Raw genomic sequence first — 72,089 nt, 5'->3', positions numbered from 1 at the left:
GCAGTTTATAACTCTGTTTTAACCTTCCCTTCCTGCTTGCACAGAGCCACACAGTTAACCAGAGTGGAGAGCATAGTCTTTCTCAGGCCTTTCCTGGGCATGCACTAACCTTGCTCATGAGCGTGGCCTTCTAGATAGAGTTCCAGGAATATGTCAACCTAAAAAAAGAAACACCTTACAAACATTTCACTTCCCAGTTTTTCCTTTTACGATTTTCATCCAGCCTCTTGTTTGCTACAACTGGGATTGCTGCCTCCAGCAGCTGCTCTATTCAATAATTGTTGTTGATTGTTTTAGACTAACACTCTGCAGACAGGACTGTTCACCCTGCATGAACCCTGAATTCAATCAAATAAAAGCAAACTCTTAGAATGGGCCTTTTCCAGTGATTTGCCAGACAGTTCAAATAGTGGCAGTTCTCTGGGGATGGAGATTTGGGGGAGCACTAAACCCATTCTTACCCTCTCTAGTGGCGGCCAGCCTGCTGGTTTTCATAGCTACCATGCTTGTGAGGCTGTTGGTTTCAAGACTGTTGCAGAGCTAGGAGAGGAAGATTGGAATAGTGCAAAGGTTAAAACACTACAGACTCCTTGTTCTTACCATGGCTCAGCCATTTTTTAGAAAAAATGCTCCTTAGATTTTTGCAAACGTTTAATTAATTTCCAGAGTTTTGAATAAGTTTATTTTGACACATTTTAAGTCAGTGTTCTTGTTGTTTTTATGGAGGAGCAGATTTTCGAAGACCTTTACTCCACCATTTTGGAAGTGCTTCTATTCCACCCAGATTTTAATGCACATCTATTTGTGTAACTGTCTAGATCTGGAACTCAAACTTCTGTAATGTGGCGTGGTACTCACTTGCAGCTACATCCGTTGCTTATTTTCCCGAAAAGCTTGTTGTAATGAGATGAGAAGCCTTGAGGCGAGGAGCCACTGTCAGCCAGGGAAGGTAGCCAAGTACCGCTCTTCTGGGGAGGATGCTCTTGTGTACACATCACTCACCCTCAGAAACACCAAGGAAGTGGACCTCCCATTGAGAGGAAGTGAGAAAGGGAAAGCGAGATGAAGGAAGAGTTTTAAATCTCAGGCTAAACCCATAGACATTAAGTAGTAAACAGAGAGGTGAAGCTAATGTTTCCTCAAGTTGTTGGGAGTTCTTGGCCATAGACACTAGGGAAGGAAGAATAAGACGGAAAGAAGGAATTCTCCAGGAACCAGCAGGACACTATGGTCCCCACAGCTTTGTGGGAGAAAGGGGAAATGAGGAGGCATGAAGGGAAGAGCACTTCCTTCAAGGATGCCAGTTAGTAGTTGATGTTTGCCCAGAACTAGCTGCTTCCACCTAAGGGGACATGGTTGAGTTTTTTTCATATAAAACTCTCCCACTAATTACCATTAAATTATTTCTTTTTATATGCAACTTTATCAGCATTATTTTCAAATGTCCGGGTGTCCATGTGAATTGAGAAAAAAAAGTATGTCTGGAAACTTGAATAACACAAAAGACACCTCCTTAAGTTATGTTGTTGTAACTCAAGGAACAGGTGAACAAGGCAGAGAATATTTCTCCAGTAACGGAGCTGATTTAACTAAGTCAGTGTGCAAATGGGGTCTAATCAATTTTCATCCTTTAACACATACTTCAAAGGGACTCCTGGTATTGATGTTGGGATAGTTGTGGACTTTGCCCTGTGCGACTGATTTTCACGTGGGTTTAAGCTGGCTCGCAAGTGACGTGACGGTATATAGCTCTATATTTACTGATTAATGAGAGTAATTAATGTTTGGATCTGAGTTGTTTTGAAAAATTGGACCAGTAAGGGGTAACCAAAGACTTCTAAGTGTCAAATGTTTACCTTTACAGTACGCTGGAAATGAGCATGTTTCATTTCGAGACTCTTGGTAAACATATCAACTGTAACCATAAGACGGAATAAGGTTAATTTTACTAAAGTCAACATGGAAGGCAGGAAAGAGGCAGGTTGATTTAAATTTTGAGATATATTTGCATGAATCTAGATATAATGGATAAAACATTTGTGACTGAAAAAAACCTTTAGGATTAAATTCCTTTGGAAGATTCATCCTCTAAAGACAGTCCATCGAAGTTTGAGATTTATGCCAAAATCCATCTACCCTGGAGCAAAGCAGTGAAAGAAATTTCACAGGAAGCAGAGATACAAAAGTGTTCCTTGAAATGGGAAATAAGGAATTCTCTCAAAGGGATAGATTTTGAACGTTCTTTAAGGAAATTTCTTTAGGGAGGAGGAGTACAAATTTTTACCTAAAGAAAAGGCATGCTGCCAAAATGTGGAAAGAAAACTCTCATGTACAGAAACTTAAGAATCCCAGGGCTGGGCTTCCCTGGTGGCGCAGTGGTTGAGAGTCCGCCGATGCAGGGGACGCGGGTTCGTGCCCCGGTCTGGGAATATCCCACATGCCGCGGAGCGGCTGGGCCCGTGAGCCATGGCCGCTGAGCCTGCGCGTCCGGAGCCTGTGCTCCGCAACGGGAGAGGCCGCAGCAGTGAGAGGCCCGCGTACCGCAAAAAAAGAATCCCAGGGGATCTCTTGGAAAAGAAGAAGGGCTAGCTACAGAATGGTATCTAAACACAGAACATGAAGGTAACAGATCTTTGTGGCCAGACTCAAGGCCAGATCTGTGTACCTGGAGGGGCAATAGGAGGCAATTAGGAAGTCAAGCAGTGTAACGGAGGTGTAATAGTCAGGGTTCTCCAGAGAGACAGAACCAATAGGAGACAGATAGATAGATATTATATGTATGTACGTATGTATATATATGAAATTTTATTATGAAGAATTGCCTCATGTGCTTATGGAGGCCGAGAAGTCCCACCACCCACCATCTGCAAGCTGCAGACCAAGGCAGTTGTATGGTCAGGCCACTCAGGATGGCTGCTGTCTGGCTCTCTGTACATCCCCTCCCTCCCTGACCAGCGCCTGCTTCACCTGCACCCTATGTACGTGACTGACCTTCCTAGTACTTACCCCAGGCCCCAGCTAGTGATGGCTTATCCAAGGGGTGGTGGTGGTGGGGCCCCCTGCTGGTTTCCCTGGTAACTATTAAGCCAACCTGACATCAGTTCCCCTACAACTTACCATCTTCCCTCCCCCTCAGGAACGAAGACTGCCACCATATCCTGTCTGCCATCCACCACACACAGAGGGGTGTCGCTCCAGGACCTTGCTTCAGATACGTAAGCTCCCCCATCCACTAAACCATGGATGTCTCTGTTGCTGACTCCTGGCTCTTCGTTCAGCCCTGAAGCTGGGCAAGTGTGGGACTCGTAGGCCTGCGGGACACAGCCCAACCACAATGGTGTGGCTCCAGCCAGAGTCCTAAGGCCTGAGAACAAGAGGGGCCATGGTGTACGTCCCAGCCTGAAGGCAGATCAGTGTCCCAGCTTACAGTCATGGAAGAGAGCCAATTCTCCCTTCCTGCCCCTTTTTGTTCTACTCAGATGCTCAGTGGATTGGATGATACCCACCCACGTGAAAGGGAGGATGTTTGCACATGAGAGGAAGGATGCATGCTCCAACTCCAATTGTGTGAGAGGCCCTTAGAATCATCATAATAATTAATAATAATAATTGCTCATTGATTGTTATTGTTTAATCCATTCTTCGTTTGTTATGCAGGGGTACATGACAAGACAATGAATTATGGCAAGCTTGACATACAGAGATGGAATGGAGTCTTGAGTCAAATGACACTGAGTGGTACTTACCTGCCTTAAGTTTTGTTTTTATCCACACAGGTCTTGCTAGAGACACAATAACAATAATCTAACATGACTTTTTAAAACTAATATGTCCAAATTGTCATTATTTAGTACTGAAATCTGTTACTTTTTGATTCTTTGCCTGTTCTGCCGATTATGCCTAAGTTAACTCCCCCAGCAAGGATTGATTTCGTTCTGTGGCTTCTCAGTTAGAACTGCTCTGGTTGCTATGCTCCCATTTATGGCTGTTGCCGGAGGCTGAGACTGACAATGTCTGGGAGAATCACTGCAGCATCAATAACTGCTTACTTCTTATAAAAGAGTTCACGTTGATGAGGGACTGTAAGTACTGCTGTGAAAAGCTCAGAACGTTTTTACCTGCCTAGCATTCCTTATATTTGTCTTTTTAAAAAATCATTTGTCCAATGCAGAGCTAAGTAAAATAATGTGCAAAAAGATTTTAAGGGGGACTTCCCTGGTGGCACAGTGGTTAAGAATCCACCTGCCAATGCAGGGGACACAGGTTTGAGCCCCGGTCCGGGAAGATCCTACATGCTGTGGAGCAACTAAGCCCGTGCGCCACAACTAGTAAGCCTGCGTGCCACAACTACCGAAGCCCGCGCACCTAGAGCCCGTGCTCCGCAACAAGAGAAGCCACCGCAACGGGAAGCCCGCGCACCACAATGAAGAGTAGCCCCCACTCGCCGCAACTAGAGAAAAGCCCACGCGCAGCAACGAAGACCCAGTGCAGCCAAAAATAAATTTTAAAATAAATAAATTTATTTTAAAAAAAGAGATTTTAAGGTTAGGCACTGAATTCTGACTCTGGCTTCTGGGGTTTTGACTTTCCCTTACACTCCCCCTGATGACTTCATTCTTTACTTCTCTAGTATTCATCTTCACCTCAAGCCTTCACCACAGCCTTTGAAAACATCTCCTACTTTCTTTATATCCTCACATGTAATTTTCTTTGAACTTAATAGATCCCTATTGAGGTAATGAGATAGTTTTGAGCTGGATTTTTAAAAATAATAACACTTAAGTGTGCAGTGACACAGACAGAGTAGACTGTGTCCTCTCTGTGTTGTTCTATATATTCCTGGAAGGTTCCGGTGTTTCCAGTCTACACTGTATGCTTTAACTGAGCACTGAATCCCCATGATGTTAATGGGTGTCGCACTAGTTAAGCTTATCGCCCCATGAATCAAAACTCAGCTTGAGTTTTCATGGATGCACAAAAAGATACTTGGAACCCAAGCATCTGAAAGTGGCTTCAGGAAGGTTCTGGACCCAGGCTCTGGGATTTGCTCTCTGTCTCATCTCTGCTCCTCTCTGAGCATCTGCTTTCCCTCCTTCTCTGTGGACCACCTTTCTTTATTTCCAAGTCGTGTCAGAGAAAATGTGACAACTCCCAGATCCAGAGTTTCTCTAACCCCTTCTTAAGAGTGTCCTTCTAATGTATGAGCCTGGTTCGTTTCCACAGTAGTGGCCATGGTTGCAGTCTTCGCCAACCGTCCCTTGACTACTGAAAAGGCTTGAAAGGACCTCAAAGTCTTGGAAAACCAGCTGAGACAGGTGTGGAGGGATCTCTACTTTGGGAAAGCTCATGTTCACATTATTCCTATATAACAACAGCTGTGAGAGGCAGGAGACAGCCAGGAAAACTGAGAACCTAGAGTTCTGAGGAGCCCAGATTCAAAAATCTGACATGTCTCTACGTCCAGCTTCATCCTGTAGACAGAAGTCCTGCAGGAATAGGTCTGAGCACAAAAAATGGTCATAGCTTATCTTTCCACGGTTGATAGCTATCCAGAAGTGATTTTAACTACCTGTCGCCCTCTCTGTCTTACCTGTAGGGGATGTTGGATGTGCCCAAGGAACAGAGGATGGAGAAAAGCTTGGAGGTGTGGGCTTCAAGCACATAAGGTACTTCTCAATGTAAGCATTGCCTTCCTTTCTGACCTGCCGATCTCAGCAAATTCCTTAGTTTATTGTATAAACATGGCTGTTGGGAGCCCATTCTTGGGATTAAGGCAATAGTTGTGTGCAGTAAGGGGTGATTTTGAGAAAAGTAGACCTCAGAGGATAACTCAAGAGGAATCAATTGCTGATGCTATTAAAAATGCTTCTCTAATACAGATGGATGGGAATTACTAGTGAAGCAGTTTTCTTTACTGCAATACCTTTCCGAGCTTTGATACACTCATGGTCATTGTGAAAGTCAGTGAACGTCAAAGAGATGTAACTGTGCCTTGTTTCCCAAATTCATTTACTTAGTAAGCTCTTAATTTCAGCAGTAGCTTATAGGTTCCCTAGGACATCATTTGGTAAGTGTTTTTAGTGTTCTGTGTTCATAATCTCGGTAAGAGTTTACGTAGAGAATGTTTAACAAATGTAACCGCCTTAGGACCTCTATTCACAGTGGCTCTGACCCAAACATTCTTACAGCAGAAGAACCTGCTCGTGTAGGTGCCGCCCTTCGCGCTACCCATCCACAGAGAAGTACAGCTCTTAGAAGCTGGCGATCACGCAGAAGCAAGGAAGCCGTTTCCTAATCGAGGCCTCTTTCTGAAAACCACCTCCTATCCGTGTCAAGACGCAGCGCAGACACCTATTTTACTCTGTCCTCCTTAACACCTAATCTGTTACCTACAAATCTGAGGGCAGTTGTCCATCCTGTGCTTCACACCGACCTCGAGCGACTCCACATTATGAATTGAGCAAGTCCAAAGCCTTGTCCCACAAGCCCTGCTTGGGCTTGAGCACCCAGAGAAGGAAGAGGGGAGGCCTCACCTTCTTGCAGACTCGTGATTCACTCTGGGATGCCGAGTAGCCGCCAAGTGTCCCCTCGTGAGATGCAGACTTCACTGTGCTCTGAATACTAGCAAATACTGTGTTCCATGACGCTGACTCATTTCTCAAACTCTGAGCGCCTCTTACTCTCACAGGGATGATTCCATCCAGACTCTTCATTACGGACATTATGTATATGTGCTCTGACAATACTGCTGATTCCTTTTTTAATGAGTTAAAGCAGACATCTCAGGATGAAATATTTGGTTTAGCAATACATATGCCTGTGAGCCTCCTACACACCTTATAATTCATGTATTTTTCCATGTGCGGATATCTGTAATTAAAGCATTCTGCCTGTTCTTTTCTTGAAATCTTCTTCATTAGCTTAAAATCTCTATGGCCTCTTCACTCAATAAATATTCATCAAAATACTATGATTATAGCACATAATTCTTTTTTTTGTAATGTAGTTTTTTAACATCTTTATTGGAGTATAATTGCTTTACAGTGGTGTGTTAGTTTCTGCTTTATAACAAAGTGAATCAGCTATGTGTATGCATATATCCCCATATCTCCTCCCTCTTGCATCTCCCTCCCACCCTCCCTATCCCACCCCTCTAGGTGGTCACAAAGCACAGAGCTGATCTCCTGTGCTATGCACCTGCTTCCCACTAGCTATCGATTTTACATTTGGTAGTGCGTATATGTCCATGCCACTCTCTCACTTTGTCCCAATTTACCCTTCCCCCTCCTCATGTCCTCAAGTCCATTCTCTATGTCTGCATCTTTATTCCTGTCCTGCCCCTATGTTCTTCAGAACCTTTTTTTTTTAGATTCCATATATATGTGTTAGCATACAGTATTTGTTTTTCTCTTTCTGACTTACTTCACTCTGTGTGACAGTCTCTAGGTTCATCCAGCTCACTACAAATAACTCAGTTTCATTTATTTTTATGGCTGAGTAATATTCCATTGTATATATGTGCCACATCTTCTTTATCCATTCATCTGTTGATGGACACTTAGATTGCTTCCATGTCCTGGCTATTGTAAATAGAGCTGCAATGAACATTGTGGTACATGACTCTTTTTGAATTATGGTTTTCTCAGGGTATATGCCCAGTAGCAGGATTGCTGGGTCGTATGGTAGTTCTATTTTTAGTTTTTTGAGGAACCGCCATACTATTCTCCATAGTGGCTGTATCAATTTACATTCCCACCAACAGTGCAAGAGGGTTCCCTTTTCTCCACACCCTCTCCAGCATTTATTGATTGTAGATTTTTTTGATGATGGCCATTCTGACTGGTGTGAGGTGATACCTCGTTGTAGTTTTGATTTGCATTTCTCTAATGATTAATGATGTTGAGCATCCTTTCATGTGTTTGTTGGCAATCTGTATATCTTCTTTGGAGAAATGTCTATTTAGGTCTTCCGCCCATTTTTGGATTGGGTTGTTTGTTTTTTTGATATTGAGGTGCATGAGCTGCTTGGATATTTTGGAGATTAATCCTTTGTCAGTTGCTTCATTTGCAAATACTTTCTTCTATTCTGAGGGTTGTCTTTTCATCTTGTTTATGGTTTCCTTTGCTGTGCAAAAGCGTTAAGTTTCATTAGGTCCCATTTGTTTATTTTTGGTTTTATTTCCATTTCTGTAGGAGGTGGGTCAGAAAGGATCTTGCTGTGATTTATGTCATAGAGTGTTCTGCCTATGTTTTCCTCTAAGAGTTTGATAGTGTCTGGCCTTACATTTCGGTCTTTAATCCATTTTGAGTTTATTTTTGTGTGTGGTGTTAGGGGGTGTTCTAATTTTATTCTTTTACATGTAGCTGTCTAGTTTTCCCAGCACCACTTATTGAAGAGGCTGTCTTTGCTCCATTGTATATTCTTGCCTCCTTTATCAAAGATAAGGTGACCATATGTGCATGGATTCATCTCTGGGTTTTCTCTCCTGTCCCATTGATCTACATTTCTGTTTTTGGGCCAGTATCATACTGTGTTGATTACTGTAGCTTTGTAGTATAGTCTGAAGTCCAGGAGCCTGGTTCCTCCAGGTTTGTTTTTTTCCTTCAAGATTGCTTTGGCTATTTGGGGTCTTTTGTGTTTCCATACAAATTGTACAATTTTTTGTACTAGTTCTGTGAAAAATGCCATTGGTAGTTTGATAGGGATTGCACTGAATCTGTAGATTGCTTTGTCATTGTGAAAATGTACAGTAATTTTCACAATGTTGATTCTTCCAATCCAAGAACATGGTATATCTCTCCATCTGTTTGTATCATCTTTAATTTTTTTCATCAGTGTCTTATAGTTTTCTGCGTATGGGTCTTTTGTCTCCTTAGGTAGGTTTATTCCTAGGTATTTTATTCTTTTTGTTGCAATGGTAAATGGGAGTGTTTCCTGAATTTCTCTTTCAGATTTTTCATCATTAGTGTACAGGAGTGCAAGAGATTTCTGTACCTTAATTTTGTATACTGCTACTTTACCAAATTCACTGATTAGCTCTAGTAATTTTCTGGTAGCATCTTTAGGATTTTCTATGTATAGTATCATGTCATCTGCAAACAGTATAGCACATAATTCTATTGACACCTATGTTTGCCTGATGAGATGTTCCTAGGGCTACTTTCCAACTGCTTCTCTACCACCAGTTGGACCCACACAATTCTCCCTCCACCCTCCTGCCCTGCGTGTCTGATCACATGCAAAGCCCATTCCTGACACCATCACATACACTCTCCCTTTGCTTGGAATATTCTTTACTGACACCTCTCTGAACAATGTTGCTCAAAGTCATTTTGATTATTATCTAACACCCTTTTGAAAATAAAATAAACATGCATTCCAGACACTGAGCCTGTCAAATCCAGTGTAGTGGATATATGCCTACTTTAAACACATCCTATAAGACCAAAGACAGGCCTTGGAGTTGGTGAAGGCTTTGTGATCAGGAACCCATCTTTAGGATGGACAGGTCTCATGCAAAACTTTCAGTTCCGTCAGAGGTATGGTTAGTGCGATATGAACACAAGCATTGAGTGATGAAAGTTCATCTAAACTCTGACCAAATTAAAGTCACTGGGTGATGGAAACTTAAAAAATTTGTAAATAAGCTTTATTTCTACTAATATGGTTGCATAGAAGTCAAACAATATCAGACCAAGTACTTCTCCGACTTAAATGGTTAAAGACATGGTCGTTCAAATTAGTGCAAATTAAAAAACAATTAAAACTGCTCTGCTAAATGATCTAATCCATAACTTAAATAAAGTTGCTGCAGCTGTTTTGATTTTTTAAATTACTTGAATAAATAACAATAGTGTATACTTGTCACACACTGACACACAAAACCCATGGCTGATGCATTTCTCAAGCACGGATAGTTTTCTCTTAAGAGTGGTAACCGACCATTTCCGTGGTAACTAAACCTTCCACTTGGTGGCAGGCATCATTGGAGAAAGCAGACCACTAAACATATTCTTAGTATGGCGAGAACTGGTACAAGAGTGGACAGGGACCAAATCAGTAAAGAGGACTGCACATTGACTGAACAAAAATGTGTGTCCTACAGTCAGGAGTTTCCATTTCAGACAAATGTGGGGCTAAGATGAATTCAAGCAAAAGAGAGATTGGGTAGGAGTGAGTTGCTAGAAAACTGGGGAAATATGATAGAGATTTATGAGACAGAATATATGAATAGATGAATAGCTTCTGCAAGGAACTTGAAGGGAGATTTCTCAGAGACACCTGGTGAGGTGACATAAATCCATAAGCACTCCTTGACATGATACATCAGGCAGGGAATTCACCCCTGCTGGCATGGCTGTTGTTGCATCTCAGAGACCAATCTCGGGGGATTCAGCTCTGGTTCATTTCACAGCCATTCTTTTCAGAACTCAATTGCTTCACATTCCAATTATGAAATGATTTGGTCTATCAGTAGTGGTGTCATTTTTATTAAATATGGAAAAATAATAATTCCTGCCTTCAGCCTGTTATATCCCTTCTGGGATTGCCTCTTGAGAACTGATTAAGATTGGCGACCAAAATCTCATAAATACACCCTGGAGAAGGCAGACTTCATTATTCCTAATTTAAACTGGTAGGATTTTACACATTTGTAATTCTTATTCTACTAATCTCCACAAAAATTGGAAAGAGACTCAACTGTGGCATCCAAGAAATCTGAATGCGTGCGAATTCAATAGTTGTTGTGAATAAAAAAGCATAGTGGAGCCTTGCTGACACAGTAACAAGATGCATACTTAGGTCACATAAGCCAGTAACAGCAAGAAAGGTATTGAAGAAGCACTTGACTCTCATAACCTCAGAACTGTAATGTCTGATTAACAACTTTTCAGTAATCAGGTTGATGAATTAAAACTGATTCAGAAAAAAAGTTAAAAAAAAAAAGAAAACTGATTCAGCATTCTTCATTTATCAGCTATGTTTCAAGTCTATGAATGGGAGCTTCAAAATCCTTAGAAAAAAAAAAAGAAAGAATGGATGAAGGAAAGAAAAAGAAATCTGTTGTCTTCTAATAATTATCATCATTGGGGAAAAATTGTTAGCATTTGAGATTTAGATACAAGTACATTTAGATACAGAGGGGAAAAAAATGAGAGACATATAGAACGCAGTCTCTGGAAGGTCTGTGACCCTAAATCTAGGAGGAGTGTGAGAATCCCCGGTGAGGCTAGGAAACCTTTGGGACAGAAGTGGAAGAAGGATCCAGGTCCTCTAACCCAGCATCCAGGGCTCCATCTACTCTTCTGTTACTGACTATTGCAAAGAAGACAACTCTTCCTCTGCTATCAGAGAAGGAGAAGTCCCTTGAGGCTTTCTTGCTCTGTGTTCTGATGCTGCCCCCTACAAAAGAATGACTTCTTTTGAATCAAAGAGCAGGAAATGCAAATTCTACCGCTAAGAAATGTGATGATATACTTAAAATTTTGATCCTTCATTACCTCATTGGGAAAAGTAATGCCTTCCTTACAGAACTGCTGTGGGGACTGAATCAGGTAAGGATTAAGAGCATCTACCAAATTCCCTGGCTCACGGTCAACACTCAGTGCATGTGTTTCTTCCCCAAAAGTAATTTACTTGGACAGCAAATACATCTTATTAGCTATAACATTTTTTAGAGATATACGATATCTCAAATAAATAATATTTATAAATATATAAATCCAGGTCTTAAATTATGAGGGTGAATTTTCAAAAATTATTTGCATAAAAATATTAGATCATCTTGGAAAACAACCTTAACTGTGTTATACTTCCTGCTTAATTAAGATATCGCTGTTGTTGGATTCTAAGCTTGCTTTACTTCCAGGAATAAGACAATTTGGCCTAAACTTTGTTTTTATAATGTGAAAGATCCTGCCTGGCACACACACACAGACTCTGAATTTTTAAAAGTCATTCCAACAAACGTTTCATCCATCGAAGCAAATATGAAATTCCCCAGCCTATTATTATCTTAACTCTAGAACATATGAATTAACAGATTTGGGTTGGATGCAAATTGGATTTCTCATACTCCGTTACGTGCATCTGACTGTCATTTCTCCTGTTGACTTTAGTAGTCAACAGAAATGCCACTGGAACCAGTGCTCCCATTGCTTTTTTTTTTTTTTTTGTGGTACACGGGCCTCTCACTGTTGTGGCCTCTCCCGTTGTGGAGCACAGGCTCCAGACGCGCAGGCTCAGCGGCCACGGCTCACGGGCCCAGCCGCTCTGCAGCATGTGGGATCTTCCCGGACCGGGGCACGAACCCGCATCCCCTGCACCGGCAGGCGGACTCTCAACCACCGCGCCACCAGGGAAGCCCCCATTGCTTTTAATACAGGTTCTAGGACCTGATCTGACACAGAAATGCAAGTGAACTTCATGCATCTCACCAAATAGAGTCTATGACTATAGATTGTGCCTTGATATTTTTATTATGTCACAATGGCTACAAATTTTTAATAGCACCAACACTTAATGTTGGGTACATCTGAAGCTGTGCCTCCGTGTCCACACGAGGTCACTGGAATAAACACAGTGACCAAAATATTTGCCTGAGGGCACAGCATTTGTGATGCCTACCATCTCCACCCCAGTGATTCCTTGGTATATTGCCCAATTGGTGATCTTGCCTCAGTTTCTCTACTCACTGCTAATGTGAAATAAATTTAGAGAATTAGATGGGAGGAACCATGATGTCCTCAGAGGTCCATTCTCTTATGGACAGAGATTGAATACCTGTTTTGGCTGAGGTCACTCAGTGTCTCTCAGCACTCACTCTCCCAGGATTTCTGTGCCCATGAGTGAGTTGCCTGCTGTGCACTGGGGTCTTCCCAGTCTCCTGGGTGGATTCCTCTTCCTCTGTGGGCCTTCTGCAGAGTTCAACTATGAGCACATTTCTCTCTCTCCACACTCTCAGATATCTTCTCAATGCAAACATGCCCCAAGTACTCATTTCTAGCCCTGAACTTGACTAATCGTCTTTCAAGCTGGAAAACCACTCAGCCCTACCACTCCAGCTGTCTCACATCCCTCCCTGCGTCCTTGATGACTCCTGCACTGTTTCAGCCTCCTCAGCGTTGTCTGCACCTTCACTCTGATAGATTTTTCTCCATCTCCTACCTGTTGAAGTCTTACCTAGACCCCTGTCTGGATTAAGTCTTACTTTTTCCAGAAAGACTTCTCAGATGTCCCTCTTCCACCATTCCTTACCCCTCCTCCTGGGTTCTCTGTTCTATTATAGCAGCTTCTTTCTATATTAAATCTGTGGTGCAAGGCACTTGAATGGAGATGAGTCAAGCTTCTGCACAAATCTGGCATCAGGTACAAACATAAGCAACTGGTTGACTGAGGTATTTTCTCTGGATTATATGGAATTATAGAGAAATTGATTTCTCAAAGTTATATAGGAGTCCTCAAGGAAGAAAATGAGATTATTAACCAAAAGTCCATTCATGCCTAAGATATTCGTTGAGGAATACTGCTTCCAACAATTGATAACTTACTTGAAAACAAACCAAAGATAGTTCTTTGTTTATAGAATGCAGTCTAACTTGGTCATTGATATTGACCCAGATCTCTTCTCTTTTCTATTTAAATTTCTTTGAATTCACTGGCAATATGAACTTAGTGAATCCATCAGTACAGAGTCTCTGTTTCTATTGATTTGTCAGAGAACTGTTCTGGCAACTTATCAATCATTGTAATTGAAATAACTTTTAAAGAACAATTATTTTGTAGTGTATTTTTAAAGTTATTTTATGCTATGATAAGTAACATAAGCAGGATACTTATACTTCAACCAGTCCCAAATCAATAAATCCAAGGCTGGAGTTTGACATTAAATAAGTCCTTCTTATTTCTTCGTATTTAAAAAAGTATGCAATTAAATGTCCTAATAAAGGCAACTGTAACTTAGGTAACTTTGAGTCATGACAAAGTCCAGTCAATAACTGTGGAAGATCTGAAATTTTATCCTACTTGCCAGCCAACAAGTTTCATGGTTGCTGGTAGATGACACAAGATTCCTACTCACAGGCAAAAACAATGTATTACTCGTAGTAATAGCAGTTGACAATGTATCGGCATTTTCATCAGTTTCCCAGTTATGAAGAAGGCCAAATGATCCCGCACATGCAGTGGGGCGTATTATGGGAGAACAACTGCAAGCTTGGGAAAACTAAATCTTTTATAATATGGGCAATAAGCCTGTCTGAACTTTATCTTGGGAGGCAGACATTATTTTTCCTATGGTAAAGAAGCCAGCCATTTGCCTAGAAGAAGACACAATCTTGGTATTTTAAGGCTGTTCACTATAGAAACAATTTAGAAGATAGTCTGGAACCACTACAGTCAGTGTCTCTGCCTGTAAGTCATGGAGAAACACAAAAGACTCATGGAGAATTATCTCCCAATATGAAGACTGGAAGATATATATGAAGATATTTGAAAACAATTTTCTGAGTTCGACTCACTTTGAGTTAAGAAATATGATTGTGTTGGTGAGGATGAACACTTCAGTGAGGGAACATTTTTACCTTTTTTGAGAAAATACTTCCTATAAAGACAGATTTGCCATTTTTATCCTTTAACTGATAAAGAGGAAAGCCCAGCAGGTGCTATTTCATGACACATCTCAAAATGAGACCACTCAGGGCTTCCCTGGTGGCGCAGTGGTTGAGAGTCCGCCTGCCGATGCGGGGGACACAGGTTCGTGCCCCAGTCCGGGAAGATCCCACATGCCGCGGAGCGGCTGGGCCCGTGAGCCACGGCCACTGAGCCTGTGCGTCCGGAGCCTGTGCTCTGCAACGGGAGAGGCCACATCAGTGAGAGGCCCGTGTACCGCAAAAAAAATAATAATAATGAGACCACCCACGCCCTAAATTCTGGACCCAAAGACACAGAATCAGTTACTGGGAGATGGAATTGTTTGGGGGTCTTCTGGAATGGAATATTTCACCTCTTTCTTTCCCCACAAACCCTTCTCCATTCTCTACTCCCAGGTCCAATCTCTATAAAAACACACCCACACATACAAGCTGCCATAAGTTCAACTGTTCTGCATCAAGCTCTATTTTTATTTTTGCAACATACCCAGCCATGTCCACTCAACAATACCGCCAGATAGCTTGTCAGTAAATATTGGTCCACCACACACCTCTTTACAGCTATATGGTATTCTGTTGTAGAGATGCATTTAGCATTTAATCAATCTCCTGTTGATGGAAATTGAGGACGTTTCTACTCTTTTGTTATTATAAACAATGGTGCAATGAATATCCTACAACATATTTTTGCACACATTCCTATAATTTCCATAAAACTTAATACTGACATTTAAAACTGTGAACATAAATTATAGTTGTTAGTTATACTTATATAAACATAAACAATGAGTCAAAGCAACTACTTTTTTTTTTTTTTCGGTACACGGGCCTCTCACTGTTGTGGCCTCTCCCGTGGTGGAGCACAGGCTCCAGACGCGCAGGCTCAGCGGCCATGGCTCACGGGCCCAGCCGCTCCGCGGCATGTGGGATCCTCCCGGACTGGGGCACGAACCCGTGTCCCCTGCATCGGCAGGTGGACTCTCAACAACTGCACCACCAGGGAAGCCCCAAAGCAACTACTTTTTGAAAGAATTCAATATTATAATTTTCTGGTGATGAACATGCAAAGCTTTGTTTTGCGTATGTAAGGTTTTGACTGACTTTATCCTGAGGTAATTTGTTTTAAAATAGGTTTTTTTTCCTCAAGAGGAAATATGATAGGAAGAAAATGAACAGTTCAGTGATTAATTCAAATCACTTCTCTCCTTTCATCTGGAACTTTAAAAGTTAGACAGTAACTACTTGAATGACTATTGTTGCACTGGATTAAAAATAAATTAAAACGAATTAAGGGTCAACGCAGATACATACATGATAACACCTTTTCCTCTATACAAGTCCTTAGCTTAGAGCTTTCTTTGCCCATACTTATTGAGTTAATAATTCTTATACACTTCAGATAGACTTTGATTCAAAATGATGTCTCATTAACTAACAGGACTTTCCAGAAAAAGGACTGTTCATCAATAATCAATATCTCTTGATGCCGGTTATTTAGGGAAGAACTTTAGAATTCATTAACACCCATGAACAATCTTGCATCTTTTGCAGATACATTAAAACAACAAGAACAACAACAAAAAGAAGCCTTGATGATTGGTTCACTGAGAAATCAGGCGTTCGAATTACAGCTGCCGAGAGGGAACAGAATCTGATCCTTACCTATACCTACTCTGAGCAAGAGAATTCTATTATGTTACTACTCATCAAAGAACAACTGGCTTCCAAATTAGGAGCTTGACTCAAATTAGTCCAGGGTGAATCACAGTTTTTAAAGGACTACCAGAAATATATACACTTTAAACCAGAGGAAAAATAAGTAAGCCTTTTAGGGATATAGGCAGATGGCAAATACCCGGAAGATCCAAGCTCCAGAAAGACTCCTCCTGGCTATTCAAACAAAGATGAGAATTGTAGGGCTGCTCTTCTCACCCTCCATGAGATCTCTGCACAAAATTAACTTCCTAATCCACAGGTCGATTAGAGAGTCAGAGGTTAGAGGTGACTGGGGCTGCTGCCGGCGTGTCCTTCTGGGCAAGTGCAGGGAGTGTGGCTTCTCCTGCAGAACTTACACAGCTGTTTTTGTACAGTGGAAACGACTTCCACATATTGATAAAATTGTGTTATATGACGTGTTTGGGGTTTTTGTCGGTGCTGTTCAATTCCATCCACCTAAACATGATTGTAGGTTGTTAAACCTTGTTCATATATAAATTAATGTGTCCATGAGAAGTTGGGGGTCCTTGACACAAATGAAGGTAGAAAATGTCTAGACAAAAAGTCAAGAATAATTGGGAAAAACTTTCCCAGTCTCTTCATTGTGCCAATCAGTCCCCTGTTCCGTGTTGCGTTAACTTGATCATGCGCCCTGCAGCCTTGCCGCCGGTCCCCTGGGCTCCGCCTCCCTCAGCTTCCCTGTTACGTGACGAAAGCCTCAGCTCTGTCAGCCAGTGAGGGTGCTTCCATCGCTACGAGGCTCATCTAAGTGACAAAATCTTTCCAAAATGAAGCATTATGTATTTTATTACTTGCAACCCAATTATACAAAATTTTAAGTATATAGTGTGTACAAAAGAATGACTAAAAGACGAAGATTTAAAAAAATAAACTAAGCCTGGCACCTCCTTCCCACTTCCAAAAGTTATCTTGGGGCTTTCCTAGGACTGAGATTCTTTCTCTTACCCTTTCCTTTTCTTTCACGTTCTCCCTTTTCCATTCCATTTTTAAACGTTTAGTAGAATTTATTCTCAAAAGGTTATTTAAACACTGTTATAAAATATATCTGTGATATAAAAATCACACTGTGACACCTGAAACTAGTACGACATTGTAAATCAACTGTACTTCAGTATCAAATAGAAAGTAAAAAAATAATAGTAAAAATCACGCTATAGATTTAGCTTGCTTAACGCTACTGCCACTCCAGCCAACAGACACCTTTGCTCACTACTGTCAGATCTTTGAGATGACCTTTATAACTTCTAGCAATATTCTTATGCTTCTGTTTATTGTTTTAGCCTCTATAAATGGCATCTTTTAACAGCACACCGTGCAAACGGGAATTACCTTTGTTATACTTATTTTCACCTCTTCTCTCCCTCTTCTGCCTCTTTCCTCCGTCCTTTTGCTTCTTTTTAACTTTATTGAGGTATAATTGACAAATTTTAATATATGGAAAGTATACAACGTGATGATTTGATGTACATATGCACTGTGAAATTATTTCCATCATTAAGTGATTTACACTTCTATCACCTCACTTATTTACCTTTTAGTTTTTGGTGAGAACACCTACATTCATCTCTCAGCAAGTTTCAAATAAATGACATTACAGTGGTATTAACCATAGCTGCCATGTTATACATTAGATCCTCAGACATTATTCACCTTATAACAGCTAGTTTGTACCCTTTCACCAGCTTCTACCTATTTTTCCCACCACAACTACCCACATCACACCAGGAAACCACCACTCCACTTTGTTTCTATGAGGTCAAAAATAAATTATATTTTAGATTCCACACATAAGTGACACCATGTAGTATTTGTCTTTCTCTGTCTGGCTTATTTTACTTAGCATAACCCTACCCACCCCCATGCCAGTTTCATCCACGTTGTAAAAAGTGGCCAGATTTCCCTCATTTATAGGCTGCATAATAATCCATTAGAGAGAGACAGACAGAGAGAGAGAGAAAGAGAGATCACATTTCTTAATCCATTTATCCACTGATAGACACTGAGGTTATTTCCACATCATCGCTATTATGAATAACACTGCAATGGATGTGGGATTACAGATAACTCTTTCAAAAATAATTTCATTTCCTTTGGATATATACCCAGAAGCGAGATTGCTGAATCATACGGTAGCTCTATTTTTAATTTCTTGAAGAACATTCATACTGTTTTCCATGTGGCTAGACCAGTTTGCATTCCCACCAACAGTGTCGAAGGGTTCCATGTTCTCCACAGCCTTGCCAGCGTTTATTCTCTTGTCTTTTTGATAATAGACATCCCAACAGGTGTGAGGTGGTATCCCACCGTGGTTTTGATTTGCATTTCCCAGAGGATTAGTGTCACTGAGCGCTTTTAATGTACCTGGTGTCACTTTGTATGTCTTCTTTGGAAAAATGTCTATTTAGGTCTTTTGCCCATTTTTAAGTTGGATTATTTTATTTTATATTTTTTTGCTATTGAGTTGTATGAGTTTCTTGTACATTTTGGATATTAACTGTTTATCAGATACGTGGTTTGCAAATGTTTTCTCCCATTCTGTGGGTTGCCTTTTCATCGTGCTGATCACGCCTCTCTCTTCTAGCCTTCAAAGTTTTTGCTGAAAACTCTATTGATAGTCTTGTGGGGATTCCCTTGTACTTAGCAAGTTGCTTTTCTCTTGCTACTTTTAAGATTCTCTCCTTGTCCTTAGCTTTTAACGATTTAATTATAATATGTCTCTATGTGGGTTTCTTTAAAGTCATCTTATTTGGTATTCTTTGTGCTTCCTGGATCTGGTTTTTTTTTTTTACACTTTAGGAAAATTTGCCGCTCTTTTTTCTTTGAATGAGCTTTCTTCCCCTTTCTCTCTCTATCCTCCTGCTGGGACCCCTATAGTGCATATTTGGCTCCATTTAACGGCGTCCCATAAGTTTCTTAAGCTGTCTTTACTGTTTTTCATTCTTTTTCCTTTTTGCGCCCCTGCTTGGATGAATGTCACTGCTCAGTCTTTGAGTTTCCTGGTGCTTTGTTCCACTTGATCTAATCTGCTTTTAAATCTTCAACTGAATTTTTTAGTTCAATATTGTACCCTTCAACTCTATTATTTCTCTTTCATACTTTTTAATATTTTATCTTTGTTGAAATCCTCACTTTGTTAGGCCCTGTTCTCTTGGCTTCTATGAGCGTGTTTATGAGTGTTGCTTTGAACTTTCTTTGGGTAAATCACTTTGTCTCCATTTTGTTAAGATTCGTTTCTAGAAACATACCTTTTTCTTTTGATTGGAAAGTATTCTTTGGTTTCTTCATTTTCCTTTACTCTCTGAGTTGCTTTCTACACATTAGATAAAACAGCCCCCTCTCCCAGTGTTTACAGACTGGCCCTAGGAGATGAACCTCATCAATCAGTTTGGCCTGAGCTCCCGGTTGTCTCTCAAACATTTGTGATTGTCTGTGCCACCACCTTTGTTCTGGCTGGCTCCCAAGATCCACCTATGTCTCTGAGGGAAGATGGAAGTTAGCACCTAGATGCAGGCTGATTAGAAGCCAGAGCCTTCGGCAGCAGCTGGGAAAATATGTAGTTAAGTCCTTTCCAGGGAGAAACTGGGAGATGGGCTTTTTGCATCATTGTTTGATGGTGTCTCATGGGACTTGTGAATGCAAGCTTCATTGGATATCAGACCTAGGTGACTGGGGGACTCGTCTCTTGGATGGCAGCTGTTAAATTTGGGGTACTGAATGTGTTGATAAGCTCTTTCAAGGGGCATGCTGGTGACAAGTTTTTATTGTTGGAGCAAGTTAGAGGGAGAAGATGGGGAAAGTGCCCACTGGCTATTTTGAGTCTGGGGAGAATCACAGTCAGCACCTATGCATGCTATTTAGAAGCTGGACCTTCAGACAGCAACCTATAAAGTATGCAGTCATAAACAACAAGGTCCTACAGTACAGCACAGGGAACTCTATTCAATATCCTGTAACGAACCACAATGGAGAAGAATATGAAAAGGAATGTACATATGCATAACTGAATCACTTTGCTGTACAGCAGAAATTAACACAACATTGTAAATCAACTATACTTCAATAAAATATTTTTAAAAAAGAAAATTCACAAGCAAGGAAATGTAAAAAAAAAAACCTAAAGTATACAGTCAAACCCTTTCCAGTGAAAGAATGGAAGATAGGTGGTTTTGCCTCTGCATTGAGCCCTGGGGGGATGTGACTATGGTGAGCGCTCCTGCATGTGCCCATTTAGAACTGTTTCTTTGTTTGCTACAGCCCTGTGGGTCTCATGAATGCAAGCCCATTGGCTCTCAGAGCCAGGACACCCGGGGACCCACCCTTCAGGTGGCAGTCACAAATGCTGGGGTAATAGAAGAGTGTACATGCTCCTTCTGCAACGATGCTGGCAACCTGGTTTTATCATTCAAGAGAGCCAGAAGAAGAAGGTGGGAGAAATGCCCACCAGCTCCCCTGGGCTCCAGGAAGGATCACGGCTGGCCCCTCGATACATGCTAATTAGAAGTTGGACCTTCTGACAACAGCTTGTAAAGTATGCAGTCAAACCCCTTCCAGGGGAAGAGACTGGGAGACCAGCATTTTTGCTCCCTCTGCACTGCACCCTGGGGCAATAGCCATGCTGAGTGCTTGCACTTGTGCCCATTAGAACTGCTTCTTTGTTGGCAAGGGTCCACAGGTCTCAAGGGCACAAGCTCCATTTGCTGTCAGAGCTGGGTGTTTTGGGGGCCTGTCCCTTGCGTGGGACCTTTCTCTCCTCAGGGAGAAGCTGGGAGTGGGAGAATCCCTGGCAATTCTCTGTCTGTGTAATGTGGGAGGAGTTTATGCAGGAATGTGTCTCAGCATTTCCTACCCATTTCCATGTGGGCCTTTTCTCATTTGCCCCAAATGTAGAAGTCACTCAGCTGGTTTCTGGATTTCTCTCAGAGGGAGTTGCTCCATATTTAGCTGTATATTCAGTGCATCCTTGTGAGGAGGGAAGTTCAGGAGCCTCTGTCACCATCTTGGTCCCTCTTCTCTTTTTCTCCTTTTATTTCTAACCCTAAACTAGTTTCTAAAGTCTGCCCTCTCCAAAAAAAATCTCTTTGAAACTTCTCCCTCCTCATTCTCTAGCAGGCTGTTCCCCAAACCCTTGTCACCTCCATTACACAGACATATTTGCCTCACTACTAGTGTATATGGAGAAAGCTTGACTTACGGCCTGTTTCAGAGTCTGAATCATTTTTAGCTTATTGCCTTGTCAAAATCCCATTGAGGCAGTGAGCATTAAATCCACCTCTTACCATCTCTGGAGACTTTAGCAAGGGAAGCCACCTGGGTAATATTTTCTCTCCAATTAAATTCATTTTCTTTATCCAGCATGAAATCTTTTTATTATAAGTAGTCAGAGAATTAAACCCTATCAAGACACCCCAGAGGCTTATAAAAGTTGTCAAGAAAAAAATGTCTACTTTGAAAACAATTGGTCTGGGAAGCTTTATGACCCTCTTACACTTTGCCAGCCAGAAGTTTTGGCAGATTTCCCAATAGCTTATGGAGTCCAAGGCAAGGGGAGTCTGGAGTTGCCTTGATCTAATTACTGCAGGATTTCAATTTGTGCCCAATTAAAATGAACAGTGTTAAAGGGTGGCCCTCAGCTGCACCAAAGTTGCAGTGGAACAGCATTTACCAGAAGTGTACCAACCCCCCAGAGGGAAGCATGGTTAGCCATGTGTGAATGTAACTCTGTTTCTGGGTACGATTATACCTAGTTCCCGTGTTTTCATTGTGAAAATGGAATTGGATAATGACAGTGGTCCTTGTAGAAAGGGTAGTTTCTAAAATTGGGCTTTAATTTCAATTTTCCAGGTAACTGAAGCAAAAGTAGATGTGATTTATCTAGTTACAATGGAGTAGACGGAGTGAAATTATCTAAGGAAAGTGAATCAGTATCCTGTTTTGAAAAGATTTCCAGGGAAGGAAATCCAACCATCTTTCTCCCTGGGAGTTGGCACTGCCTCATATAAACAGTCAAACTTTCTTCTGCCTATTCATTAAATTTCTAGTAACAAACACACAGTAGTGACACGTTTATGACATTAACATAGGTACATTCCAGCATTACATGGTAGGCGTTCTATAAACGTCCCCCCAAATAAGTGAAATGTTAAATGCATTACCATTGGGTAGAAGTAATCTGCGCTCAGAGGCAAATGCAGCCCCGCCTGTATCACTTATACTTTTTGGACCTAACCATCCTTTACATGACTGTGTCCAATACTACTATACTAAAAGGTTGTTATTTTCTTATGAATCTCTGGTGAAGAGTTCTTCTTCCCTGCCTAGCTCAGTCTTGCACAAGTCTGGAAAAGCATGTTCATTAATTTAATCAATAAATATCCACCCTATGCAGACGGTGTGCTGGATTCTGCGGACAGATCATGAGCAGTATTGAAATGACTGCTGCACTCAGGCAGTAGAGAGTCTTATGGAATAACAGCTGTCGATGACTAAGCACCTGTTAGGTGCCACATTGGGCATCATGTTTGCATCCCAGGCATTGATGAAAGCTATCTGTCATCATCCCCATTTCATAGATGAACAAACTGAGGCTCTGAGCTTACGTGACATTTCTAAAATTTCCCAGGTATTTTTTTGCTCCTCTTTCTCTAATTGCTTTAGGTTTAAGATTAGGTTGTTTATTTGAGATGTTTCTTGTTTCTTGAGGTAGGATTGTATTGCTATATACTTCCCTCTTATAACTGTTTTTGCTGCATCCCATAGGTTTTGGGTCACCATGTTTTCATTGTCATTTGTTTCTAGGTATTTTTTTTAACGTCTTTATTGGAGTATAATTGCTTTACAATGGTGTGTTAGTTTCTGCTTTATAACAAAGTAAATCAGCTATACGTATACATATATCCCCATATCTCCTCCCTCTTGCATCTCCCTCCCACCCTCCCTATCCCACCCCTCTAGGTGGTCACAAAGCACTGAGCTGATCTCCCTGTGCCTGTGTGGCTGCTTCCCACTAGCTATCTATTTTACATTTGTTAATGTATGTATGTCCATGCCACTCTCTCACTTCATCCCAGCTTACCCTTCCCCCTCCCTGTGTTCTAGGTATTTTTTGATTTCCTCTTTGATTTCTTCAGTGATCTTTGTTTATTTAGTAGTGTATTGTTTAGCCTCCATGTGTTTGTATTTTTTACAGTTTTTTTCCTGTACTTGATATCTAGTCTCATAGTGTTGTGGTCGGAAAAGATACTTGATATGATTTCAATTTTCTTAAAGTTACCAAGGCTTGATTTGTGACCCAAGATATGATCTATCCTGGAGAATGTTCCATGAGCACTTGAGAAGAAAGTGTATTCCGTTGTTTTTGGATGGAATGTCCTATAAATATCAATTAAGTCCATCTTGTTTAATGTGTCATTTAAAGCTTGTTTTTCCTTATTTTTTTCTTCCTTTTTGGCTGCACTGGGTCTTTGTTGCTATGCACGGGCTTTCTCTAGTTGCAGCGAGCGGGGGCTACTCTTCATTGCAGTGCGCGGGCTTCTCACTGCGGTGGCTTCTCTTGTTGCAGAGCATGGGCTCTAGGTGCATGGGTTTCAGTAGTTGTGGCACATGGGCTCAGTAGTTGTGGCTCGCAGGCTCTGGAGCGCAGACTCACTAGTTGTGGTGCACAGGCTTAGTTGCTCCACGGCATGTGGAATCTTCCTGGATCAGGGCTCGAACCAGTGTTCCCTGCGTTGGCAGGTGGACTCTTAACCACTGTGCCACCAGGGAAGTCCTCCTTATTTATTTTCATTTTGGATGATCTGTCCATTGGTGAAAGTGGGGTGTTAAAGTCCCCTACTATTATTGTGTTACTGTCGATTTCCCCTTTTATGGCTGTTAGCATTTGCCTTTTGTATTGAGGTGCTCCTATGTTGGGTGCATAAATATTTACAATTGTTTTATCCTCTTCTTGGTTTGATACCTTGATCATTATGTAGTGTCCTTCTTTGTCTCTTGTAATAAACTTTGTTTTAAAGTCTATTTTGTCTGATATGAGAACTGCTACTCCAGCTTTCTTTTGATTTCCATTTGCATAGGATATCTTTTTCCATCCCCTCACTTTCAGTCTGTATGTGTCCCTAGGCCTGAAGTGGGTCTCTTGTAGACAGCATATATATGGGTTTTGTTTTTGTATCCATTCAGTCAGTCTATGTCTTTTGGTTGGAGCATTTAATCCATTTACATTTAAGGTAATTATTGATTACCTTAATGTAATCCTATTACCTTACCTTATGTTCCTATTACCATTTTCTTAATTGTTTTGGGTTTGTTATTGTAGGTCTTTTCCTTCTCTTGTGTTTCCTGCCTAGAGAAGTTCCTTTAGCATTTGTTGTAAAGCTGGCTTGGTGGTGCTCAATTCTCTTAGCTTTTGCTTGTCTGTAAAGGTTTTAATTTCTCCATCAAATCTGAATGAGATCTTTGGTGGGTAGAGTAATCTTGGTTGTAGGTTGTTCCCTTTCATCACTTTAAATATGTCCTGCCACTCCCTTCTGACTTGCAGAGTTTCTGCTGAAAGATCAGCTGTTAACCTTGGGGATTTCCTTGTATGTTATTTTTTGCTTTTCCCTTGCTGCTTTTAATATTTTTTCTTTGTATTTAATTTTTCATAGTTTGGTTAATATGTGTCTTGGCATGTTTCTCCTTGGATTTATCCTGTATGGGACTCTCTGTGCTTCCTGGACTTGGGTGGCTATTTCCTTTCCCATATTAGGGAAGTTTTCAAATACAATCTCTTCAAACATTTTCTCAGTCCCTTTCTTTTTCTCTTCTTCTTCTGGGACCCCTGTAATTAGAATGTTGGTGCATTTAATGTCCCAGAGGTCTCTGAGACTGTCCTCAATTCTTTTCATTCTTTTTTCTTTATTCTGCTCTGTGGTAGTTATTTCCACTATTTATCTTCCAGATCACTTATCCGTTCTTCTGCCTCAATTCTTCTGCTATTGATCCCTTCTAGAGAATTTTAAATTTCATTTATTGTGTTGTTCATCACTGTTTGTTTGCTCTTTAGTTCTTCCAGGTCCCTGTTAAACATTTCTTGTATTTTCTCTATTCTATATCCAAGAGTTTGGATCATCTTTACTATCATTACTCTGAATTCTTTTTCAGGTAGACTGCCTATTTCCTCTTCATTTGTTAGGTCTGGTGGGTTTTTATCTTGCTCCTTCATCTGCTGCGTATTTCTCTGTGTTTTCATTTTGCTTAACTTACTGTGTTTGGGGTCTCCTTTTTGCAGGCTGCAGGTTCGTAGTTCCCGTTGTTTTTGGTGTCTGCCCCCAGTGGGTAAGGTTGGTTCAGTGGGTTGTGTAGGCTTCCTGGTGGAGGGGACTGGTGCCTGTGTTTTGGTGGATGAGGCTGGATCTTGTCTTTCTGGTGGGCAGAACTGTCTCTGGTGGTGTGTTTTGGGGTGTCTGTGACCTTATTATGATTCTAGGCAGCCTCTCTGCTAATGGGTCGGGTTGTGTTCCTGTCTTGCTAGTTGTTTAGCAGGGGGTGTCCAGCACTGGGTCTAGCTGGTCATTCAATGGAAATGGGTCTTAGCTTTGAGACAGAGATCTCTGGGAGAGCTCTTGCCGTTTGATATTACATAGAGCGGGGAGGTCTCTGGTGGACTAATGTCCTGAACTCAGCTCTGCCATCTCAGAGGCTCAGGCCTGACACCCGGCCAGAACACCAAGACCCTGTCAGCCGCACGGCAGGGAATGTGGCAGTCTCCATTACGAAGTCAGGTTATGAGGGTCTACCATAGCTGTTCAGCTAGAACAGGATGACTTGGGAGCAGCTTGTCTACGAGGCTGTCTCCAGCAGCTGGTGGCTGAAAGAGTAGGCCTCCGCATGCACTGCCAGAACCTTAAACGTTTATATTGAGGTCTTCCCTGGGTTCGGTCATGGATTCGGTGCAGGTGATCTCAAGAACACCTTACTCCCTCAAGGTTGTGTGCTTGAAACAGCTCCTACGCCTGAGGGTCTACAAGCCACAGGAAGACGAGACCGCCCAGGGTGGCCTGCAAACCGTGATTCTTGCCGCAAACCCTGCTGCTGCCGTCATGGGATCTGGGTTCCCCCCCGCCACTCTGCAGTGCCTTTTCAGGGAAGCTTTTTCTCTGTGCTGAGGAGATTCATGCTACCTGAGTTGCCCAAAGCCATAGAGCACGTAAATGTTGGGGCGGGGGTACAAACCCAGCCAATGTGGCTCCGAAGTCGGTGGTAACCTCACCCTAAACGCCTCACCCCCGCGAGCGTAACCTCCTCAAGCCCGCTCCGCCGCAGGAAGAGTCCTAAAACACTATTATTTTTATCGTGTTGCATTTGTGGCATTGGAATTTGCAGGAAGCTTTACACCACATGCTTCTAGATAAAAAAGTAACCATAACTAATACAGAGTAAGAATTTTTCTGCGATAAAGATTTTTGAAAGCAATTAATATTCATCAGACTCGGATTTAATTTTTAATATATTTCTTTCAATCAAGCATCATTTTCTTCAATATTTAGCCAAGTTTATTTTCTCATTTAGTTCATGAACATATTCTCTCACCTGTCACAGAATTCTTCTTTTCTTCAAATCTATTTTTTCCCAAACAATAATATTATTTTGTTGGTGATGCCACTTTAGGTTATTATTTACTGAAGAGTCCATGACTTCATTGGTAGTGATGAGTCCAACAATGTATTCCACAGACATTTAATAAATGATATCTTCTCCTAATGATTAAGTAATGATGATGGTTGATGATTGATTTAAATGTCAACTTTGCTAGTCCATGGAGTGCCCAGATATTTGATTAAATAGTGTTCTGAGTGTTTCTGTGAGGGTATTTTGCCATAAAGGTAATATTTCAATCAGTAGACTGAGTAAAGTAGGTTGCTCTCCCTAACAAGGATGGGCCTCGTCCAATCAGTTGAAGGCCTGAATAGAATAGAAAGGTTGACTCTCCTCCAAGTGAGAGAGAATTTCTCCTCTCTGACTGCCTTTTGACTTAACTGAAATATGAATGAGCTCTTCCTGGGTCTCACGCCTGTTGGCTTTCAGAACTGGATTAAATCGTCAGTTCTCCTGGTTCTCGGGCCTTTGGACTCAGACTGGAGCTACACCATCTTATATAGAGCTGGAGACCCAGGAACCCTAATGATGTAGTTCCATTCTGAGTGCACAGGCCTGAGAAATAGGACAACTGAGACCTAGGAAGAGCTAGTGTTTCAGTTCGAGTCCAAAAGCAGGACTGTTAATGTGTATATGAATATATCCTATTGGTTCTGTTTTTTTTGACTAATACAATGATGATGCTGATGGGGATAAGACAAGCAAGGTAAGAATGTCTTGGTGCTGGTGTGGTGGCAGCGATAGTTGATTTAAGCTCATTAGACAAGTCGATTTTTAACTCAAAATTCCAGTTTTTGAATCTTATGCCTCCTGGGAAAAAAGTGATTAAGATGTGTACTTTTGAGTTTTTGTAACTATCTTTCATTCATTCAACCATATTTGTTACTAATCTACCCTGTAAAAGATATTTGCAAGATCTATATATATGAGGATCTGCCTATAGGCAATATGCCCTCAACAGAAAAAAGTAACACATTATACAAGGAAGCAATATAAAATAAGTAGTAACTGAATTAAAAGGTGAGGAAAGAAAAAGAAGCAAGTGGTTATACGTAAAGAACCAGGAAAGTTGTAGTAGTGTGGACATCACTTGAGAAGTGATGTAGGGATGAGTGGCTGAATGGCTGTCATGGGCTAAGTGAAGGGCTATGAACATATCTGCAGAATGTACACAAGATATGATAGACTTCTCAGTGACTCTAGCTCTTTTAAGAGGAGGCTATAAAGCTCATAGTGAAGTCTTTACAAGTGTGTGCCTTCTGAAACGGCGTGTTATAAATCCGAAGACAAGGCAGCTTGCTTTTACCCTAGAAAATAAGAAGAGTGTTGACCCAATTGTAACACATTTCATGGTCACAGAGGTTGTGCTCTTTTTAAACTGTCAGAATTTTTATCATCTAATTCAAAGAATCCAAGGAGGTGTCTGAGGTGTGTGCATCTTCATTTCGAGCTTGCGTAGCCATGTGTCTGGTCGATACAACTAAAAATGCACAACATCTCATTTAATAAACACCTTGCCAGAATTTCCAGGAACTTGCCCAGTGACAAAATTAAGTTTTTACCATTGCCCCCTTGGCACTTCTTTTTTTTTTTTTTTTTTTGGTACGCGGACCTCTCACTGCTGTGGCCTCTCCCGTTGCGGAGCACAGGCTCCGGACGCGTAGGCTCAGCGGCCATGGCTCACGGGCCCAGCCGCTCCGCGGCATGTGGGATCTTCCCGGACCGGGGCACGAACCCGCGTCCCCTGCATCGGCAGGCGGACTCTCAACCACTGCGCCACCAGGGAAGCCCTGGCACTTCTTGAAATATACCACCAAGTTAATTGTGTGCAAGAGGCAATTTGAGGTAGAGCCTCTGGATCATTCAAAGTCCTTGTAAGAAGCTTCCTTCCAGTTTTTAAAACCCTCACAAGCAAATGATTTTTGAGGGACTCCTCCTTCCTTTGAAAATTCTCTGCAATTTGTAGAATTGACCATAACCTTTGGAATGCACGTGCTCCCACAATAGTTGATTAAACCAGCATGGCGTAGAATGCACCCTAATGGCAATTCTTAAGTCTCCCTTAATTTGATCCTAGTGTTTACTCAATAAAGATGTTTTTAAGCCACTAGATTTAAGGAACTTTTTTTTAATGGTCTGGAGTGTTCAGAAAAGAACAGAACAAAGTCTTTACCCTCAAAAGATGAAGTGGCAGAGAAAATTGTTAATAATATGCAGTGTGATAAATACTAAAATAAATATATGCACGGAGAGATTTGTGCTCTGGGAGACCAAAGAAAGAGCAAAGAGAATGATCACTTAATAGCCACTTGGGGACACACAGGGAAGGCTTCTAGGAAGGGTTAGTGCTTAAGAAAAGATTCAGGAGATAGCCAAGAAGTGAAGAAAGTAACAGCATTCCAGGCAGGGGCAAGAGAAGTTAAATATATGAGCAAACTTTGTCCATCCAGCATAACCTGTCTCCCCTCATAACATCCTGGTGTGTCACTGTGGTCTTTTTTGTTTTCCATCTCTTCACAAGCTCTCACGCAGCTATCATTTACATACCTCACAAGAAGCACGCAGTAGAGGTCACCCAATGACATCCAAGCAATTGGAACATTGTGTACACATCAAGTAAGTCAAACTTTCTCCATCATTTAGGCACATTGGAAGCTATCTACTGAGGAGCCCAGAAAACTGGAAACACTGGTGATAAAAGCACAGCTTTTGAGGGAGAAGGGGTGAAAGTGTGAAGATGTAGATTGTCTGACGGATGAAGAGTAAGCAGCCATGGGGGTGGATATGACTCAAAGAGCGGGAGCTGGGAATACTTCATTCTTGCACATAGAAGTCTCTCAATAATATTTGTTCAATGAATGAAGAAAATCGATACATAAAATATAAATGATTTGTGATTTTGGATGGAGCTCTTTCTAATGACCAGAAACTACTCATTTCATTCTTCCCTTTGACAAAGGCCAACCCTCAGTAATAGGAAAGCCAGAGGAAAATATTTCAAAGAAAACTTTCAAATTCCATCTAAATTTTTGTCTTATTTTGTGACAGTGTTTTTAAAAAGCCAAAGAGAAAAGGCAGGAGACGCAAGAGGGAAGAGATATGGGAACATATGTATATGTATAACTGATTCAGTTTGTTATAAAGCAGAAACTAACACACCATTGTAAAGCAATTATACCCCAATAAAGATGTTAAAAAAATTAGAAAAAAAAAAAGAGAGAAAAGGCATCTAAAAATAAAAAGAAAATAGGCTATACAGTAAAAATTTAATGAGAACAAGAATAATTCTGGACAAAAAATTTTCAGAGAAGGATTTGACTCATAAGAAAAACTTATATACATAAGACAATGGTAATATTAAATAACTTAAGGGGCCTCTGATTCAAGGGGCAGATCAACTTTGTAGGTGTTAAAGAAGCCCCACGTCCCCACTCCTTGGGAAGAAAGTTGAGGGTGCACCTGCAGCAGGGGACATCCGGGCCACACTAGCATCTTCCTGAAATCCCTTCGACTGGGACAGAGCAATAGGTGGCACCAAGGAGAGCAGAATTCTGGACTTTAGTTTGTTTTCACAACAATTTAAGGGAGTTAATTTCATATCTTGGACTTGAATTTTTATTTGGAAATGTAACAATAGGAGGTACCTATGTGTACTTTGGGTAATAAAACCAAAAACTGGGGAGTGTTTTTGTGACGCCCTTTATTCCCTCATCCCCACAATTTTGTAAGAAGTGGCTAAGCTTCCCCACTGCTGGGTAGGAGGGGAGAGTGAGTGAAGGTTTAAGGTTAATGGGTTTTTTTCTTCTCTTTCCACTCACCATTCACCCCTTCATAAGGGAAAAGAAGTAACTAAGGAGATTGATGATGTACTGACATACATTGTTCCACGTCTGTGTATTTATTTGTTTGCTTGTGGTACCAAGGCCACACATGGTCCCCATCCATCATCTTCTAATGGAGGAGCTGTTCTTAATTCTCTACCTTCTACATCCGAAACTGGTGGGTAACTTTGGGTAACCTTGATGCATTCAATAAGAGATGACAGGCCCTACAGAGCTCTTTAATCTGGTTGCCATGAGAGAATCTTGCTTGGGGATTATTAAGAAAAGAATTTCAATTTCAATTAACTGTGATAATAAGAGCACTGAACCGGAGGTCACGCAGCCTGGGGTCCCTTCTGGCTTCTTGTGAAGTTTCTGTTGCAACTCATCTCATCTTCTTAGATGTGCCACACACTCAATGTCTCATTTGTAGACTTGAGCTTATGTGAGACTGTTGAGGTTTCCTCTAATGTTTTCAGTCAAGAGTTATGTATCGAGAGCCTATTATATGCCAAGCCCTAGGTTAGGCATGAAGGAAACCGCCGTCGCAATTGCTGATTGAATACAACAATCCAATCCGCTCCTGGGTAGAACAGTCTAGTGGTGGGGCCAGACATTAACAAATAATGACCAGAAAAGCTATAATTATACTTTCGAGAATGCCTTTTCATTGTAAACCTTTCTACGATGTTTTGATTTATTCTCAACACCTGCTTTATCTGCACAAGTAAATGCAGTTTGGAGAAAAGGCATCTGCAAGGTGAGCCACACAAGCCTTAGCTGTTCCCAACTTATTCCTCAGGGTACAGGTTTAAGTTCTTGGCAAGAGAAAGAAAAGCGGGTTTAGCGACCAAGCTAAGGTCTGGAAACTTTAAAATTTGTATTACAAACTCTGTGTTTGCAGGAGTTAATGGATGAAGCCAGCCCAACATTTCCTGGAAGAGAAACTTCAGGAAGCCCACTTAAATATTAGTACCACTGAGTGTCATTGGTGAGAAGTAATGTGCACGTGTCTGTAGCTTTCCTCCCGGTGCCTGACAGCGTTTCCACAGGAAACAGAATTGCTCTGTCAGCGCTGTTACGATATGACCGTCAATATTGTCTTTAAAAATCAATCTTTGGCATCTGTATCGTTCCAACATTCATGTTCTATTTAGCAAATGTACAGAAAGTGGATGTCACAGATTCTCCCCAAGCTCACAATTCAAAGTTGTTAGTTTTTTTTCTCCTATAATCTATGAATTTGGGGGGTGGGGGGAATCTACTCTCTCCTCTTCAGTAACAATGAAGCTTTATTTTCCTCACTCTCCTTAAGTTCCAAATTATCAGAAAAAAATTTTCTTAAGAGTTTCCTTTCATCTTTTTCTTCTTAATAGCTGGATTTGGAAGAAAATTGCTTATAGGTTTAATGTAAAATATCTTCTTATTAGGAGTTATGTTAAGTAAGCAAAGCTTCTTCTCACTTAAGGTTTACAAGAGGAGAAAAGCAGTAACAAAAGTGTGAGATAATTGTGAGTGTTACCAGCAGTCCAGCCAAATTCCTCCAGGGGCTTTTTGGTGCCCCTGTGGCTCCTGCCTGAACTGTTCTGCTTAGGAAGGATTCCTGAGGTGCCCAGACAACCCCCAGCATGTTGCTGTATTGATACATTGTGTTCAATGTGATAAACTAAGGACTCAAGCCTTTGCTTCCCAGTAGCCCAATTAACTGGAAAAAAGTATTGTTAGGTTGAGGGATATGTACCTAGTTTGCTTAAACTTCATGCCCCCAGAGTGGATGCAACAATTTATCCACATCACTGCGCTAGTGTATCAAAAGCAGTGTAACCTTAATCAATGTAGAACGCCCCAATAACCAGCCTTTGTAGAAGGAGTTTTTAAAGACATACAATTTAATAGTCATAAGTGATTTTAGAACAACCCCATCTTAGATTTTTGTCTTACAGAAAAACATTAAAGTAGATCCAGTTCATAACCCTCGGTCACATCTGTCAGAAGTCCTTAAGCCATGCTTCGGTACCCGTATGCCTTTCAGGTGCTCTGTGTTCCTTAGAGAGCTAAAACTTTCTCTCCTGGTCCAATTTCTTGTCTTTCTTTCCTCTCACTACTTTTAGTGTGTGGATCATCTTAACTTCTTCCAAAGAGAAAAATATTCTGAAACTCTTTTCAGATTTAATAGACAGTAAAGTTTAATTTCCTCCAGAATTGTAGCTCTCATCTCCTTGACAATTTGGTCTGTATTTAAAACAAAATAAAGGAAAAGGTTATCATTTAAACCTTTAAAGATTTATGGGAAGCATACTGTCTACTTGGAAAAATTGAAACCCCAGAAGTTGGAAAATCAGATGAACTGAGGAAGGTGTTTTCATACCTCTTATTTGTACTTTCCAAACCCCCTGGGGTTGCCAGCTTGGGTGGAACACCTCCTAACAAGCTTTGTGGTGAGAATTTTGACACTTCCACTTCTGGTTCCTATTGGAAATATCACAAAATAAGCCTTCTGTGCAATATTTCAGCAATTGTCATGCCAATTCAGGAATTACAGATAAGAAGAAGTTAGCCAAAACCTTCAGAACTTTAAAAGGCTTTAGTCTGAAAGTAATAGTCAAGTTGTAAACGTACTCCAAAATCCCTGAGTTGAAGATAAATATATCTGGAAAGAATGCCTTTAGCTGAAATTAACAGAAAACTGAACTAACCCAGGCTTTAACAGGAGACATTGGCTGTTTACTTAAAATCCAAATTAGGAGATAAACCATCCAGAGCTGGGCCAGCCACTCCTCAACACTGATGCTGTCATTCTTTCCTCTCTATCGGCTTGAGCATCTGAAGCTTCTTCCAAGACTAACCATAAATTTGTTGTCTAATTCAGGACACTTCTGAGTGTGAAAGGGGGTGTTATCAATAATTACGGTGTGACAGCAGGATTCACCTGGGACTCTCTTAGGCAAACTAGTACCTATGGTTACATAAGTTTTTTTCTCACGTCATTTGCCGCATTGCCCCAGAATGGCTGCAGCAGTTCCAAAGATTGGTCCTATCACCATATGCAAAGGCAAGAAGCAAGGGGAAGAGGACATAATAACAAGCTTGCTTCCCAGGCCTGCTCCTTTATCAGAAAGAAGCTTTCTCAGAAGCCCTCAGTAGATATCTACTTACTTCTCATTGTCACCATTAGATACAGAGGTCGGGGCCCAGAGGGAGCCTCACCCAGAGGGTCCAGGAGAGGCCAGGGAGGGGATGCGCTTTCAGATGCAATGCTGTTTCTATGCGGTTTTAGCAAAAGGATTCACACTCCCAAACCCCATCCTGGTTGTATGTTGGATTCCTTCCGGTCAAGCGCCACTCATGAAGGTGCTATTTCGCTGCACTAAGTTGCACCTAGAAGGCCGGCCTGTCTCTAACACAGTTCCGTGATGCCAAGCCCTTGCAAAGAGTGCAGAGGCAGCAAGTGACCACACACCTCTCTCCTTAAAAGAACTAAAAACAGAAGAAGAAGAACGGCAATATCAAAAGGAGAAGTTCTAAGCACCAGGCCCCAGGCCACATGCTGTGTGCTGGTATGTCCAGGGCCATAAAAACTGAGGGAGTGCCAGGGGCTGTGTGTGCTTCTTTCTCGGCATCTCTGTGCTCCTGGTGGCAGGGCTGGTGGTGCAGGTGTTACAGAACCACACAGGCAGTGCCTGCAAGCCTGTCTTCCCTGGTCCCCCGCACACTGGCGATTCCCTCAGTTCCGGAGATGGACCAGGCCCGCAGCAGTGCTGACCACAGCAGAGCAACGGCAGGAAGGGCATCTCCCACGGCGTGACGAGGATCTTGTGAAAAGTCGTGCCAGGGCCCCGGTGGACAGACCTCTGCAGCCCGCGGGAGAAAAAAGAGAGCTTCCAAGATGGGTTGCTCCAGCAAAATGGGTGTCCTGGAGCCAGCGTGCGCCAATGTCCACAGCTCCAAACCCATCGCCGAGGATTTCTCAGAAGTGGAGAGCATTGGCTGACTTCACGTTCTGTGAATCACTGCATGTAGCGCCCCATCCAATAGGGCAGCCAGCTGCTTTCCTAAATCTGCAGCAGAGGGACTTGGATTGCCCTGCTGCAAAATCCAGAAAGAAAGTACTGGACGCTGGGGTTGACAAAATTCATAGGCTTAGCCCAGTAAGAAAATTAATAATTAATTTAAATGATCAGTTAATTAATTAAATGGAAGCCAAATTAAGAGGCTGTTAGATTTTCCAGTCTGGTTATAGCATTCTATGTTAAAATTATCAAATTCAAGTGTGACAATCTTATATTTTTAACTTATGATACTTAGCTCATTAACTAATAAAAAAACTCAATAATAAAAATACTCAATAATAAGCTGTTATGAGGTGTACTTGCAGCAACATGGATGGACCTAGAGATTGTCATTCCGAGTGAAGTAAGTCAGACAGAGAAAGACAGACATCATATGATATCACTTATATGCGGAATCTAAAAAGAAATGATACAAATAAACTTATTTACAAAGCAGAAACAGACTCACAGACTTAGAGAGTGAACTTCTGGTTACCAGGGGAGAAGGGAGAGGGGGGAGGGATAGTTAGGGAGTTTGGGATTGACATGTACGCACGGCTATATTTAAAATGGATACCCAACAAGGACCTGCTGTAGAGCACAGGGAACTCTGCTCAATGTTATGTAACAACCTAAATGGGAAAAGAATTTGAAAAAGAATAAATACATGTGTATGTCTAACTGAATCACTTTGCTGTACACCTGAAACTAACACAACATTGTTAATCATCTATACTCCAATATAAAATAACAAGTTAAAAAAAAATGAGGTGCTGTGCTTATTCTGCAGGGAACAAAATATTTACTAGACATTTATTTAGGAATTGGGAACCCCACTCTGTACTTTACATGTTGTCTCATCTCATTATAACACTCACTATTCTTTAGGGTTTACTAGGTTCCAAACCCTGTACGAAAGTCTCTATATGTATTATTAATTCATTTAATTATTATAATAACCCAATAAGACTGTTAGTATCCTAATTTTTCAAAGTGGGCTCATGGGGCACAGAGAAGGTAAGTAACTTGCCCGAGGTCACACAGTAAGCTCGGAGCTAGGACATTCACAGGAATCTGGCTCCAGGGTGTGTTTGCTCCAAACACAACTGCCTTCCAAAAAACCCCCGATGAATTGTCCTCTGAGAAAGTGACAACCGTCAGACCTTCCCACCAAAAGGATGTGCTGCTTCCTTTGCCCACTTATTCTATTCCACACATCTGAAGACCAGAGACAGCTTTTAGTAAATGTTGGCTGAGCAAATAAAGATATAAGTATTATTATTTTAGTTTTACAGGAAAAGTGGGAGCTCTGAAGAGCTAAGTCAGGCAGAACCACTCAAGATGCAGTCTACTGTGTCTGCTTCTAAAGCCCTGATGTTTGCCCGTCTCTCACTGTTGGCAACATGGGATCCATACCCGCGCTATGGATTCTCCCGGCATGCATTGTCATGCATGTGTTTGCAAGACATTCTCCTCAATTCACCTAAGAACTTCTTCAGGGGAAGGGGGTGGGTGTGGGGGGGAGAATGAACGCGAGTGGGGAGTCATTTTATTCTCCTTGGCATCCCCAGCTGCCCACTCACTCTTTATAACAAACGAAGAACATGCAGCACAGTTCGCTGGAGGTATTATAATAGAAATTCCATGTTACTTTTTTTACAGAAAGTAACCAAAAGGAGATCATTTTTATTCTATCACTGTAACTTTTGCTTGAGAAAAACATTAACAAGTGTCCCCTTCCAGAAATCTTGCAAATCAATTTGTGTAGTCACTGAGGTCCTGCAGCCATCTGTTACTCAGCTGTGAAAGTTGTTTATTCATACTTTTGCCCATTCATCTGTTTTGTGTTTCCTTTTGTCCATTTCTCACTTAAGATAAACAAAAAACTGTCAGCGTGTGACGGATGCCAAGACCCGAATCTGCCTCTGCCCAGAAGAAGGGTGTTTGTCAAGGGAGGGAGACCAGAGGGTGGAGGGAGGAAAACCCCCTTCTTACTCTTCCAAGACAGAAGGTCATTTAAAATTTCTGATTATGTAGTCCTGCATGTCTGACCTTTGAAATGCCCCTTGGATTTCAAAAAACATGAGCAGTGTCAGATGGAACCATTCTAGTCATACAAACGTTTCCAACACTATTACTACTTTTTGAATTGTTTAAAGAATTGCCGATTCTTTTACCTAGGCAAAACGGTTTGTTTCTCTAATTCAGAGAACAAGTTCATAGAAATGTACAGGTTTTCTAACAAAGGAAATACTATTCTCTTATCAACCGAGAAACACTGGGAAATATATTATTAGTAATTCCTCACCACCTTTTCCTAATGATATTTTTGAATCAGTTTCCTCCAATTAAATGTTGTTAGTGACAGAATACCCAAACCAAATTGAGTTAATCAAAATGAAATTAATTATTCCACATACCTAAAAAGTCTAGAGGTAGGACTGAATTCAGGAAAGTCTTGATCAGAACTTAAGTAAAATTGCTATGTGCTGGTTTCTTCTGTCTTTCATGCTTGCTGCCCACTGTGCAGATCTCATTCTCATGTGCCTCATACATTAGCCAGATGGAGGAGAGAACTTCAGTGACAGTTTCCAGGTACTCTGCAGAGGGGAAGGATTATCTCTCTTAGTTCCAGAAGCCTCAGCAAATATCTGGCTATCATTCATTAACTTTGATGGTGATACATCCATTCTCCAACCAACCACTGAGGCCAGAGGAAGCCAAGGCTCTGATTGACCAAGCCTGAATCACTCACAACTTCTGGAGCTCGAACTGGGGATGGAGAGGTGAGTCTACCTGCTGGAACACTAATAGACCCTCAGAAGAAAGTCTGGAGCTATTAATCCGAAAAGGGCAAACAGATAACCAACAGGAAAGATACAAATTGCTAACTGTGTAACAGTACTTGCATACTATGGAAAATTAATCATAGATTTTTGTGTGTGTGTGTGTGGTATGCGGGCCTCTCACTGTTGTGGCTTCTCCCGTTGCGCAGGCTCAGCGGCCATGGCTCACGGGCCCAGCTGCTCCGCGCCATGTGGGATCTTCCCGGACCAGGGCACGAACCCGTGTCCCCTGCATCGGCAGGCAGACTCTCAACCACTGCGCCACCAGGGAAGCCCATTCATAGATATTTTTAAGTGATAACGTTAAAATCAGAACAAAATGTATCCACAGGAAAAGAAGCTATCAACAAAGTGAAAAAACAACCTATGGAATGGGAAAAATATTTACAAACCATTTTTATCATAAAGAGTTAATATCCAGAACATATGAAGAACTCTTGAAACAATAGCAAGAAAAAAAAAAAAGAAAAAAGAAAAAACCAACCCAAGTAAAAAGGAAAAGAAACTGAATAGACATCTGTCAAAAGAAGATATACAAAAGACCAACAAGTACATGAAAAGATGCTCAATATCACTAGTTATTAGGGAAATGCAAATTAAAAACACAATGAGGTGTCAGCTCACACCTGTTAGAATGGCCATCATCAAAAAAGCGAAAGATAACAAACGCTAGCATGGATGTAGAGGAGAGGGAACACTTGTGAACTGTTGGTGGGATTGTAAATTGGTGCAGCCACTATAGAAAACAGCATGAAGCATCCTCAAAAAATTAAAAATAGAACTACTATATGATCCAACAATTCTACTTCTGGGAATATAGACAAAGAAAATGAAGACACTAACTTGAAAAGATATCTGCACCCCCATGTTCATAGCAGCATTATTTGCAATAGCCAAGCCATGGAAACAACCTAAGTGTCCACCAATAGGTGAATGGATAAAGAAATTGTGGTATATATACACAATGGAATATTATTTAGTCATAAAAAATGGGGAAATCCTACCCTTTGTGAAAACATGGATGGACCCTGAAGGCATTATACTCAGTGAAATAAGTCAGACAGAGAAAAACATATGGCATGATCTCACTATTTATTTATAAATTATTTATTTATTTATAAATTCGTACGTCAAAGTCCTAACCCCTGATACCTCAGAACATGACTGTTTTGGAAATAGGACCTTTAAAGAGGTTAAATAATTAAACAAAGTCATGAGGGTGGGCCCTAATGCCACGTGACCAATGTCCTTATGAGAAGAGGGGATTAGGACCCAGACACACAGGAAAGAAAGACCATGTGAAGGCACAGGGAGAAGGCAACCATCTATGAGCTAAGCTGATGGGCTTGAAACAACCTTCTGACACCTTGACCTTGGACTTCCAGCCTCCAGAACTGTGAGAAAATAAATTTCTGTTATTTAAGCCTCCCAGTCTGTGGTTCTCTGTTACAGCAGCCCAACCAAACTAATACAGGGTCCAATCTCCCCATGTGAACATCTAAGACAAGAAAGAGAACATGCTGCAGGGGGCCCCCAGGCGCCCAGGCTGGCTGCCTGCTGATGTCTCAGAGCTGAGTCCCTCCCTAGGAACTGTCCTAGGCTAATGGGACATGCCTCCTTCTTTAGGGGCAGCTCACACTGCGAGATATAGAGGTCTAGCCCCCAGCCTCATCTCACAGTTCCTCCTGGCATCAGCTTGGCCTCTGTCACAACTGCATCACAGCTCAACAGCAGCTTCTACCCAATTCTGCTTTTCTCACTCCCTTCTCCCCTAGAAACACCGTCCCAGTAAGCATACCCCAATACATGTAAAATAAAACACACAAGTCTCCATCTCAGGGTCTGTTTCCAGAGGAGCCCAGCCTATGAAAAAGACTCTGCACATATGGACCAAAGCCATCCTTTTTTCCCAAAGTGCGGGTCCATCTACACCTGTTCAGAATTAAGGCCCCCATCTCATGCTGTGCCCTCCGTGGAACCCACCCAGTTGGAAGTAATCCAGCTTCCCCTGAACGGCCAGTGGTATCACTACCTCTTTTTCAAGATGTTTACCACTTCTACTTTGTTTAGTGTCTATTTATGCATATGTCTTATTTCTTTTATCACAATGAATATTCTTTGAGGTCAGTGTCTGCCTGCTTCATTCGTATGTTTCCAAAGCCCTGGCACAATGCTTATTGTTATGAAAAGTGGGAAAAAATCTAAATCCGAAGCTGACCATCTCTCTTTTATATAACAAGTGGTTGCCTTTAATCATTTACCTAGCCACCGTCATGTTCATCCATTTACATTTTTTAAGAAGGCCACAGTTATATGAGAGAAGAAAGCCAGAATTGGATTCTATTTATATTTATATTATAATTATAGTTAGGTTACAATAGCCAAGTAGGCCAAGCAGAATTCCATAATGTCAAGCCACCTGGTTGATTTGCCAGATGAAAATAATAATGGTGATACAACTGCTGTGTATGGTAACAACTATCACCCAGGAAGTGTTCACTACTTCCTATGTAATATACTGTAATATGCTCTGTGCCATAAGTACTATCAACCTCATCTTAAAAAAGAAGAAATTCATGGAAAGTAAACAACTTATCCATAATGAGTCTATATATATATACATACATATAGAGAGAGACAGAGAGAGAAAGAGAGAGAGAAATGATCACCACAGTAAGTCTAGTAAACACCTGTCACCATACATAGTTATAGATTTTTTTTCTTGTGATGGGAACTTTCAAATATACAATACAGTATTATTAACAAGCGTTGCCATGCTGTACATTAGATCCCCAGGACTTAATAATACTTATTTTATAACTGCAAGTTTATGCCTTTTGACTCCCTTCTCTCATTTTACCCACCTCTGGCAACCACCAGTCTCTTCTCTGTATCTATGAGCCTGGGGTTTGTTGCTTGTTTGTTTGTTTGTTGTTTTACATTCCACGTATAAGTGAGATCATATGGTATTTCAGTACAGGGCAAATGCTAGTCTGCTTGAAGCCCCATAAATCCCTTATGCTAGCCTCACTGTTTTCTTTCTTTTCTTTTCTTTTCTTTTTTTCCTGCTCTGATTGGGTGAGTTTCTCTGCCTTGTCTTCAAGTTCACCGATCCTTTCTACTGCTCCATCCAGTCTGCTGAACCTCCTGCCCCTAACCCGGTGTACTGGCTTGTTCTAGGGTACTTTTAGTACTCTTCAGCTCTGTTACTTGTGTTTGGTACTTTCTTACATTTTCTATCTCTTTGTTGAAGTTCTTGCTGTGTTCATCAATTCTTCTCTCAAGTTTGTTGAGCATTTTTATGACCATTATTTTTGACTCTTTATCAGAAAAATTACTTATCTCCATTTTATTAAGGTTTTTCTGAGGTTTTTTCTTGTTCTTTCATTTGGAACATATTCTTCTATGTCTTTGTTTTGCTTGACTCTCTGTGCTGGTTTCTACGCATTAAATGAAATATCCACCTTGGCAGTCTTGAAGAGTTGGCCTCATGGAGGCCTCATGAGTCTTGTCATTCAACCGTGCCTTATCCTTTGGCTGTCTCTCAAACCTCTGTATTGTCCAATCAGCCTATCTTGTTTTTAATAGCGCCCCGTAGTTGGGTGTGTCATAATCTGTCAGTGACACAATGGAGAGGATCTCAGTCAGCACCTAGATTCTGGCTGACTGGAAGCCAGACTGTCTAACAGCAGCTTTTTTTTTTTTTTTTTTTTTGCAGTACGCGGGCCTCTCACTGCCGTGGCCTCTCCCGTTGCGGAGCACAGGCTCCGGACGCGCAGGCTCAGCGGCCATGGCTCACGGGCCCAGCCGCTCTGCAGCATGTGGGATCTTCCCGGACCGGAGCACGAACCCGTGTCCCCTGCATTGGCAGGCGGACTCTCAACCACTGCGCCACCAGGGAAGCCCCTAGCAGCAGCTTTTGAAGAATGCAAATATATACAGTCCTGCAGGACAGCAAGCATAAGTCTTGCTGGTCACCAGGGTCAGGCAATCTGGAGGTGTCCCCTGGCCAGCATCTGCAAAAGCTGGGGATCTAGACCAGTGTTTAAGCTCCTTGCTGGGGGTTACCAGCTGTAGTCAGGTAGACAGAGAGTGAAGAGATGGCACCCCCCCAAGAAAGCAGCCCCACTATTCTCAGATGTGCCAAATCTGAATGCTGCCCCTGAAGGTGAAGCTCCGGGACCAGGAAGTAGGCCTTCTGGAGAGGCTGCGGGAGTGTTTGAGTCTGCTGTCCATGCAGTGCCCTGGGGATGGCAGCCTGCCATTCATGGGACCTAGGACTGCAAACCCCTCCCTTTGGGTACCGGAGTCAGGCGATCAAGGGGTATTCATTCCCTGGGTGGCAGCCTCAAAACCCGGTGCACCGGAGGTATAAACCAGGGCAGCGGATGTGCACAGAGGCTCCCGTCCGGGAGGTTCTGGTGCCCTGGAAAGCAATAGAGGGAGAGTATGCGGGTGGTGCCCACGGGCTGGAGTGAGACAGAGGGAGAGTGGGCAGATAGGGCCCTCCAGCCTCTCCCCCAGAAAGCAGCCCAGCCCCTGCCCCTCAGACCAATGCTTTAAAATCAGCGGATGGGTCTCTCACATAAAGTCTGGGTGCTTTTCCAAGAGCCGTTCCTCTGTTCCCACAGCCCGCAGGTCTCGTGGGCGCAAAGCCCTGGAACTTCAGATATTTGTGGGGTTGGTCTCTCAGGTGTGGAGCTGAAAAGTCTGAATGCCTGATGCGGGCCACAAAGCCTTCAGTTCTCAGGGAGAAGCTCCAGGTTCTGAGTTTCCTCCCAAATGTGGGTAGCTGTGCTGGCGATGGGGTTTACAGTGAGGTCGTGTCCCAGCCTCTCCTCCCCTCTTTGACGCGGTTTGCCTCTTGTTTGCTCAATGTGAAGCGGTCGCTCTGCCAGTTTTTAGTTTTTTTCCAGAGGAACTTGTTCCCTGTAAAACAGCTACAGATTCCATGTGTCTGTGGGAGGAGGTGGGTTCAGGATCTAAGTCGCCATCTTGAACTGGAACCTGGAGAAAAAGATTCTAAAAGGCGAAACAAATTTGGGGAACCCTGGGGAAAAGTCACACAGCTTTAGTCTTTAACATCAAAGTGTGTTTTTTGAATCTCCAGGAAAGGGATACATTATTCAGCGTTTCCCGCATTTGACTAAAGCATCCTGACATGTGTACCTGTGTGCATGCACACACATCCGTCGAGAGCGTCTCTCGGGACTGGTGATCCAACTGTGGTAGGCAGAATGCCCCCCAACAATGCGCATGCCTGTATCCCCATGGCAAAAGGACTTTGCAGGTGTGATTAAGCGAAGGACCTTGAGGATGGGGGGGTGGGTGGATTGTTTGGGGTTATCTGGGTGGGTTCAGTCAACTCACATGAGCACATGAAGCAGAACGCTGCCCCAGCCTGGAAGCAGAAGAGGAAGTCGGAGGGGGAAGTTAGAGAGATTCAAAGTAGGGAAAGGGTTTGATGCTCCATGGTTGGTTGTGAGATGTAGAGGGTCATCTGGAAGGAGAGGAACTAAGGTGGTCACAGCTGACACCCAGCAAGGAAATGGGGTTCCAGTCCTACACAGAAGAAACTGGGCTCTGCCAACAACCTGGAGAAGCTTGCAAGTAGCTTATTCCCCAGAGCCTTCGGAAAGGGACTCAGCCCTGCCAGCTATCAGCCTTGTGAAGCTCTAAGCAGACAATGCCGCTGGGATGCTCCGTGTCAGACTTTTGACTTAACTGGGAGATAAGAGCTAGATGTTTGAAAACGTTATGTTGGGGGTAATTTGTTATGGCAGCAATAAAAGTTACTTTCCCTTCATCTCTCATCACTGCCTGCTTTTCCTCTGCACACCATTCACACTGCCCTGCCTGTGACTCCCTAGAAACAGATGTTCTCTCAAGTGTCTTGGGTTTGATCACTATGCCTGGAATGCTCTTTCCTTTATTTCTGTTCTTTCCAAGATGCAGCCTCTAATCCTCACCTCTTACCCCACACGCTCAGCAAGTCCTGACTGCTAAATCCATCAGGGCTCCGTCTAAGCAACATCGGCTCCAGCACTGCCTGGTCTTCACATGGGAGCTTATGGTCCCCCATTTTCTGGTCCAGCTCTCCCAGGGGCCTTGAGAACAAGGGGGTGAACTTAATTAAACAAAGAGGCCATCAGGCTGAAGTGGCTCGAATGCTGTGGCAGCCTATGTAAGTAACTCAAAACCGAAGCCTGCACTGGCCTCAAGGTTACAAACTCAAAACCCAAGGACATCCAATCACAAGCAGCCCAGTAGGATTTTAGCTGTAACCAACCAGCCATTTCCTTACTCTGCTTCTGCCTTTTCTCTGTACGGTGTCTCCCCAGCTCCTGTGGGTGGAGGGCCCCTAAGCACTTCCTGTTTGTCGCTGCCTGATTCAAACGGATTCTTACTCAAACTGTTAAAAATTTGAATATGCCTCAGTTTATCTTTTAACAAAGGACACTATCTTATTCATGTTTTCGTCTCCACTATCGGGCTGGTATACAGAAGGCGATCAGTAAATGTGTACAACTGTTGAATCTAGACAAACACAGCCAGTCAACTGCTTACATTGCAGGACTGAACTTCAAAAGAGATGAAGCCTGGAAACAGAGCTCTGGGGCCCCCTGAAGTGTGCAGACAGCAGAGCCCACCCAGCACAGAGGATGGGATAATACTTCGAAAAATATTTTCCGAAGTATTTTCAATCCTTGCACCTTCTGTTGCCCTGAGGTTCCCTCCGCAATAACTAAAAGTCATTCATTTCTTCAGAGAGGGAAAGTACAGCCGAGAACAAAGGTGCCCTGACTTGGCTCTGAGTTTCTTATTAGGCTTCTTTTTTTTTTTCCTCCAATGAGGCAATAAACTTGAAATCTGGGCTCCAGAGAGAGAAAAAGGGATTTTCTAAATTCCAAAGGCTTTTCATATCAAGAGCAATGCTTTAAGTCTGAGCATATAGTTTTAACATAAACCACACTGTATCCAATAGAGACATGTTAGTAACTTGTTTAATGTCTAAATCCAGGGATATAAAAGAAGGGAAGTTCAACCCACGGGTGGGGGGCCCCCAAACCCATGCTTTCTCCCACTAGAACACGTTGCATCAAAAGAATTTACTGCTTTTGAAAATACTGATTTCCCTGTAATTGGCCATATACCAACGAGGCTTAATGACCTCTGGGCTTCTGTGACGTAGAGCAGATTCTCACATAAATAGGTGGCTTTTCAGGTGACCTTTCAAGTGAGGGCCAATCCTTAGACTCCAGAAGGCTATGAAAATTTTGGTTTCCTTATTTAAAAATTGGTTTCAAATGTTATAACTGTCTCGGGACTTCCCTGGTGGGGCAGTGAAGAAGTCTCTGTGCTCCCGACGCAGGGGGCCTGGGTTCCATCCTTAGTCAGGGAACTAGATCCCACATGCATGCCGCAACTAAGAGTTCACACGCCACAACTAAGGAGCCGGCGAGCCACAGCTAGGGAGCCCACCTGCCTCAACTAAAGGAGCCCAGGTGCTGCAACTAAGGAGCCGACGCAACCAAATAAATAAATATTTTTAAAAATGTTATAACTGTCTCATAGTTAAATTAAACCCTAATACTGAACCGCTCTGAATAATTCAATCATCCATCCAACTAACTGGGAAAATTAGATTAGGCACATGAATTGTTTGACTGAAGAGGAGCAACTTAGTCCAAAGCAAGAAATGTCTTATGTTATTACTCCCTCCTCAATAGAGAAAATGGAATTTGGGCATGGGAATACCCATATGCATTGGTACCCTATATAGATATTTAAATAATAAATATAGTATAAATATTTACATGGTGAAATATCCATGATCATTATGACAAAAGCAAGTTGAAAAGTAGTGTGTGAGGCATGATTCTGCTTCTATGTAAAGTTATTTCTCATTACATAGAATATCAGCAGAAAGCTTGGAAGTATATGCATACATGCCTGAAACAAGTGCTTAGCTAGTTATTTTAGGAAAGGGGGAAATGGAGAAAATAATTATATATATGTATGTGTATTAAATATATCACCGAACTGTTGAGTTTTTAACCATGAGCTATTGATACCCTACTTTTTGAATATAAATGCATGTCCTCCAGCCACATGTAAATCAAGGAAGTTAGAACACACCAAGACATGGAAACAACTTAAATGTCCATCAACAGATGAATGGATAAAGAAGATGTGGTATATATCTACAATGGAATACTACTCAGACATAAAAAAGAGTGAAATAATGCCATTTGCAGCAACATGGATGGACCTAGAGATTATCATACTAAGTGAAGTCAGAAAGAGAAAGACAAACGCCATATGATATCACTCATAAGTGGAGTCTAAAATATGGTACAAATGAACCTATCTACAAAACAGAAACAGACTCACAGACATAGAGAACAGACTTGTGGTTGCCAAGGGGGAGGGGGAGGGTGGGGGAGGGGTGGATTGGGAGTTTGGGATTAGCAGATGCAAACTATTATATACAGGATGGATAAACAACAAGGTCCTACTGTAGAGCACAGGGAACTATATTCAATATCCTGTGATAAGGATAAACAACGAGGTCCTACTATATAGGACAGGGAGCTATATTCAGTATCCTATGATAAACAATAGTAGAAAAGAATATGAAAAAGAATTTATATATATATATGTATAACTGAATCACTTTGCTGTACAGCAGAAATTAACACAACATCGTAAATCAACTATACTTGAATAAAATAAAATTTTTTAAAAATGCATAACCTCAGCCTATGTACTAGCTGACTTCTAGGAGAAGCAAAGTCATGGTAAATATCTCCCGTAGTCTAGAGATGCAGCCTCTGATTATTGCTTCTGTGGTCTCTCCCCAGGCCATCTCCAAGGCCACTCAGATCTCTAATCTTTCTTGTCAACGATCCTCCAAGTTTCACAGGGAGAGGATCCTTGTGATTCCTGGGCTATGTCTTTGGTCTCAGCTCAGTGGGGCCCTGCTTACACCAGATCTCAGCAGACACCTTCCATGAAAATGAAAACCCAAAGTATGGCAGGAAGGCCTGGGTGACAGCTGTCCACAGGACCCCAGGACAGCCACGGGGATGCAGACATGGACATGAGGGTTTGTTTCTGTCCATCGTGGGTGTGCTCATGACCTCAGGGCAGGCTACTTGAACACAGGTGATGCAGACTGCAGCCAACAGGCTTGGAGACAAGGGGAGACAGCACACAGGCTGATGGAGGAGAGGGTAAGCGGTCCAGCAGGTGGTGGTGTTTTTCCCCCTTTCAGGCAAGAACACCTGGAGGGTGTCCAAACTCAGTAAGGAAACTTCAGGAGGAAAGCAAAGAACCAGAAGCTGCGCAGAAAGAGACTGCAGTAAAGAGAAACAGTCCCGGAAGAGCAGGGAGTACTTCCGGGCAGTGATACTCACAATCCACTAGGCGGCGCGAGCGGAGGTGGGCAGAGGGATGTCAGAGAGGAAAAGACGGGAGAACGCTAAGCTTCAGTCTTCTCGAAAGATGTGAATAGGGAGCTTGACAGCTCTAGAAACACACTTATCAATACTAACACGGAAAGCTATTTCAAATGATCTCCAGGAAGTCACAAATAAAATGATCAAAGGCAATCCAATATACGACCATAACATTCGGTTAACCTATTATGTCCTTAAAGACGTCGGTGCTGTCCCCTAATGGACATTATTCTCATGTTCTATATTTTCTATCCCAGAAAAATACTTCTCAGTGTATTGAAGGCAAGGGGGAGACCCGTAATAGTGCTTCCCTTTGTCCTGGCTGAAACTGCTTTCAATCTGCTCCCTGCTCTTCCGTGATTGATCTCAGAGATAAAGGGGCCATTTCGCCGTGACATCGGGAAGCATTCAGTGTGGTTATCTGTTTGGGGTCACCTGAGAGTAGACAGAACCTGATGAAATGCGGTTTGACAGAGCACCTGAGCTTACCTGGGGGCCCCTGGCTGCAGACAGCAGAGGGGACCCACGTGGTCATAACACGGTTTGTCCGGAGAACTCTAGAGAGATGTCGCACTTGTGAGTCATTTTCAAAGATGACGCATAAAACTACCCATCTATTCCAGGACTGTCAGAAAAGAGCTCCCTTACTTCTTCACCCAAACCACCTTCCTCTCTTCTCTGACAAGTCTCTAAAAAATGTGAAATCAAAAAAATTACTTCAAACAGGTATATGTGTTGTTTTTAAATTTAGATTTATTTTTTATAAAGAAAACTACTTACAGCTCCTTGACCAGTCTCTGCAATGGATTCACCCACAATATTTCTGAAATTGGGCGTCTGAAAAGCTGCTGTGGGAAGAGCTCCCGGAAGAGGGAAGGAATAGGGTAAATGGGAAAGAAACACGGGCAGGAAGGTGAAGAGGGGAAGGGTTTTGTGCCCATGAAGGCAGGCAGGACTAATGATAATAAAAAACCGGACATGGCAAACCTTGCCTTTGGTAACCCCACCTCCCTTTCTATCTCCCCCTCTCCTTTTCCTGGCACCTGCCTCTCAGGGTTCCATTCCCGTGATCTAGGCCAGTGGGCCTCAAACTGGGTCTGCTTGCCCAGTTTACGTGGGAATCAGACATTGTACACAAAATTTAAATTCCCTTTTTTCTTCCATTCCTGTTCTTTTTCTTCCCTCCCTAAAGGTCAGCTTCTACTCTGAATTTTTATGGTATGATCGTATATGGATTTCTTTTTTTTTTTTGAAATTTACTTTTTCGTTCAACATTTTGTCTTTGAGGGAAATATAGATCTATTTCATTCATTTTAACTGTAGTCTGAAAACGCGTTGCATGAATATAAAACAGTATCTAACGATGGGTTACTATTCATCTCCTTCATGAGAGATGCTTAGATTATTTCCCATTTCTCACTCTCATGAACAGTGCTACTATGAATATTCATTTTCCTGTTTCCTATGCACACATTTGACGGTTTCTCCGGGATATGTACCTAGGAGTAGAACAACATAAGGATGTACATTTTCAGTTTTACTGGGTATTGCCAAATCGCTCCACAAGCATTTGGACCAATTTTCACTCCCTCCAGCATCATATGAGAATTCTATTCCCAGGCATCTTCTCATTCACTTGATATTGTCTTCCTTTTCATTTTTGTCCACCTGATGTGCGTGAAATGATAGCCTCTTGTTTTAAATTGCATTTCCCTGAGTCAGAAGGCATCCTTCCCTGCTGCTTAACCTTAAAAATGCATTCATTTCTTTCAAAAATCTTTTTCCCCCATTGCTGCCCCGTCTTCACTCACTTCCCACAGTAATTTCCAGTGTCGCTGCTCCAGCAGTTGTCACTTTACACTCAAGTGCTTCTTGATCTGTCTGCCTCTCCCACTGCCCTGAGAACCTCCAGGATAACAGCTATATAACACTCATTCTCTCTAGATCCTGGCTGAAGCTCAGCGAATGTGTATGGAACTTAAATGCATACTAAATATTTTCTTTTGCTTTTACAACTGTATGCAATTTTGATTATTTTCATTACTTATTTACAAGTTGCATCTGCTGTTTTCCCATATAATTTTTCTATTTTTTAAATAAAATAAGTTAACACCTCTTTTGCTATAATACCAAATTTTGTATGTCTGCTTATTGGAATTATCTTCTGCAATGGACATGGGCACTTAATATAAGGAAAGTAATGGGCCTTGAGAAGTCATCATTTAAGCGGAAATCAATAACATATAAATGCATACTATGGTTAAAAAGAAAATGCAACTTTTCAGAATTGTAACACTACCTATTCAGCAGCCTATTTTCACAACTTGAATTATCTTAAGGTGAAATCGGAAATGGTATCTTTGAAATGCATGTATAGCAATAGTAGTTAATGCTCATGAAGAGTATACTGACCACAGCGCCCTTCTTATGTGTTTTACATGCATTTCATCCTTACAACAACCTGGGATGTTAGTACTGTTGTCAGCACCATCCCAACGTCATACGTTGGGGATCGAGGCACAGGGTGGTGAAGTAACTTGCCCAAGGCTATAGAGCTGGGATTTTTCACCCAGATGCCCCTTCTCCAGGAAGAGCTGAGTGGTGAGTGATGAACCAAGGCCACCATGGACATGGACCGTAAAGGAGAGAAAACCCCTGCGCTGCTCTGGCTTACCACACACCTGTCTTGTCTTTTGCTTGATTTTGATTATGATGGATTATACATAGTGATGCTCTATCTGCAGAGAAAAAAGTAGGTAGAAAGTGGTAAGGAATATTCATAAATTCAGGGGTTTGGAGAAAGACTGAGATATTTTAACAGAATCTTCCAGTGGTTTCTTCTGAATTGCATCCTGAGAACACCATGTGCCTTTATGGAATACATTTCAAGCTTAAAATCTACTTTTGAGCTAGAACTGTTCTCTAATTTTTTTTTTTTTGCGGTACGTGGGCCTCTCACTGTTGTGGCCTCTCCCGTTGCGGAGCCCAGGCTCCAGACGTGCAGGCTCAGCGGCCATGGCTCACGGGCCCAGCCGCTCTGCGGCCTGTGGGATCCTCCCAGACCTGGGCACGAACCCGTGTCCCCTGCATCGGCAGGCGGACTCTCAACCACTGCGTCACCAGGGAAGCCCTGTTACAGGTTTTTAAAGTGACATAATCAGACCAAGATTTAAGGTCTGGAGTGAAAAGGGATGCACCAGAAAAGGAGAGATCAGACACTTTGAGATCACCTTGCCTACGGCAAAGGTACAAGATAAATACAATGAAATCATGATATAAGCAAGTGGTATAGGAAGCATAGGAGGAAATGAACTTGAATATATAATAGTTAGAATTATCATGACTAAAAGACCTATGAGACACTAAGGAAAGGGGAGATTCTGAGGTCTGAGGCTCAAGTGACTCCATAACTATTGAAGCCATTAATTATAATACAGAATTTATAATTAGGACTACTTTGAAAGGAAAGGTTAAAGTTTGAAAACAATGTGCAGATGTATGGTAAACAATAAAGCTGGAGGTATGGATAAAGATTCACCAGCTTTGGGGTGGTAAGTACCACAGCCTGGGTGGCTTAAACAACAGAAATTTGTGTTGTCACAGGTCTGGAGCCTGGAAGTCCAAGGTCAAGGCGTAGGGAGTGCCGGTTCTTTGTGAGGCCTCTGTCCTCAGCTTGTAGATGCCCGCCTTCTCTGTGTCCCCACGTGGCCTTTCCTCTGTGCCTCTATAAGGACACCGGTCATATTGGATTAGAGCCCCTCCCTTATAACCTCGTTTAACCTTAATTACCTTCTTTAAGGCCCTTTCTCCAAATAGAGGGACCTTGAGGGGTTAATGCTTCAACATATGAATTTGGGGGAACACAACTCAGTCCATAAAAGGGTGCTAGTTGGTGCTTAAAAAATCGTGAAGCTGCCCAGACTATGATGGAGAACGAGCCCCGGGAACCTCCAACCTTTGAAAGCGGTGGGGGATAATGCAGAGCCGGCCCTATAGAGTACCAGAACTAGAAGATTTGAGCAAGACCCTCACTGCTCTGTGCCTCTGTTGCTTCCCCTATTAAAAAAAAAAAAAAGAGGGCTTCCCTGGTGGCGCAGTGGTTGAGAGTCCACCTGCCGGATTCTCTGCACTCTGCACGAACACGGGTTCGTGCCCCGGTCTGGGAAGATCCCACATGCCGCGGAGCGGCTGGACCCGTGAGCCATGGCCGCTGAGTCTGCGCGTCCGGAGCCTGTGCTGCGCGACGGGAGAGGCCACAGCAGTGAGAGGCCCGCGTACGGCAAAAAAAAAAAAAAGAAAGAAAAAAGTGCAATGATTGCCTTTGTTTATGAAGATTTTATAAAAATATCATGTTTTATTAGTCAGGGTCCAGCCAGGAGACAGAAACCACACAATGTTTGCAAACACAATGTTGAACCTAAAGAATGATTCGCAGAAGATTGGGGACAAGGATAGCTGGCTGCTGAGCATAAGGAGAATGTTGAGAACTTGGGTGCAGCAGATGTGAGGTTAACCCCAACTTGTGGGCTCAAGAAAGATCTTCCCCAGACCTCCCTGCCGGAACCCAGACCTGGTGTGGGCGGCACGGCTGTGACTCGCTGATGGCAGACAAGGCACTCGGGTGTCTCACTGTTGGGACTTGCTGGAAATCTCCTCTCTGGGAGGCGGGGGAGACATTCCACAGGGAGGTGCAGAGCCAAGGGACTCACCAGATGCTGGGGATACTGCTGTCCACTGAGCACTGCTGTATTAGTCCAACACGGTTCTCTGGGCAACTCAGTCCTGCCAGGCCCCAGGCAGGCATCTGGGATAAAGATCAGGCGCTGATGTGTAGAAAGTACCCTGTAAATGTTAGTTATTTACTACTATCACCACTATGACAACTACTGGCACTCCTGCTACTGCTACTGTTGTGCAGTGTTTAAGAGCTAGCCCTCCAGAGACAGGCAGTCCTGGGTTCACATCCATCTGCCACTCATCAGCTGTGGGATATTGGTCACATGACTTAACCACCTCAAGCCTCAGTTTTATCATCTGTGAAGTGGACATGATAATAGTATTCACCTTTAGGATTTGTGGTGAGCACAAATAGGAACATAAAGGTACACTGCCTTACACAGTACATAGTAATGGATCTTACAAGTGGATTTGCAAATTTTTATTTTCTGTAAATAGTAGACCACTTTCCTTCTACTGAATGGTCTTTGGCAATTCGTATAAAATTGAAGGATAGAATATAGTGAGACAGTAATAAATAAGTTGAGTGCATAAAAGCCCAGTGGCTTTTAACGTGGTTAATCCCCCTTATTTCTTGGGGGTTTCTTGGGTCTGAATTTACAAGATAAATTTTAATCTGATGCCTCACTTATTCAGTGTATACAGTTGATAAGAGTTCTAATTCGATTCAGAACTTCTGAGATGGTGAATTTGTCAGGTGCCTTACAAGCCAATAGCAAATGTATTGATCATCGTGCCCTCCAGACTCCCTCATCAAATTCCATTATAGAAGCTTCCGCTGCTCCATGTGGGAGAACTGAAAAGACTGAATCACCAAGTCACGCTAAAGAAACTGTCTGGTTTGTGTGCAAACTTGTATATTGGCATCTTCTACATAATCCAATGAAGATCTGAACTGGAAACATAATCTCTACTCTCTAGCCTTAGTGATTATATTTTCAATTACCACTTATTTTCAGGCACATCATGAAATGTGAGGATTGAAGGACCTGGTAAATGCATCCAGTTCACTACTTCTTGGTTGATCTGTTATAGATCTCTACTACACCTGCTAATCTCAGCTCTGCTCAACAGAGAGCAGACAAGTCCAAAAGCAGAAACTTGTCATTATCAAAAACATGTGATGACCTAGAAGGGTGGGATGCGGAGGGTGGGAGGGGGGCCCAAGAGGGAGGGGATATAGGGATACATAGAGCTGATTCACTTTGTTGTACAGCAGAAACTAACACAACATTGTAACGCAATTATAATCTAATAAAGATGAAAAAAACAAAAGAACAATGAGTTTGGGCGAATCCTATGACTAGTCACAGAGGCTCTTTTCTTCCAGGGGACAGTCCAGCACTTTTGATGACGGTGTTAAATTGGTCGAACTCAGTTGCTGTTCTCTAGCTTAGTGACGAAACTAACATATTTCAGAATCACAACATATTATTACCTAGAGACAGCAGTTCATAGAATTCCTTATTCCCTTGTTTTAATTTTTTTCTCTGTTTTTAGTACTCATAAATTATTGATTTCAATATAAATGAGAGTTCATCTGACCTATCCAAATATCTGGAAAGCTTTTTTACAAAGGGAAATAAGTCCCTATGTTTCTCTTTTTTCTTGTAATTGCTATAGTCACCACTTTCATATTTGCAGGTGGTTATTTGAAAACAAATAACAATCTCCAGTTTGTTAAATATTCATCCAAACAAGGTTTAAAATCGTTGGCAGAACAATGATTACTCAGAACATTAGAGTCCATGGCAGAACAATTATTAAAATAAAAGTCCATAGAGAAATAAGATAAAGAATTATAATGATTTGTCATAACTGTAGAATTAAAATGGGCACCCCTCGCTTCTGAATGTGGTATAGTGGTAGCTATACCACATTGTCCATTGGTATTGTCCAATGGTATTGTCCATTATTGGACAATTGTCCAATTGTCCATTGTCCAATGGTATTGTCCATTATTGGACAATAATGGAAGAAGAAAAATGCTTTTTATTTTCCTGTAGGAACAATGTTGATATTAGGTATTGTGTTATTTAATCAAGAATCTAATATGAAATAAATCACATATGACAAATTGTCCTTTCTAAAAGTGTATATATGACTCAACATCTATAATCAATTCATATATTACTATAACTCCAGGTCTACAAAATATGTATAACTATTTCTTCACTTCCATTATACACTGTATTTCAGTATCCTAAAAAGTATGTAAAGAGTTTTTAAAATATGCAACTTTACTGTTTCATACTTTGAGATAAACTAATAAATGTTCTCCTGGCATATTAAAGATAGCTGTAAATTCGTTGATCAGCCTTCCTTTGAGAGGTGGGGCAGTTTTCCTTCCCCTTGAATCTGGGCTGGCCTGTGACTGCTTTGTTATAGCCAGTACAGAGGAAACGATGCTATGCTAGTTTAGGACTCACCCTTTAAAAGGACTGACAGCTTCTACCTCTATCTCTTGGAAATTGAGCTGCCTTGTAAGAAGACTGACTACCCACAGCAGAAACCACATGGTAAATCCTGAGAATATTCAGAGAAGGAGAGAAGTTCAGTGAGCCCAGCCTTCCAGCCAACTCCAGCAGGGCGGGTACGCATGAGAGTAGAGATATCGTGGAGTCTCTAGCAACCTGCGCAATCCAATATGGCAGCCACACATGGCTACTGGGCCCTCAAAGCCCAAACTGAGATGTGCCATAAGAGTGAAATGCACATTGGATTTCAAAAATCACACCAAAAATATCTCATTAAAATTCGTATATTAATTATATGTTTAAATGATAATATTTTAGATGTATTGGGTGAAAATAAAATATGCTATTAAAGTTAATTCTACTTATTTAAACTTTTTAAATGTGGCTATTAGAAAATTTAAAACTCTATGCATATATGTGATTGGACAGCACCGCTTGAAGTTGCCCCAAACATCAGCTTACAACTGCTGGGTGACCCCAGGCGATGTCACATGAAGCAGAAGACGCAGCCAGCTGAGCTATTTCTGAATTCTTAACCCACAAAATTTGTGACGTATAATACAGTAGTTGTTGTATTAAACTACTAAATTTTAGAGTAGTTTGTTCCATAGCAATAGGTAACTGGAGTTATACATAAAAAATATTAAGTAACTGATAGCTATTATACTCAATCTTTTAGAATTTAGAAGGGAGAAACGTGGTTGATTCAAGTGTCATTTTCACCATTATTTTCCATGCATTTTAACCTAATGCCTTACTTTTGCTTTGAATTATTTGTAACAAGTATGGAGCCTCATATTTATTGAATGTTTTATGATTTTTCTCCTTGAAAAAACAGCTCACATCTCCCTTTTGTTAACTACTAAAGAGATCATGTAGGTAGAGAAATAAAGTGCAGAAAAACAATATTTTAATGAAACATCTTCAAATGAACAAAGTAGGGGATCTCACTGCTTTATTTATTAGTTTCATTATCCATGTTAGTACTTACAGTTATGAACTGAAATATCAGAAAAATCATTGTTCAGGATTCTTAAGCCAGGAAGCCTTAGATTTAGAGATCAGTTATACTATTTTATAGCAAGTCACGTAGCTCCTATATGAACCTCAGTTTTCTCAACTATACAATAAGAATGATAACACTAATTACCTATTGGGATTATTGTGACGATTAAATGCGCTAATGTGTGTAAAGCACTTATCTCAGGGTCTGGCACAAAGTAACACTCTAAATGTGGGGCTTCTAGTAATGATAATGTAAAAATTATATACAAATAAAATATTACATATTGGGGTATGGTGTAACTATGATAACTCCAGGTATTATGAAAATGTCATCAACTCGATTACCTCTTATTTATCTCTTAAGTAAACAAGTGAGCATCAGGCCTGATTCCCACAGTGATCAATAGATGTCCAGCAATGAAGAGTCATCAGACCTCTTGGAAACAGGAAGCAGAGCATTCCAGGGGGCTGTGAAGATTAAGTTACTTACCCGTGGAGATCTCGTGCGTGCATGCTTCTCTCTCTCTCTCTCTCTCTCTCTCTCTCTCTCTCTCTCTCTCAAAACCCAGATGTTTGGAATCTCACCAACATCATCGAAGACCTTCTGGACTGGAAACAAAATGAGTGTAGAGAAAGAGGAAGCAGTTTTAGTGAAAGCACCACGGGGAACAAACCAATAAAAAAGCAGGAAGCTCAGCACAAGCCTGATTTATGTCGCTGCATTTTTCTAGCTCTCAGCTATTCCCCCAACACACACACACACACACACACACCAGCACCTCCTCCCATGAGCTTTCTTTCCTGCTCTCACTCTCACTTTTCTTTTTGAAGTGGAGCATTTGGTAAAACCCTCTTTTTATGTCATTCTCCCCCCATCTCTCGGGAAGAGCCTCAGAAGGTGTGTTAGAAGGAGTGCGCTGAGGGCTCGTGGACGTGAATCATGAAGTACTGTCCCCTCATCATTTCCTTGATATTCCCTTTCTCTGTTTAACAGTCAAGAAAACATGGATTTAGCCACTATTGTAGTTTTTGTTTCTAGACAGGAAAAAAAGAAAAAAAAGGAGAGAAAGAAAGAGAGATAGAGAGAGGGAGGGAAGGAAGAAAATCAGCCTATAAACATTATGGTGACCTTCCCTTTTTCACAGCTGGGGGCCTTCAGAGCGTTTTTGTTTTGCTTTGCTTCGTTTCTGTCAAGAGGCAAATCCATGTAGAAGTGATGGTGGGAAAACAAGAGAAGCAAGTTGAGAATGGATGCTTTGGGACATGAAAGCACAGGCAAGTTGGTAGACAAAAGCAGGTTTTGATTAGAAACAGAAGAATTTTTCTAAGAAATTACTTCCTCATTGTAGTTTCCTGTCAATCCCAAAGTAAACCAAAGGGTGTGCTGAAAACTGCCTTTTGAAAAGAAAGAACAGATTGTTCACATCGCATCTTTTCCCAAAGCAGATTATTGAAGGCTGCACATGGGCCATCGGGGGCGGCCACCCCTCCACCCTCCCGGGGCCTGGGTACAAGGAGCACATACATCAGTCAGCAACTTCCATGGGTGCCTGCGTGTCCTGGTGCTGTGTGATGACAGCTGATGTCAGCAGCGTCAGCGTCTGTCCCCAAAGAGCATGTGATTCCATCAGCAGTGAACACGGGACAGTGGAACCATCAACACAAGTTAACTCACGTTAACAAGGACACCGCGATGCCACAAAGCCATACACGCAAAGTGAGTACAAAGGACTCACTCCAATAAGCTCTCACTGTAGAATGTGGCCAAGAAGGATCTCGTGGAAGAGGGGACATTTTTTAAGTTTTAAAAAAAATACTGAAAAGTAAATCTCTGTGGGCAGCTGTTCAGCTCCACAGACCTAAAATCTGTGCTTTTTAAAGGAAACTATGGAGGAGGAAACCAAATCTGAGGGTCACAGCTAACTAGCTTTGCATCATGTGTTTTGTTGCCCCTTGAGATTTTAGTTACGTCACCACAAAACTACAACGGTAAATTCTAATAATTACTATCGTTAAAGTATTTGTTTTCTTTTTTAAATAAGGTCTGGTCAGAGATGCACAGGACCTGAGAGTTCTTCCAACCCTGTGTCAGGAGAAGCACTTTCCAATTTATGGAAAATAAAATGAATAACTCAATTAATCGTCTGCCTAACTGGACTCTGAGTAAATAATGGGTTCTTAACAGAGTTATTGAATAAATGGCTAATGCGAATGCATTTATGTTATAGGAGCTACTGCACTCTACTGAAGACAGGATGCGTTTTTCTCTGGAAGGTATGACCATTTCTCCCTCGATGAGAAATGCTCTGCTTCCAGGTTCTGGGAAGAAAGCAGCATCAGTTGGGATCTCCTAAGTGCTAAGAGCTCAGCTTCTGAGAATCACTCTACAAACCCAATGCAAAGTAATAGAGATAAAATGCACAGCCACTTGAAGAGGAAGACTGGCCACGTACAATGTGAATTTCCCGTATGTTTCTTGTTGTGTTTCTGGTCAAAAAAGGCTGAAATCCACTTGCCTAACTGGTAGTGTGAACATATTTAAGCCAAATGTCATCATTTGGGTCTTGGGAATGGTTGCCCAGAAATAGAATTCTGGAAAGGAAGAGTGTCATGGACGAACCGTGGTGGGGCTCAGGGTCAAGGGGGCCCTGACCTAAGGATTTAGTCTGTCTGGTCTGAGTAGGAGGCTTACCCATAGCGTAACAGTCATTTTGTAAAAACCTGATGCCAGCTACTATTCAAATCACATGAGCCCCCCTGCACTGATCCAGGCCCACTGGTCATATTTCTGGTTAAACTTTGGGGTCCCCTCGAGTCCACATACCGCTGGAGAAGGTGCCAAGCAGAGAAACCAACCATCCAATCTCCCTGGTAATTAGCTTCACCATCTCATGAGCTGGTGATGTGAATTGTTTGATTGATGTGAATCTGTTTGGCGAAATGGATCCCCCATCTGTGCCGACAAAAATCACTCAGCAAAACTGAACATCACACCCCAGGGAACCCACACCTGGGTTCCCCAGGGCACACAGCACCTGGCGTGGCTTATTGGTGGGCAGGGAACATCCTCTTGGATTCAAACAGGTCCACACTTACAGCCAAATTAAAACACAAATTAAGACAATAGTTAATCATTCAAAAATTTTTATTGACATGGAGCTACTGGGCCCAGCCTACTGTAGGTTAAAAGCAAGAACTTTAGCTGTTAGACTGCCTGAAAAATGTGCCTCAGTTTCTTTATCTCTAAAATGGGGTTCCACAAAGTGTTGAGCTAATTGGACTGAGAGGATAAATGATATTTTTTAGTAAATTTTTATTGATTATCTTCATCCAGTTCCCCCTCCTCCACCTCCCACCTATGGTAACCACAAATCTGATCTCTTTTTCTGTGACTTTGTTTTTTTGTTTGTTTTCAAGCTATAATTGACCTACAACACTATGTGAGTTCCTGGTGCACTACAGAGTGATTCACTATTTCCACACATTACAAAATGACCACCATGATAAGTCTAGTTACCAGCCGTCACCATACAAAATTATTACGTAATTGTTGACTCTATTCCCCACACTGTACATTTTTACCCATGACTCATTTTTCTTGTAGCTAGAAGTTTGTACCTCTTTATCTCCCTCTCCTTTTTTTCTCATACACCCACCCCATGCCCCTCTGGCAACCACCTGTTTTCTCTTTGTATCTATGACTCTGTTTCTGTTTAGTTATATTTGTTCATTTGTTTTGTTTTTAGATTCCACATATAAGTGAATTCATATTTTCTTTCTCTGTCTGACTTGCTTAACTTAGCAAAATACCTTCTAGGTCCATCCATGTTGTTGCAAATTAAAAGAACTCATTTTTTATGGTTGAGTAATATTCCAGTGTGTACGTGTCTGTGTGTATATATATATATCGTATCTTCTTTATCCATTCATCTATTGATGGGCACTTAGATTGTGCCCATATCTTGGTTATGTAAGTAATCCTGCAATGAACATAAGGTGCATGTATGTTTCCAAATTAGTGTTTTGTTTTCTTTAGATAAATAAATAATAAATGATTTACTCTCTATAAAGTACCTAGAATAATAAGCATTATGTAAATGTTTTCCATTATCATTGTTTTCCTTTAGTCAATTTTAGAAGAGAAAGTAACTTATAAATAAAAGGATTTAAAGAAAACTTTGTGTGATATATGATTCAGAGACAGTGTTGATTTAAATTCCTGAAAAAACAGAATAAGGAGGAAAAAAAACAACAAAGAGCTAAGTTGCTGAAGTATTCTACTGTCTTTGGAATTCTAAAATCCATTTCAAGAATAATTCGCCAAAATCTGTGACAGGTAAAGGAGCACATACTTAATAATAAGTTTGCCAAAATACAGGTTTCTCGGGTTAGTTGTTTAATTATATATTAATTTCAAACCTATTAATTTCAAATATATTTAAGATTTAAGGTATTAGTACCTTTTCATAACAATCAGACTTATTTTTCGAGTAGGAAAATATCTTTTATCTTGAACTTATCTGATATCGATTCCAAAACAATTTTTTTTAACTCATATTTAATTGCAAGTTGTGCTACTTTGTTGTTCTTCCATTTGAAGAGTATAGAAAGGGGACTTCCGGGCTTCCCTGGTGGCACAGTGGCTGAGAGTCCGCCTGCCGATGCAGGGGCCACGGGTTCGTGCCCCGGTCCGGGAAGATCCCTCGTGCCGCGGAGCGGCTGGGCCCGTGAGCCATGGCCGCTGAGGCTGCACGTCCGGAAGGGGCCACAACAGTGAGAGGCCCGCGTAAAAAAAAAAAAAAAAAAAAGAAAGGGGACTTCCCTGGAGGTCCAGTGGTTAAGACTCCACAATTCCACTGCAGGGGGTGTGGGTTCGATCCCTGGTCATGGAACTAAGATTCCCACAAGCCCTGTAGTGCAGCCAAAAAAAAAAAAACAAAGAGTCTAGAAAGTTCTGATGCAGACAATGAAGTCAAAATAACCTAAAAGGAAAGTTCCTAATTAGATTATTTTCCTCACATTGAGATTCCGGAGAAAAATCACTTTTACAGTGGAGTGGTTTATTGATAGAAATAATGTATAAGAGAAAAAACCTGCATTATCACATGGTAATGAAGTGAAATGAAGGAAACTGAAGTTTCATGGAAGTTCTCACTGATGAGAATCTAATAGGTATGTTTTTAGGGTGAAAGGAAACGGGAAAGACAGAGCCACACAAGATCTGTAGAAGCTGTACAGCAGTAACAGCCAGAAAAATAAGATAAAAGGGCTCATAAAACAGGGGTCAACCAAATTTTATCAGGAAAAATCCCAGCGTACCACACAGTGGAGGGAGAACTCAAACGCTTTGCATCCACCTCCCATAACACCTACCGGCATGTGTTTAGGAATATTGGATAATTAGGGATGTAGGTACAGTCAACTTTAAAAACAACAAGTGAAAGAAGTAGACTTTCTTTGAAACTGTTACCCATTCTTCACTGCCGGCAACCATTTTTTATTGCACAGAAGTCTGGGTCCTGCCCCAGAGTGTAAATAAATAATGATAAAGTGGGGGCTTCCCTGGTGGCGCAGTGGTTAAGAATCCGCCTGCCAATGCAGGGACACGGGTTCAAGCCCTGGCCCGGGAAGATCCCACACACCATGGAGCAACTAAGTCTGTGCACCACAACTACTGAGGCTGCGTGCCACAACTACTGAAGCCCACGTGCCTAGAGCCCGTGCTCCGCAACAAGAGAAGCCACTGCAATGAGAAGCCTGTGCACCACAACGAAGAGTAGCCCCCGCTCGCCGCAACTAGAGAAAGCCGGCCCGCAGCAACGAAGACCCAGTGCAGCCACAAATAAAAAAAGAAAGAAAGAAAGAATAAATTAATTATTTTTTTTAAAAAAAGAAAGGATCCTATCTCATGACTGGACTATAAGAAATATGACTGGAATCTTTCTTTTTATACAATCCTAGAATTCTTAAACAGTGAACCTGGGACTTCGCTGGTGACGCAGTAGTTAGGAATCCACCTGCCAGTGCAGGGGACATGGGTTTGATCCCTGGTCTGGGAGGATCCCACACGCTGCGGAGCAACTAAGCCCATGCGCCACAACTACTGAGCCCACGAGCCACAGCTACTGAAGCCCGCGTGCCTAGAGCCCGTGCTCCTCAACAAGACAAGCCACTGCAATGAGAAGGCCGCGCACAGCAACAAAGACCCAACTCAGCCAAAAATAGAATTAATTAATTAAAAAAAATAAAGTTCACAGGTCTAAATATAGTAACTTCATTTCATAATAAAAGAAGAGAGAAATTTTTCATCTTAAATTATTTTTCTTTGTGAACTTTATATTAATTTAGGGTTTAGGCCAACAATATATCCAATTGTAGTTTTTCGTGTTTCTGTAAACGACAACACTCACCTCCGTAATATATTGTAAATATCTGAGCATCATTCAGGGGATGGGGAAAAACGCTTTTTACCATAACTACAGAAGACAGTTAGGTGTCCCTGAAACCACAAAAGTTCTCTATTAAAAGCTGTCACCATGTGGCAGTGAGTCTTAACAATCAATGCATCCCTACTGCACCCTCTTATCGGGTTGACCCGCTCTCTGCTTTTGTCTGGGGAGGTCTCCTTGTGACCTGGGAGATTTTCCCTCTACATGTTAATCTCTCTCTAGCCCACATTTCCTGCTTTCACTAGTGCAGTCAGAATTGCCTGGGAAAAACTGGCAAACCACTCATCTGCTGCTTAGAGAACATCTCCCCACTGCATAGGTGCTGGAAGGGGGGCACTCAGGTGAGGTCGCAAGTGCTCCTGGGAACATCCTCACCTTGCTATTTCAACCTGGGAAGCCTTGAGCATAAACCTCAGCACAGCACCAGATACGCAGGAAAAGGTTGAGAAGCCACAGCACCAAACAAGCGTGAGGTCATCCTCACAACATTTTTTCTACGAGAGGAAGTACCTCTTTTCCTTTCTTTAAACTCGCTGTGCAAAAAGTGCTATTATCTACTGCACTTTACTATGTGTTTTTAACCACACGTACAAAAGTACGTCCCATATCTAAATATACATCCTGCCCAAACACACAAGAAATTGAGCTAAAATTTCTTCTTAGAAAATTACAGACTCTGGCTTTGTATGACTAAGTCTGGGGAGATCATACTGCCATCTCACAGGGCAGCTTTCTGCCCTTTGCGTGCCAACATATGGGGTGGTATGTGTTACGCGTCCAGGAGGAAATCCTTTGATGCTGTGAATACTAATCTCCATGCGCTGGCGTCAGCGCTGCTCTTCTGGCCTTGGTAGAACCCGTGCCGTATGGAGTGTTTCTCCCCTGGGTTCTGAGCACAGGGGTACGTTTGTGACAAGGGAAAATGGTAGCAGGCATTGCAGGGTGATGACAAAGTCACAGAGGCATAGGGTTTTGAAAGTGGTGATGACAGATGGTTCTCTAAAGGACCCTGAAGGAAACAAAAGATATCCATATCTCCCGGCTCCCTGAAGCCTTCCCCTGAGGGTCTTTGTAAACACCTATCTTTCTCCCTCCTTCATTACCCACTTTTAATCTGACATCATTCTTTTGCCAATTTCCTTTTTTAGGAAAAGGAAACAATTGCACTGTTCAATACAGTAACCACCGGCTCCATGTGGCTATTTCAATTTCAACGAAAATCAAATAAAATTTAAGTTCACCTCCATCATGCTAACCATATTTCAAGTGTTTAATAGCCACATGTGGCCAGTAGCTACTGTATGGGACAGGAGAAATTAATGCTATTGTGGAATATGACTCTGCATTCCCACAATTTCATTCATAATCCACACCGGAAACATTGGAATCATTGGACCCGGCGTCTTATAATGGCATTCTTGCTCTTCAGCTTATAGCCTCTGTCTTTATTTCCACTCACATCCCCCATTGACTAATCCAGTCCAGACACATTTTCTTTAAGTTTTGAATTGTCAGTATTCAAAGCATTTCCTTTTTCAACATACTGCAGTGTCCCTCAAGACCAAGTTCTTAGGCAATGGTTCAAACAGCTTTACCTATTGCTTCAAAGACCATGTATTGAGCCAGATAACTCAAGAATTCAAGAGATGCTTTTATGCCAAAAAGAGTGATCATAGTGATTCATTATTTAATGAAGGACCTACTACCTTTATATTCTGCATCACCAAATTATTTAAGGCTAATGTCCCTTTAATTTCCCTTGAGAAGTGATGAAGCTTTTGGAGCACGGCCATTCCAGAAAGGAGCAAATATCACATGAATAACAGCCAGGGTTTGTTGAATACATAAGAGAGGTCAGGCGTTGGGTAAGCACTAAGTGTGCCATCAGATTATCTCATTTAAATCCACAGCAATCTTTTGATGTAGGCATTACCTCCACTTGACAGTTTAAGAAACGAATACACAGATGCTTTAGGTAACATGCTCAAAAATAACAGCATGAAATGACAAGATTTGAACCCTCTTTCTCACTCCAGAGCCCAAGTCCTTAAGTTCTATGCACGTTTCCTGCTTCAATAGAGTATGCTTTGGCCAATCTAGCTATTTCACATACTGTCTCCTTTGATTGTCCCAGCCATCTGGAGAACTAGTCTGGGCCTCATATTAGTGCCTGACACACAGTGTCTGCTGAATAAAAGTGTATTCATGTTATTTTTTCCAACTTGCAAATGAGGAAACTGAAACGCAAAGAAGTGCAAGGCCCAGAGAAGCATAGGGATTAACTGGTGGTGTTGACATTGAACGTCAGTAAATCTCTGCACCTCACTATGCTAACACTGCGGTCATTATTCTCAAAAATAAATCAATGAATATATAGAACAAGAGGTGCTATCTCAGGAACGTTCTCCTAAAGTCACCAGGGTTTCTAGTTCTAGAGAAGATGGTAAGCTTGCAGGAGCTGCTGACTTCTTCTGAACCCAGTCAGGAGAGAACACAGAAGTGAGGGGCTTAATTCATCTCTGAACATAACATAAAGCCATGAGGAATGCTTTGAGAGAGAATTTTATTCCTGTTTGGAAGAGAAACAGTAGCTTAGAGACCCCGTTGTCCAAGGCAGGAGACAGGCTGGGAAGGGCCACTCCAGCTGCGCCCTTTCCTCTTTTGCTCCCTTTTTCCACACATAAGGGTGGCCACGGTCTGCCCAGTGCCTTCTGTGGAAAAGGAGAGCCATACACTGCCCTGTGCCAGCAGGAGACAAGGTCCTGGGGCCGGCACAGGGCAAGAGCTGCATGAGCGATGGTCACCTCTGGGGAACCTCTCTTCTCTCCATCTCCCTAACCGCACCCTGTGGATTAAGAAATTATCAGAGGATGGCATCATGCAGAAGAACAGGACATGGCAGAGCTACAGGGGTTTCTCTAGGAGGAAGGCTCTTCAGAGGAGGAAGAGAGGAAATGCAGATTTGTGGATTGCAGGTCTGGGGCACCTCTGTCCTGAGACTCCACGCTCACCCCAAATCCAAACCTCCTAGGAGAAAGAGCAAACTGGGATTTCAGATTTTTTCCCTGTTCCCAGACCCATATCACCAGCCCCAGGTAACAGAGAATTCCAAGGGGAATAAGAACTCAAAGGGGAAAAAAGTAATAATAATTGAGAAGCGTCAGCACTTTGAAGAGCAAGAAAGTAAACCTAACAAGGGTCACAGAATGAATTGACAGAGGCTGGAACAGGAATTTCACGTTAAGCACAAATAAATATCTTCAGGGATCTAAGAAGAACACTGGAAACAGAAGGCCAGTGCTTGAAGTAACAGAATGTTTAGTTCGGGTTATTGATGAGAAAACGGTAACTGTTGAAATAAAGAACACAATCAACAGGTTGAATGATAAACTATGCAGAGAAAGCAACATGTTTCCATGCTGGGGGGTACAGCTGAGGGAGTCTTAGTCATCAGAAAAGGATAAAGTGATAGAAAGTATGAGGGAAACCTCAAGAGATAAGGATAGAGGGACAAGTGTCAGTACGGACCTAACAGGAGTCCCAGAAGAAAAGAATTAACAAGTCAGGTGGGTGGGGGACAGGGGATACATGAGAAAACATTTCCTTAAAATTTTCCAGATTCAAACAAAGAATGCTGAATAGCGGAGATAAGAAAACCTCAACTGCCAGACCCATTAGGGTAATGTTCAGTGAAACCAATGAACGAGACCATTCTAAAATCTTCTGGAAAGAAATAGGAGAGCACTTCAAAGAGACACCGGATTTCACAACAGTAACAGTGGATGGAAGAAAGCAACGGAGTAATAGTTTCAAAGCACAAAAGACAAAGAGCTAAACTCTTATCTAAAGTGAGGACAAAATGAAGATATTATCGTGCACACTAAGCCTGCAGAGTTGATCGTACAAAGGCTCTCGGGGGACTCTTGACAGAGCTCTTCAGAAAGAACAGGAAGCAGGTGCAAAAATATATGAGTGACTAGAAGCTCAATAATGTCACTATTATCTAAGTTAGAAATGGCTAACATATATGTCTGTTTAAAACTCTAAAAGTATTTTTATGTGACAAGTATGGGGGAGACACTAGGAGAAAGATACTAACCAAGAGCTCCGTTGAGAGGAAGACTTGGTTATTGAAAAGCTTTAGAAAATGTCAAGAAAAATAAACAAAAGTTTGGTAATTGGGAAATTGCCATGGTAATGATGACAACATGTTGACCTTTTCTTAAAAATAAGAAAGAAACTTACTAGATCCAATTGAAGGTTGGAAATTACAAGAAAGACAGAAAGATACGAGGTAAATAAAGATATGAATTAAAATGGTTTAAATTATTTTTAAATGACAGGAATTACCAAATAAAGCCTAAATTAACCAAGAGGAAAACCCACATTGAATAAAAATGAAAACAGTCAGTATATTACTTAAAAGAAACACACTTAAACAGAAGCCCAGAGAAAGTTTGAAAAGAAAAGTAAAGGAAAAGATATACTCATGAAACATGAACCAAATATGACCTTTTTCCATATATTCAGGGAAAAAGCTTTAACATGACAAAATAAAATTTAAAGTGTAAACAAAATCAGAAAAGATAAAGATTGTTAAATGTTAGCAAGAGAACAAATAATCCAGAAGACCTCAAAACTGTAAGCCCATACGCACCTAGAAATATAGTTTCAACAACGGACAGAATTACAGGGGAAAAGATAGCTGAATTGACAACTGACGGGATTTTAAATAAATTCCTCCTGAGAATTAATTGGCCAACAGTCAAAATAGTTGAAAAAGACACAGAAGGGAACAAATTGATGTGCTTGTGCTAATAGATGAGCAGAACATTTTACATCCTCAAAGCACAGAATACATATTCTTCTTCTTTTTTTTTTTTTTTCAATACGCGGGCCTCACTGTTGTGGCCTCTCCCGTTGCGGAGCACAGGCTCCGGACGCGCAAGCTCAGCGGCCGTGGCTCACGGGCCCAGCCGCTCCGCGGCATGTGGGATCCTCCCGGACCAGGGCACGAACCCGCGTCCCCTGCATCAGCAGGCGGACTCTCAACCACTGCGCCACCAGGGAAGCCCCATATTCTTCTTGAGCACACAAAACAATCACAAAAGTTGACTATATGCACTCACAAGGTAGAGAGAAATACTCAATAAATGAAAAGAATCAATAACATATAGATTATGTTTTTTGATAATCAGGCAATAGGGCAACAAAAATCATTAGTAATGGCTAGTTAAATAACTTTATATGCACCTGAAATTTTAAAATAAACTGAAACCATCATTAAAATAACCATTGAGTTAATGAGACATCATAGGAAAGATTTAAAAATATTAACCACTGAATGATAATGAAAATATTACATTATTTATGAGAAATAGTTTAAAAATACTTAGAGGGAAATTTATAGCTTAAACTGCAAAATAAGAAAGGATGGTGGGGGGGAAAAGGGCAGAAAAGGCCAACTGAATGAAGATAAATAAGAAAAAATGAATAAAAATCATGGCAAAAATTGAGACAGAGAACAAAAATACAACAGTAGAAATAGTTAACAAAACACAAATTGGATTCTTTAAAAAAGATTAATAATTTTAAAACACTTCTGTCCAAACATTATCAGGAAAAAAAAATAGAAAAAATATATACAAGCAAAATAATCATGAAAGAAGGTTTTTAACTAGATTTGTTATAGAAATGTTAAAATTATAAGGAAATAAATGGAACAATAGCCATTAAATAAATTGAAATGCTGGTCAGAAACCACACTCTCACGTCTTCCCCCAACCTCAAAATAACTGGCAATACTACGGGGATTTATAGCTGAATTGTACCAAACTTTCCAGGAACAGATTATCTTACACTAGATTCAAAAAATAGAAAAAAGATAAAGCTTCCAAACTTATTTTATGATGCTACTATAAGGACAGTACAAAGAAAAAAAATTGTAAGACAATTTCACATAATTGCAAACATTTAAGTAATATACTGAATTATCTATCTAATAGTTTATAGGGAAAAAATGCATCATACTAAGTTATGTCTTATCCCAGGAATTCAAGAATAGTTTAACATCAGAAAAAGCATCTAGGGCTTCCCTGGTGGCGCAGTGGTTGAGAGTCCGCCTGCCGATGCAGGGGACACGGGTTCATGCCCCCGTCTGGGAGGATCCCACATGCCGCAGAGTGGCTGGGCCCGTGAGCCATGGCCGCTGAGCCTGCGCGTCCGGAGCCTGTGCTCCGCAACGGGAGAGGCCACAGCAATGAGAGGCCCGCGTACCGCAAAAAAAAAAAGAAAAGCATCTAGAGGAGAAAAACCGCATGGTGATCCCAACAGATGTAGAAAAAAGTACGTAAAAAATTCAACACCTATTTGGGCTAAAAACCCTTAAACTAAGAATCTAACAACTAAAAGCCATATCAAATCTTAGTTTTTAGTGAAGAAACTTTAGAAGCATTTCCTGTAAGTGTAAATATAGTACTGATAGCCAAAGAGAAAAGATATGGAAAAGGAATAGGTGGAATAAGGATCAGAAGAGAATAATAAAATAGTCAAATAATTAAAGGCCACCATGGATGCAGTATAAAGGATCAGTAGTAATTCTCTATAACCAGTAACAGTCAACTAGAAATTATAAAAGAAAATGATACCACTCACAAGTAAGAAAAACTATGAAGAATGGGAAATACCCTAACACAGAAGACTTACAACCTTTATGGAGAAAAGCATTCAAACTCTATATTAAAGAACATAAAAGAAAACCTAAACAAATAGAATATATACTTGGTTCATAGATGGGATACCTAAAATTATAAAGGTGTCAATCTCCATAAATTATTCAATTAAACCAATTAGAATAAATAGAAGAATTTTGGAGGGAAATTTTCTATTGGTTCTAAAAATTATATAAATTATATTTAAAAATTATACAAACTAGTAAATGTCCTCAAATAATTAATTAAGAAACCTTTTCAGAAATAAGAGTAATAAGGTTAGTCCAGCACAAGTACATATAGAATAATGAAACAAGATCATGATCCCAGAAACAGACTTGGAGACGTGGTACATGTTAGATGTGTCATCATAAATTATTAGGGAAAATATAGATTATTAAGTAGATGGTGTTGGTAACAATGGTTGATATATAATATCAAAATAAAGCTAGATTCCTACCTCAAAAATCATCCACAAATTTCAAATTTGTAAAATATCTACATATGAAAGGTAAAACTTCCGAAGCTAAATAATAAGAGACTAGGAAAAACAGAAATTTAAATTACTTTAGGATATATGAAATATTTTGTAACTTCTAATTTGAGAGATACTTTAAATTGAGGTTTAAAAACTATATTGATCAACATATTCATATATCTATGTATTACAATGATATATTTTTGAATCAGTACAATGATTTGACACTTTCTTAGTTTAAGACTTTTGAAAAATATTGAGTTTTTTCCCTCCGAGCAGCCACCACGTCACACCATCAGCTATGGTCTCCCCGTGCTGGGCAACAGGTATCTCCAGAGAAGGAAGTGTGGGCAGGCTCTCCCCGCATGACCTGCCTGGGTGCTGCCCGCAGCTACCACACTCCCAGCTCTCTCCCAGAAAATAATGGTAGAAATGTGTGGAGTGAGAGTTCTATGTCTGATGTTCAATGAGCTGGGCATCTTATCATAAACATGTCAGCCTTTGTATCGCTCACATTGGCAAAATTTAAACCTTTGAATAATAGCAAATGCTGGTCAGGATGTGGAGAAAGAAAATACTATGAATTGTGGGTGGAAGTATTAAGTGGTATAGCTCAGCTAAAGAGAAATCTAAAAATACTTGGAGAAACTAAGTATGAATGGAATCTAGCAATTCCATCCCTAGGTCTATCTTAGAGAAATCCCTGCTTGGATCCATCATGACATGCATAGAAGAATATTCATCATAGCATTGGCAATGGTAAGGAGTTGGAAGCAACACAGGGGTTCATTACTGGAGGAAAATATAATTAGTGTACGCTGTGCACATTCAGTGGAATACCCTGTGACAGTCAGAAGTAACGAACTCCTTTTACTTACAGCACCACGGCTAGATCAGAAGGATTTGAAGTTCAAAAGAAAAGGAAACACAGCAGAAGGAGATCCATGCACAGTAAAATGCACATAATTTTTTAAAACACACACACAAATATCCTGACAGTTTTGGAGGATATACAGTTACATGCATTGACATAAACACACGGAGAATGAACTGGAGAGAGGCATGTTAAATATTACATTAAGGTGGAGACGAGAAGGAAGAAAACAACATATGATCAAACAGAAGAAGTGCTTGCAGAAACGTATGACAAAAATCTGCCGTATGGTTAAGTCAGTTCCGTGCCCTTGAGGTCCAAAAATAAATATATAAAATTAAGTCAGAGGCAGGGCTCCCAAAAAGGAAAAGGCATCCATCTTTAAGATGGAACCAAGGCAGCACCGACCAGCACTCAGGGCAGGGAGTCTGGACCCAGACTTCCGTGGTTGAAGGCCAGCTCTGCAAGGGAAAGTCTAGGAGACTTACTTCTGGTTTTCACATCTTTGTCTCCTCATCTGTGAAAGATGGATGATAGTAGTACCTACCCCAGAGGACTGATCTAAGGACAAAATGAGTTCATATTCGTAAGGCAGTTGGAGGAGTACCAGAGTAGCGTAAGCAATTAAAAAGTGCATAGTACTTTTACAGCTTTTTTTAGTAGTGTTTCACAGTGTTTTAAAGCAGATATACAAAGAGCTTACTGGAAACTGACTACATTTCAGGGCAGTAAAAAGCATATATGTTGAAAAAGTGATTTACATGATGCCCTTCTGAACCTTCAGAATAAAGAGAACTCAATTGGAGAAGGGAATTGCCAGTGTGTTTCAGTGAATCATCATGCTAAATGCTTTTGTTCTCTTTTTTGTTTGTTTTTGACAGTCTCTAAGGAAAATATGTCAAAAAATATTACCTAATGAATCGCTAACTGAGGTGTTTATAATTTATTATAGCTACTTCTGAAAGAGCAAGTCTGGTCTAACAACTTGTCATTAAATTCTAGGTTTACTAACAACAGCCCTCAACTACCAATGTTTAATTTTTTATTTAAAGACCTCTTGCTTCAGGTCTTTCTATATAAGTTTGCGTAGCTGGTTAAACACTTACTTTTCAATAGATAGTTGACTGTCTTCTTACATTTCTAATGAATCTGAAAATCTTATATAGTTGTATTGTCTTCTCCTGTTTGCTTCCCAGCTGATAGAAGGAGCTCAGAGGGATTTAACTATTTCCCTGCAAAACAGCAACTGGGATAAAAGGAATTTCTGGTTCTGGAAAGTATTTGGCAGACTTGGAATGGCTGATTTGTTTCACAGTGCAAAAGCCAACGCAATGCTGATGGCATAATAAGCTTGCCTTATGGTTTGATGGACTCAGGAAACCCTTCTGGGCCACAAAACATTGTGTTTTTATCTTCCAACTTCATTATTATTTGCATTATGTAAAAAGTAGATTTCAGTTACTGTTGATCTTATCTTTTTTATGGTATAATTCTATACCAAGTAACCTTTTAACAGAGTCTTTTGGTTGGGGCACTTAATACATTTACATTCAAGGTTATTATTGACATGTATGTTACTATTACCATTTTCTTAATTGTTTTGTGTTTGTTTTTGTGGGTCTTTTTCTTCTCTTGTGTTTCCTGCTTAGAGAAGTTTCTTTAGCATTTGTTGTAAAGCTGGTTTTGTGGTGCTGAATTCTCTTAGCTTTTGTCTGTCTGAAAAGCTTTTGACTTCTCCATCAAATGTGAATGAGATCCTTGCTGGGTAGAGTAATCTTGGTTGTAGGTTTTTCTCTTCCATCACTTTAAGTATATCCTGCCACTCCCTTCTGGCCTGCAGAGTTTCCACTAAAAAACCAGCTGATAACCATATGAGGATTCCTTTGTATGTTATTTTTTGGTTTTCCCTTCCTGCTTTTAATATTTTTTCTTTGAATTTAATTTTTGTTAGTTTGATTAATGTGTGTCTTGGTGTGTTTTTGCTAGGGTTTATCCTGTATGGGACTCTCTGTGCTTCCTGGACTTGGGTGACTATTTCTTTTCCCATGTTAGTGAAGTTTTCAACTATAATCTCTTCAGATATTTTCTCAGACCCTTTATTTTTCTCTTCTTCTGCTGGCACCCCTATAATTCAAATGGTGTGTTTAGTGTTGTCCCAGAGT

The 72,089-nt window shown here is 41.3% G+C and overlaps 2 long non-coding RNA genes across 2 annotated transcripts; both read right to left on the bottom strand.

Moving 5' to 3' along the window:
• Nucleotides 1–32,712: 32,712 nt before the first annotated feature.
• LOC114895526 lies at nucleotides 32,713–35,307 on the bottom strand. The gene is made up of 2 exons (XR_003793576.1): nucleotides 33,210–35,307; nucleotides 32,713–33,073 (listed from the first exon to the last, which is right to left on the bottom strand). It is a non-coding gene; the product is annotated as an uncharacterized LOC114895526 (long non-coding RNA).
• Nucleotides 35,308–35,485: 178 nt separating this feature from the next.
• Nucleotides 35,486–56,068, bottom strand: LOC114895527. Its single transcript, XR_003793577.1, has 3 exons — nucleotides 55,907–56,068; nucleotides 37,311–37,490; nucleotides 35,486–35,522 (listed from the first exon to the last, which is right to left on the bottom strand). It is a non-coding gene; the product is annotated as an uncharacterized LOC114895527 (long non-coding RNA).
• Nucleotides 56,069–72,089: the final 16,021 nt, after the last annotated feature.

This window comes from Monodon monoceros, unplaced genomic scaffold (assembly GCF_005190385.1).
Source record: "Monodon monoceros isolate NGI ecotype Baffin Bay Population unplaced genomic scaffold, NGI_Narwhal_1 Super_Scaffold_14, whole genome shotgun sequence".
Lineage (NCBI taxonomy): Eukaryota > Metazoa > Chordata > Mammalia > Artiodactyla > Monodontidae > Monodon > Monodon monoceros.
This window is presented reverse-complemented; position numbering and strand designations above follow the sequence as displayed.